This window comes from Microcebus murinus, chromosome 1 (genome assembly GCF_040939455.1).
Source record: "Microcebus murinus isolate Inina chromosome 1, M.murinus_Inina_mat1.0, whole genome shotgun sequence".
Taxonomy (NCBI): domain Eukaryota; kingdom Metazoa; phylum Chordata; class Mammalia; order Primates; family Cheirogaleidae; genus Microcebus; species Microcebus murinus.
In genome coordinates, this window is record NC_134104.1 from 13,575,717 (window position 1) to 13,645,341 (window position 69,625).

The 69,625-nt window shown below is 34.5% G+C and overlaps 2 protein-coding genes across 2 annotated transcripts; both read left to right on the forward strand.

The window, feature by feature from the left end:
• The first annotated feature begins 20,756 nt into the window (after positions 1-20,756).
• LOC105880094 (keratin-associated protein 19-3-like) lies at positions 20,757-20,972 on the forward strand. Its single transcript, XM_012780865.2, has one exon. It carries the CDS (start codon positions 20,757-20,759, stop codon positions 20,970-20,972), a length of 216 nt encoding a protein of 71 aa, XP_012636319.1.
• A 12,179-nt stretch (positions 20,973-33,151) lies between these two features.
• LOC142871579 (keratin-associated protein 19-3-like) lies at positions 33,152-33,340 on the forward strand. The gene has a single exon (XM_076004648.1). It carries the CDS (start codon positions 33,152-33,154, stop codon positions 33,338-33,340), a length of 189 nt encoding a protein of 62 aa, XP_075860763.1.
• The last annotated feature ends 36,285 nt before the right edge of the window (positions 33,341-69,625 follow it).

Genomic DNA, 69,625 nt, shown 5'->3' on the forward strand with positions numbered 1-69,625 from the left:
ATATATTGTGGCAGTACCCCAGATAAAATCGTAGAATGATTGATTCTTCATAACAGCAGGGAGTATTTAAAGGCCCTCTCTGTTCTGGAAACAGCATACTTAATCTTCAAATATTCTTCTCAGGAGAAGAAGAATTTTGTTCGCAATCGCACCTTGCTTAGTATTGCCTCTCAGCATTAGTTAAAATAATTGCCTCCTTTTAAAAAAAATTTTTTTTTGAGACAGAGTCTCACTTTGTTGCCTGGACTAGAGTGCTGTGGCATCATCCTAGCTCACAGAAATCTCAAACTCTTGGGTTCAAGCAATCCTTCTGCCTGGGCTCAAGCAATCCTTCTGCTTCAGCCTCCCAAGTAGTTGGGGACTACAGGCATGAGCCACCATGGCCAGCTTTTTTTTTTTTTTTCCATGTAATATTTTTAGTTATCAAGCTAATTTCTTTCTATTTTTATTTTATTTATTTTTTTTTTTTTTTTTGAGACAGAGTCTCACTTTGTTGCCTAGGCTAGAGTGAGTGCCGTGGCGTCAGCCTAGCTCACAGCAACCTCAGACTCCTGGGCTCAAGCGATCCTTCTGTCTCAGCCTCCCAAGTAGCTGGGACTACAGGCATGCGCCACCATGCCCGGCTAATTTTTTCTATATATATTAGTTGGCCAATTAGTTTCTTTCTATTTATAGTAGAGACGGGGTCTCGCTCTTGCTCAGGCTGGTTTTGAACTCCCGACCTCGAGCAATCCGCCCGCCTCGGCCTCCCAGAGAGCTAGGATTACAGGCGTGAGCCACCTCGCCCGGCCTCTTTCTATTTTTAGTAGAGATGGGATCTTGGTCTTGCTCAGGCTGGTCTCAAACTCCTGAGCTCAAACGATCCACCCACCTTGGCCCCCCAGAGCACTAGGATTATAGGCATGAGCCACTATGCCCCGCCAACAATTGCCTCTTGATGGAGTCTCTTCCACTCTTCTCTGTTGAATTCTTATTAAATTTTTGTGATATAGCCTTAATTTAAACCATCTGTTGAAATTTCTTTTTGCAGGGCAATCTAGACCATGGTAACTTTTCCTTCTTTAAAAAACTTGCTATTTTAACTTCCTCTCACTTTGTACTTCCATATATTTAGTTTTGCATTTATACATACAACCACATACACACATAGTAACACATACATACCGACACATACATCTTGTCACTATAATGAAAGAGTAGGCTCTCTAGGAACACGAAGAGACCATTTATTGATTTCTTTCATCTTCTCATCTAAAAGTATGACAAACTACCTTTTATATAATAGAGAATTGGGTAATAATATAAGAAGTGCAGTTCAATAGATGATTGTTGTCTGGAATATCTGAAAGAGACTATAAGGAAAATAATATATTTCATAGGTACATGAGGTGTAGAGACACCTAATATTAATAGAAAGGGATGGAATAAGCTTGGAATATAAATACAAATTGTAGTTTTAGAAACAATTGAATGATTCTTCTGAATAGAATGAATGCTTCATGTAAAGTGGTGAAAAGAAAGTTGGGAAGTATTGTAACTGGACTTGCACATAATCTAATAGAATTTGACTTTTATGATATGCAGCTAGTTAGAATGTCATTATGCAGGGTAGGCAAACAAAAGAATGGTCAAATATTTGTTGTTTACTCTGAGTAAATTCTGTTTCCTGACTCAAAATTATATAATTATGCATGACTTAATAATTTGTATGCTAGCTTACTGAATTTTAATAATAAAGAAAACATGACATTAGGCACAAATTGAAACCCTTTCATAAGGAAAGCAAAGGAAATATCATTCAATTTAATAAAACTCTCAGTCAATTCCACAGATGAGGTGCCTAATGCAAGGGATTTGATTATTGTGTTTTAAGTGTAGAAATACATGTAGTCATTAGCTTTGGGAAGGAAGCTTATTTCTACATACCAAGACTGAATGTTAGACACAACAATCAAACAAATTCAAAGGAAAAATTGACTGCAGGTATATATGAAGCTACTCTTAAGTAATATAGGTGTGACCTTATGGTACTCTTTTTCATCAGAGATTTCTTTTCAAAGCAAATGAAGCTCATGCATTGTGGTTTGTTATAGCTTTCGCTGTGAATATAAAAATTTACTGTTTTTTTAGTGTGTACAATGAACATTATTCAGGTGATGGGCACACTAAAAGGCCCCAACGTAAACATTATAAAAGGTATCCTTGTAACAAAAACATTTATATACCCTTAATATTTTGAAATTAAAAAAATGTACTGCATTTTTTGCAATCTTCATTCTCAGGATGTTTAGTTTACTATTAAACCAAATCTTCAACTTCTGATATGATGAGTTATTATGACAACTACTACAGTGGCCTTAGCTTTCATCTTGGTGGCTTGGGTTATGGCCATGGCTCTAACCTTGGTGGCTATGGTGGTTATGGCTGTGGCTAACGCCTTCCCTCTATCTATGGAAGATACTGGTCCTCTGGGTTCTACTAAAAATACTGCAGATTTCCTAGGGTCTTACAAGCTGCATACTGTCATAGAAAAACTCTACTTTCATGTTACTCATACATTGTAAGTATCTTATTTGGCTTATAGCTAGGAACTTAGCATCCCATGTCAATAGAAACAAGCCTGAACAGTGATTAAAGTCAGTAAGATGGATTTCATTTAGTACTACTATAGTAGGGGGAAATGAATTCAGAGAACTGAATTTAATTCTGTTCCCTGAAGAGGTGATTGAGCATTTTAGATGGAGTTGAAGGGAGTCAGAAGGAGGAGTGAGGCAGAGGGGCTCAAACAGAGTCAGGGCAGTAAAAATTATAAATATGGCAATGGGGCTTGATCAATCCCATTGATTAGGCCATTTGAGTTTGTTCCTCGGCACTTATCTGGAGGAGAAATAAACTTCTCATATCATTAGGATAGGAGATAGTTTTGCAAATTAGAGCAAAACATCCAATGAATTAGGCCTTTAGCCTTGTACAGAGTCTGGGAGGCAAGAGAGCAAGAGCTACCTCCCAGAAGGTTTGCATTCCAAGGTTCTTCAGGAGATAGTTAGTTCTGTGTTGTAGAAGATACATCTCTGTGGGCCAGAGAAGGAACTTATGATTGTAATTTTTTAAAGTAAATGCTTTAAAGAAAAGGGAGGTCAGGGGCTTATTGTCATGTTTTGGTTAAAACAGATAGTAAATTCATTTGGCTGCATTGAGCTTTCTCAGGAAGTCATTTAAGAGAAGGAGGACTTAAAGAACTATAACTCATTTAAGGAGAGGTGCAGATCTTACAGGCCAAGGTTAAGGCTTAAATCAGAAAAGAGCTCAGAGAATCTTGAATAGAGTTTGGCCAAGGAGAGAGGCTTTGACTCCAGCAAGCATAAGATGAAAAATGAATGCTTCATTTTAATAGGTGCAGAAAAAGCATGTGAGAAAATTCAGCATGTTGAAGGTTTTCATGATGAAAAACCTGAACAAACTAGCTGTAGAAGGGAAATATCTTAAAATTATAAAAGCCATATATGGCTTTTATAGCCATATATGGCTATAACCCCATAGCCAACATCAGGTTGAATGGGGAAAAGCTGAAAGCATTTCTTCAAGAACTGGACAAGACAAGGTTGCACACTGTCACCACTTGTACTCAAGATGATGCTAGAAGTCATAGTCAGAGCAATCAGGCAAGAAAAAGAAATAAAAAGTATTCACATCAGGAAAGAGGAGGTCAAACTATTGCTTTTTGCTGATGACAAGATCTTGTATTTAGAAAACTCCAAAGACTCCACTAAGAAACTTCTTGCTAAATTCATAAATAAAGTCAGCAAGGCCTCAGGTTACAAAATCAATGACATATTAATAAATTAGTAGCATTTCTATATACCAATAACAGTCAAGCTGAGAGTCAAATCAAAGACTAAATACCTTTTACAATAGCTATAAAAAAATACCTAGGAATATACTTAACCAAGGAGGTAAAGGATCATGACAAGGAGAACTACAAAACACAAAGGAAAGAAATTGCAGGGGATACAAACAAATGGAAAAACATATCTTGCTCATGGACCACTAGAATCAGCATTCTTAAAACATCTGGGTTACTCAAAGTGATTTACAGATTCAGTGCGATCCCCATGAAAATACCAAAGTCATATATCACAGATCTAGAAAAATTAATTCTGTGGTTCATTTGAAATCAGAAAAGAGCTCCAATAGTCAAAGCAATCTTAAGCAAAAAGAATAAATCTGGAGATTTATTGCCAGACTTCAAACTACTAGGCTATAGTAACCAAAACAGATGATATTGGTACAAAAATAGAGAAATAGACCAATGGAACAGAATACAGAACCCAGACATAAAACCATCTACCTTCAGCCTCCTGAATGAATTCTAATGCAAATAGTAGTAGGAGGATCTCATGTCTCAAAGTTCTTCATGGATTGCACTATCAGTAAAATGTTCTATCTTACCATGATTGTCTAACTGTTGTTAAACACAAGGTTTTTTTTTTTTTTTTTTTTTTTGAGACAGAGTCTCACTTTGTTGTCCAGGCTAGAGTGAGTGCCGTGGCGTCAGCCTAGCTCACAGCAACCTCAAACTCCTGGGCTCAAGCAATCCTGCTGCCTCAGCCTCCCAAGTGGCTGGGACTACAGGCATGCGCCACCATGCCCGGCTAATTTTTTTTTATATATATCAGTTGGCCAATTAATTTCTTTCTATTTATAGTAGAGACGGGGTCTCGCTCTTGCTCAGGCTGGTTTCGAACTCCTGACCTAGAGCAATCCGCCTGCCTCGGCCTCCCAGAGAGCTAGGATTACAGGCGTGAGCCACCGCGCCCGGCCTAAACACAAGGTTTTTAGTGTGTGGTCTCTGTTAATTAACAAATAGAAGTCCCTAGCTCACACAGCAGAAAGTTTTTCATTTTTATTAATCGTTTTAAGTTAAACCTTTGCCATAATGGGCTTTAAATTACAATGCCATTTAAAAAGTTTTCATTAACGTTTGTTTTCCTATTTTATGTAATCTTTTATCATTGTTCTATAGAATTCCTAGGTTTAAAGAATTCAAGTCAAAATTAACTGGAAAAAAATATTCTTGTTCTTCGTATATATTTCTTGAGTGTCTAAATACTTCTTCATTACTATTTTCTTTCTCTTGAATAGCTTATCTTCTTTTCAATATCTACTGATCTTTTATACCTCTCAAAACATTGTTCAAATTCAGTTTTATTAAAGGACTCTAATTAAGCATTTTATTTATTACAAGTGACACATTCTTCTTTATACTTGGATATGTTTCTATTTATACTTCTATCAAAATACATACATATGATGCTATCTATTAAAATAAACTTTATTCTTCATTTTTCTCTCTCTCTCTCTAGAATGAAATGTGTTCAGGCAGGACCATATTTCAGTCCTTTTTGTATTTTACTCAATTTAGTAGATATTTATTGTATTTTGATAGCATTCTAGAGACAATGGTAACTACAGAGAATACTAAGATGAAAAAGCTAAAATCCATTCCTTTGAATAAGATTATGTTTTATGCCATTTTTGAGGAGAGAAAATACATAGTTGAATAGTTAGTTTTAATATGATAATTCTCAAACTTAACTTTGTGTGGAATTCTTCACAGATTTGAAGTCTCACTTAAATATTGAAAGGTGTATTTTATCCTTGGTGAATAAGAAACATGCAGGAAACTAATGTGTTTAGAGGCATGAGGAATGATGTCCCAGCATGAGCAATGTAAACTATTCTGTGGTATAGTACTTGTGGCATAGTATAACTTGCTTAATCAAAAACTACACCATAAAATTAAAAATTTGGAGAATGACAATATAAAGCCTTCCACAATCTGACATCAATGCACCATTAATGAATAGTTCCAGAAAGGTTAAAAACACAATTCTTATAAAAAAAAAGTCATTATGTACAAAATTTTATTTAATGTGTTAAGTAGGGAACCAGCAGGATGACAAACCTGGTTCAGAGGAAAATGTGAGAAACTAGTATATTCCTTGTTAGTAAATAAAAGAAATGCTGAGATATCTAAATTAGACAAAAGTGGACTAATTTGTAAATATGCAATAAACAATAATCTTTGCAGTTTTCTATTCTCATGAAAAGAACATCATCACACTTCTTTTGTGTTGTAGCTGAAAAATGCTGGAACCAAATCTGTTGTGAAAATAAAGTTTTATTCCCCTAAAGCAGGTGTTTTCAAACTGTGGCCCGCGGACCACATGCGGCCCGCCGAGGACATTTATCTAGCCCACCACTGCTGCCTGTCCTGCTTAGCAGCCCACTCATCCTGGGCCCACAGTGTGCATGTGTGGAGTGTGCACCGCTCTCCAACAGCCCTCCAACGGTCTGAGGGACAGTGAACTGGCCCCCTGTTTAAAAGTTTTGAGGACCCCTGCAAAGAGTCAGATGACCTGCAGGTGGGATTATGAGAAAATGTGCTTAGCAGATACTAAAAGGTCATATATGGGACTTCCAGTTTCAGCCCTGGCATATAAAGAGGTTGGAAGTCATCACGACTTTTCTTTAAACAAGAAAAATCTGGGTAACTCAAAATTAAACAATTTTCTTGGATGCATCAGAAAACTAAGTTTACTGGGAAAGCTACCACCCCAAAGCTGGAAAGGCATACACATCCAGATAGACACAGCTTCTGGAATACACTTACCTGGAGTGGAAGCTTCTGTAATCATAAACCAGTAAAAATACTTAATTGGTACTTTGTGTGTGTGTGAATTTTTGGAGGTGAGTGTGGGCAAGCCTGAGAGTAAGGAGCTACTGGGAGGAGAAAGTGAGGAAGGTCTCCAAACTTTCTGCCTTTCCCTACAAGAATCGCACTAGACTTTGTGAAGATTCCAGGGTCTCCTCTTGATTTTGGAAAGGAAGAGCAAGAATAACCATTGTGAAAAATGTACAGTTTTCTGGATTAAAAAACCCTACTCACTGGGAGAAAAGACAAAAAACAAAACTTTACTGTAACAAAATTCAGAAACTTTAGGCCAGTTTTGAGGAGGGCATTTCTCACCACTTTGGCCCACTTCAACCTTCTTGAATCACCTATGGTACAAGACAAAGACACAGACAACAAGGGTTTGGGCTCCTAGGAAGTTGATGAAGAATGCTGCCGTCAGGGAAAAGAGTGGGTAAGGAAAGGGGAAAAACTATGTGAATGTAGAAAAACTTGTGCAAATCACAGCAAAATATGGAGCTTCTGCTAAAAAAACAAAAGACATTTACTCTAGCTGGGGCAACAGAGCAAGACTCTGTCTCAAAAAAAAAAAAAAAAAAATATATATATATATATATATATATATATTCAATTGGAAGAGGGTAGAATGGTTCCTTTTCCCTCATCTTACAACCAAAACTAAGACTACAAGACACAGGCTATTGAGGAGGAGAACTCTACTTATAACAAGGAAGATCAAAGTCAAGAAGAAAGACTAAAGAAAAAGAAAGAAAATGAAAAAAGAAACTCAAACTATTTGAAACCCTTTGGAGTTACAGCGAACATTTAAAAAGGCCAAACCTCTAAGCAGATTAATATAAATCCTTATGTTCAACCCCTCATTACCTTAATTCTTGTTTCCCATTACATCATGCCCAGAGTTCAACAAAACATTGCAAAGCGTTTTTAAGTGTCTTGAAGACAAGAAAAAAAATCACATTCTAAACAGATAAGGCAATTATAGAAATCAGAATCAAATAGGGTATAAATGCAAATGCTAGGCATGGAATTTAAAATAACTATGATTAATATGTTTATAGTTTTAATGGTAAAAGTAGGTGCAATACAACAACAGGTGAGTGACATCAGCAGAGAGATGGAAACTCTAAGACAGAATGAAAAAGGTCATTGTTTTCTTTTTATAAAATATGTTACACTTTTATTTACTCTTCCTGAAAGATCTGATTCGTAATCATGTTTATAGGAAGTTTCCTTCTTTGACCTTCTCACATATGAGTTACTTCTAGGATGACCAAACATCCCAGTTAACTCAAGACTAAGGATTTTTCCAGCACTTGATAGTTTCAGTGCTCCACATATATGCATCTAAATTTATGCACACACATATAAACACAATAACCTATAAATGAAATAAAAAATTAAATGTAATTTTTGCTTTAGAAACCAAATAAAACTTACAATAAAATTATAAAATTTTTTGGCCTTGTAAATGTAAAAAAAAATTGGTAAAAGCATTTTATTTGCTTTTTTATTACTTTTTTCTTTTTGAGATAAGAAATTATAGTATTGACAGAATAATATAGAAAGGTACTATTTCTTGCTCTTATCTGAACATAGATCATAAATGTTAAATTTTTTATTTTTAATATTAAATATGTTGATTGCATACTATTATAAAATTTGAAGCTCAAAAAAATTCTTACCACTAAAATACTTTTACCAAAAAGATTTACAACCAAATAATTTAGGAAATAAAGCTAAGATGTAACCTGAAATATTTTATAAAATTTGAATGACATCAAACTTTATTAAAAAATAGGTTTGTTTCATGGTTAGGACAAAATCAAGCCATGGATACTGACAACTGACTTGTCTTTTTCCATGACTTTATCTACTGCCTTGTCTTGGTTTATAAGCAAAACCTGGAGAAGCTACAAAAATAAGTGTTTTGTGGTTTATCTAGAAATAATATAGAAAATATTGGTATGATTCTTGGTGAAGAAAATACATTTTGCATAGTTTATTTCAATTCAAATATAATGTGAATTTTGTTTAAAAAATATGTTTGTTTCTAAACCATTGTCCTCATGTTAAATGAATCATAACTTTATATGGTATTTCTACTTTAATGACTAATAGATCTCAGAGGTGTCCTGGACATTGGAAAGATATTATGGACACAATGCACATCATTCGATTTGGTGGAAAATAAATGGCCAAGGAAATAGACTGAATTGGGAGATACACTTCAGGTCATGTAAGCAAATCAGAAGGCTGTCTGATGTCTGGAAGCCTGGCTTAGAATTTAGAATTGCCTTGGAGGATTAAGTCATGGTTGGCTTTGCAGAGTCCATCAGCTCTTCTCATTATGGGCAGAATAGATTTTGTGGAAAGCAAACTCAGTTAGAAAATCAAATTAAAAATGTAAGCGTCCATAATTAGATCTCTTCTAATTAAGAAAACAATAGTTTAATTGGATATCTATAGTAGAACAGTCTTGGTTTTGAATAAACTTAAAGTAAATCAGCATGGTTTGCCACATTTACCACTGAGGGAGTATATAAGCCTCTCTGCAGGTGTTAGTTCATATACAGAGGAAATTAGAAAACCTTCAACCAAACACACAAGTCTTGATACTATGTGCTACTACGGAGGCCTGGGCTTTGACAAGAGTGGCCTGGACTCTGGTACTGGCTGTGATTGAGGAAAGTTCCAAGACTTAGGCAACGGCTTTGCCTAGAGCTATCAAGGTTTTGGCTCTTGCTCTGGCTTCAAGAGATGTGAATTTGACTTCAGCCGAAAAATCTCTTTATGTTTCTGGATGCTAGAAACAGAAAGCCCAGCTTTTAGGCTTTTTACTCCACAAAGTTTTCTAATATGTTATTCTTGGATTCTATAAAAAGCCTTCATAACCCTGGTGGGAAGTTCCACAAGAACTAGGATTGTCAAAAGCTGCAGTGGCTATAGAATGAACAGCAAGATTATACATTTTATAGTTGAAATTGGGATTTATCTGCAAACCATTCAATTACTAATATGTAGTCATTGCTTCCATTTCTGCAATGGTATTTCAATAAAGCTGGGGGTTTTTTGGTGAAATTAAAAATTCTCCCTCTCTCCACTGATTAAAAATAAAAAATATATATCCAATAGGAAAAATAAATTTTATATCTGAGGCAGGATTTTTTCCCCCCAAGATTTTTTGCTTGATCATGACCCTTTCTAGTGACTGAGGCAAGATATTTCAAAGAATATTTGAACTTTGCTCATTCAGTAGTACTTAATTTTTTAAAAGAGCTACAGATTAAGAGTGCTAAACATTTAACATGTTTGGAAAAGAAGTAATAGTAATACTGACTCTCCCTTATAGATGTACTTTAGGTTTCAAATGACCTTTTTTCCTAGTGTGAAATTAGGGCAAATGGAAAAATTATGGCACTAAAAGAATTCCATTTTGGGTTCATTCGTAGTAAATTTAGGGAAATATTTTAAAGGGAAATTTTTTTTCCTTAGTAAGTTAGAAGCTTAAAAAAATAGGAAAGAAGACAACAGCTGTTGAGTTTGGATAAAGGTATATTATTCTAGGAATGTCAGAGAAGGGAAGTTTGGGTTTTCCAAAGTGGAGCTTTAATGAACTTCTAGGTGAAAAGCAGAACCTAATTGCTTTCCTGAGTGCCAAATACACTGCTATGGTGATATCAACTTGTGTACAGTAGTCCCTCCTTATCAGTGGTTTCACTTTCTGCAGTTTCAGTTACCTGAAGTCAACTGTGGTTGGAAAATATTAAACGGAAAATCCAGAAATAAGCAATTTGTAAGTTTTAAACTGCATGCCATTCTCAGCAGTGTGATGAAATTTTGAGCCATCGAACCTCCATCCTACAAGACATATATTCTTTCTTTGTTCAGCTTATCCATGCTGCAGACACCATGTGCCTGTGCCTTCAGTCACTTAGTAGCCTCGGTTATCAGATCAGCTGTGGTGGCACTGCAGTACTTGTGCTCAAATCACTCTTATTATACTTCATAATGGTCCCAAAGTACAAGAGGAGTGATGCTGGCATATTGTTATAATTGTTCTACTTTTTACATTAGTTATTGTTGATAACTTTTTACCATGATTTATAAATTAAACCTTATCATAGGTATTTATGCATATGAAAAAACATAGTGTATATAGAGTTCTGTACTATCTGTGGCTTCAGTCACCCACTGGGGGTCTTGGATAAGGATGGGGTGGCTACTGTATATAATCAAATCAAGTGAAGGGCCATTCATTCACTCAGCAAAATTTATTGAACATGTACTTTATGTGATGGGCATTCTATGAGTAAAAATGTGAACCCAACAAAGACTCTGCTAGATCCACTTATCTGGTGCTTACGTATAAATAGTAATGCTGACTTGTCTTCAAATGCCCACAATAAAACATGATTTAATCAAAAACGGAAGAAAGGTAGTGAAAAATGAGTTAGAAATGGGTGCTACAGTGGAGCTGAAGAATTTTTTTTCTAAAAGCAAAATAATATCATTCATGCAGTAATCACAAAATATCCCAGTACACAAATTCAGGAATACCAGCAGCTTGGTCTTCTTGCCATCCACTTTGTGAGACATGTTTAAGATATCCCATCAGAAAAGAAAAATGATTTAAAGCCTTGGTATCATGAAGCACTTGAAGACATTAAAAATATAAAGTATTAATAACATACTCAAGGTGAGTATGTTGTAAACAGAACTAAAACCTAAGAACACTAATTAGGAGGTCATTGATTGATCCACTAAAACAAATCTGGTTTTGGTAATGTGAATCCCACCCCCCCTCCTTACATAAGGAGAAAACAAATCTCAGATTTTGCCATGTGTTAGTTGGTATACGTGTTATATAGAGAGTGCCTAAGTAAGACTCGTCACACTATCACTAAAGACGTTTAAATATCTTTCAACATCAAACTTCAACATCTACACATGAGCTATTGTGGCACCTACCTTAGAGATGTGGGCTCTGGTATCAGTGACTTTAGTGGCCAGTGTATTGCTGAGTCTATGGGTGTGGCAGCTTCTGTAGACGAGGTTAAGGTGATTAGGGACACAATTCTGCCACCCATTTGTTGTGGAATATACCGGACCTCTGGTTTCTACTAAGGATTGGGACCTAAGATTCTTGGGAAAATGATGCAAATAGTAAAACCCAATTCTTCAATTGTTTCACCCTACACATATATCTCCTGCTCATAGCAGGCAAGGAAGATGAATTATACACTTCATAAGCTTGTTGGCATAAGATGTAAGAGCTGTCTTTGTATGATACATATAGCTGTTCAATAGCAATTTGGAATTATTCTATAAATATTGGATATTTTACCACAATAGTTATTTCTCCTTTGACTCTCAAGAAACTAATTTTTTACCTGAAATATCTGTGATATATTTCACATTGGGAAATATCTTTATACTTATTTTCCAATAAATGTGTTCAATATGACATTGCAATATGGTCTTAACTGTATTCATCTATCTTAATAAGTGTTCCCTGTTTTCTGATATTTGAAATGAAGGCAACTGTTTTTCTTCCTGAGGATACCCGTTATTACTATTATTAAATCAATGAAAAACAAATATCATAGATTATGTTTGAGGGAGAGATGTAGCTGGTTCTTCCCAGTTGCTATTCTTCTTCCCTGTTCTGTATTTGTGAGTCAGAATTCAGATTTCCAGTCCCAAGAAGACTTATCAGTCATCACTGAAAGTACTTATTACACAGTAAATATGATTTATATGACTTTTTGAGTTCATAATCAGAATTTATATTGGTGTGAGCTTTAATTTATTGCAATGATTTGGAGTGATTAAAATTCCCGGATTTTGATTATGAATAGTCTTGATCGCGACTTTTATTTGGCCACGTGGCCTCTGGTTACCTCCATATTACTTTGTATCTTGAAGGAAAATTTATACAAAGAAGCTGTGTGAAGCTTCATGTTGCATCACTAAGCCAAAGAGCCTATTAATACCATTACATAGTCCCTGCTAGTTATTCTCTTTTGACTTGCTGTCTTATGAGTTACTCGCAGGGTGAGAATGGTATAATTTGCTCATTAGCCACAGCTTTGGGGAACTATTTTTTTCCCCTCTGCAATCTTTGTTATTCTCACTTTTTTAAAAATTGCTTTAAATTAAGCATGTTAACAGAATATATTACGGTCTGACATTAGGTACCAAAACCATGGATTTACCTTCTTGGGTATTTAACATAAGGCCATAATTCCAATTCAGGCATTACATTAGAAATTGAATTTACAATTGCATTAATATACTTTAGAAACACTTTAAAATTTACCTGATGGGAAATTTTACATAAATCACAATTAATCTAAATCATAGTTCATTGAGCAAGAGAAACATGACTTTTTTTCATTTTAGCATTTCTAATAGGTGGGTAGTATTATCCAATTGTGGTAGTATTATCCACTTTTTTCCTTGGTAACTCTGATATCTAATGATGTTGGTCACTTTTTACTTATTCTTGGACATTTGTATATCTTGCTTTCAATGTGCCCAAGGCTTTTGGATGTTTTTCTTTTGATATTTAGTTGTAGGAGATTTGTTGTTGATGAAATCATTTTAACAATGTTTTATAGTCAATACCTTTAGTGTCCTAAAAAATATTCCAAAAGCTTTAGAATTTTAGCTATTTTGCTTAAGCCTATAATACATTTTGAATTCACTTTTTTGTGTAGTATGAAGTAAATTTAATTAAAAAGATTAAAATTAAAAATTAAAAAGATTAAATTTAATCTTTTTTCTTGTTCCATCTGAATAATTTATTGTTTCAGCAATAGAGTTTGATAAAGTCTTTTGTTTGCTTCAGAATCATTACAGGAAAAAAGTCTAATTCTAGATTATTTAATTTTTTCCATTGATCTATTTGCATATCCACATATCAATATCACACTCTCTTGATTATTCTAGTTTAATAAGTCTTGAAGTCAGTTAATATAAGTAGTCAAACTTTATCTTTTTAAAGATTTCATTGGATATTCTATGTGTTTTGGGTTTCCTTACACATTTTAGAATATTTTGTAAAGATATACATTGTACAGGCATTTTGATTAATATTTTATTTAATATATAATTTTGGGAATATTCATCTGTTGTCAATACATAAACATGGTATATCCTCATTTTAATGGTCTTTATTATAATTTCTTACAGCATTAGCTTGTAATTATTAAGGACTTGGTATTGTACATCTTTCATTATATTTATCTTTATGTTTTTGATACTATAGTTAATAATATTTTTGCATATTAGTTTCTAATTTTTATATAGTATAACACCATCAATTTATAGACTGAGTTTATTTTCTGAAATAATCTGTGTAAAATTAGTATTATTTCTTTCTTAAATAGTTACTAGAATTCACCAGGAAAGCCATGTGGACCTATTGTTTTCTTCCTTAGAAGCCTGCTTGTTTTCCTTTTTTTTATTGTCAAATTCAATTTTCTTAAGAAATATAGTACTTTAAGATTTTCATTTGTTCTTGCATCAGTTTTAGTAAATGTTTTATTTTGAGGAATTTGTTGATGTCTCCCATGCAGTATATTTCTGTACAGAAACCCATACAGAGTATTTGATTTCTATCTTATTTGGCATGAAGAGAATCTTGGAAAATCAGGCTAGTTTATTTTCTATAGTATTAGTTCTGTCTTGGGTGGGGCCAGTACTAATGTAAACAGAATTTTGACATAGTGCAATAGAATCCAAAATTGAGATTGAAGCAAAAAGCAATGGCATGAGATGCTTTGTGACTTTTTAAATCATCCTAATTATCTTGAAGCTATGTGGTGATCTCTTCTAAGAGGAACTCCACATTAATAGCAGGTTCTCAAAAATAAAACATATGGCTATCAGGCTGTGGAATATCAAACACCCCATTAGTATCATGTGTAAACCCTTGACAAATATTTCTTTATCTGCTCATCCTTTCGTGGTGGTGAGTTTTAAAAAATGTGTCCAGATAAAAAGAATGTATAGACATGAAAGATATCCTTAGGTTATTTTCTGGGGGAAATCTTTATGAATTATCAATAGTAATCATTATTATTATCATCTACAATTTTTTCCTCTCCCTAATGACTGTTCAAGAAGAGAAATAGGTCAAATTATTTCTTCATGGCATAATAATCCTGGTATAATAATCCTGGATCTTCAAAAGTAGCCCTAATTCCTGGAATATACACTGGACATTTTGTAAGTTATCATTTTAAAGAAATATCTACATTTCTTTAACTGGGGCTCCATCTACTTTGACTTGGCCCAAATATAGGAGAGGACACTTATTTGTTTTTCTCCTCCTTCTCCTTCTTCTTCTCCTTATTCTTTCTCCTCCTCCTTTTTCTTCTTCTTCTTCTCCTCCTCCTCCTTTCCCCTCTTTCTTCTCCTCCCTCCTCTTTTTTCTGAAAATTGGAAATGGCTTCCTTAAGGAGGTAACAGGTAACAATATTTTAAATGTTATCTTTGTGAAAACATTAAGAAAAAGTCTAAGCTATACAAAACATGAGGGAGACTCTCAATGAGATTAGTTTCATGTCAGCTTCAAACTGCACAGTAATCAAGTAAAATTTGTTTGTATCTCAACATTTCTAAATATTTGGCGCTTAAGTGATTATGGTTTTTGAATGAAGCATGGATTTAAGAACATTATGGTCCTGCTTACCTCAAGTGATAAGGGGTAGTTACGAAAGTGGAAAAACACAGAAAGCATATGCAGCAAAGAGGTACCATCTTGATGATGCTGTCGTACAGCTTCTTGTCTGCCCTGTAGATGCTCTGAAGCCTAAAAGAGGTGGAGTTATGCAAGTCATGAAGTAAGAAGAGTCCTTGAAGTTGCAAATAATATTTCTCATTATAGACAATCTAATCAGAGAGATCCTAATTGAGCTACAATGTTAATTTAAAAGTTTCACTGAGATGGAAGGTAACTCCATGCACATGAAACAAAGCAAAAGAGCCAATCATATTTGTTTCATGCAGTTTATTCTGAGGAATGAAAATGTATAAGTCTCCGAATGATTTACCACAGCCATAACTTAGGGTATAAAACCTCTGCACAAGTGTCAAGATTCATACTCAAGAAACATAACTCCTGACCCTATGAGTTACTGCAGTAATTATTATGGGGCCTGAGATACTTCTGTGGAGGCTTCAGTGGTCTGGGCTCTCTCTATGGCTACAGATGTGGCAGCTTCTGTAGTCCGGCTCCGGCTCTGGCTATGGAGGCTTACGGATACAGTTACTGCCACCCATCTTGTTACGGAAAACATGGATTCCCTAGTTCTTATTAAAATTCTTCCCTATAAATCTGCTATCTGGTTCCATGAGTGAATTTGCTAAACCTGATTTTAATCATTGGGCCTACCTACATTATTCTGGGTCTATTTGTTCAAAATAATTAGCACCTAAGACTTCTAGTACATTTATAATTACACAAATTTGTGTTCATCATATCTCTCTTAATTTGAGACACAGCAAATATAGCTTTTGTTTAATTTATTTGACTCAATTATACACGTTGCTAATTATATACACTACCCAACTTCCAATGTGGAAATTAATATACTTTGTGTATGAAATGTGCATTTCATAGACACACTGATTGATATATGCAGACATATCAAAATGACAATAAATTTAGATTAAACTGAATAATAATCCCTCAAATATATGTGATGATTTTAATTTCCTAGCTTTTAATTAGATAATCTTTAGATTTAAACTTAACAACAATAAAAAAATCAACTCCATCATTTTAATTGTATATATATGCTCATAAATAAAAAGGATTCATAAGTTTTGAATTTTATACAATTATATTTATGAATACAATCCAAAATACATAAATAATACCTCGCTCCTTTCAAAATTTGTTACTTATTCAGCTCTTATGTGGTAAAAAATGAACAGTAGTAAACTAAAATATTTCTCTAAACTTCCAGAAAAGAAAAAAATATTTTTAATGAATTTCTTGGTTAAATATAATCTTTCTTGACCTATTCTCTACTGCCTGTCATTTTACTTGGCATTTTCATGCAACTTGTTGTGTTATAAAGTTATTAAAAGTATTTCAAATTAGGTAATTAAAATATGTATAGTATTTAATTTGTTGGTTGGTTTAATTAGTTTTTTACGTCACAGTTCCTCTGTGGCATGCAATGATACTCTTTTTTACTTTCATCATTGTCCTCATGACATTAAAGACTTTTACAACTGTAAGCTGAACATAAACACCCAAATATCAAGAAACAGCTCCCTTCCCATTCTGCAGCTTTAGTTAATGAGAATATTCATTCAAAAGGAGGTGTTTGTTTGTTTGTTGGTTGTGAAAGAGATTTTCAATCAATTTCACTCACCAAAAAGCAAGCATTGTACTGCTGGTATTTCACATGAAAGAATACATAAAAGATCTAAAAATGTATTGCTTTTTCCAAAATTGAATGGTATGTTCAGGTAATGGTATAAAGTGCAGAGGTTTGTTGTTCGTTTGTTTGCCTTGGTGAAATTCAGTACAAACACAAGGACAATAACAGAAGAGTTGGCCTAACATTACAGATTGTACAGGCTGCCCCCATCGTACAGGCTAGGAAATGCCAGTTAAGTGACTTGCCTGAAGTCTCAACCAACATTAACAGTAAGAATCAAGACCAGAAAGTAGTTCGCGGATTTCTCATGCGCTGCGCCGCCATTCTGATTCTCATTGCATACTTCCAATTTTTTTTTTATTTTTGTTTTATTTATTTATTTTTATTATTATTTTTTATTTCAGAATATTATGGGGGTACAAATCTTAAGGTTACGTATATTGCCCATGACTCCACCCCCCTCGAGTCAGAGCTTCAAGCGTGACCATCCCCCAAACGTTGCAACTGAGGCATACTTCCAAATTTTAATGCCATCTGGAAAGTTCTTGTAATATTCCCAAGAATGGCTTCAACTATATGTCACAGAGTTTATGGGGATTAACTTCGTCTCAGATTAACTACCTTTTGTTGTTAATTTTTACGTTTGTCTTCTTAAATTTTTATTTCATTTTATATAATCTATTTCTCAATTGCTAATTTAGCTGTACTTGAAGGCAAATGAAAAATAAATAACGTTAAAACTCAGTTCTCAAGATCATGTGTTTTTATTAGAAAGGCTTGGATTTGTTTATATGACATGAAGATATTAGTAAGAAAAAAATGAAACTCATCCAGTCCTTGTCATTTCTTTTTTCAGATGTTGTATCTTCACAGAGGAGGGCAAGGTAGATAAAGTTTGGTAACTCCATTAAAGGAAATTTGACTCACATAATTGAATTTCATTTGAAATTATTCTGTTCATATTCAAGTCAGTATCTACAGAGCCTAAGGAAAGTATTACAAAGTTGCCCCCCAAAAAAGAATTATCAATATAATTATAATGAGAAAAAAGCACATGTGGTATCCAAGTGCAATACAATATTAACATATTTTTTGTAACCTGCCTTTTCATATATTATTGATTTGTGTCTGTCTTAAGGGAAATTTTTGGAATTTATAACAAAAGTTTTCTTTATTTACAGATAAAAGTTATTACTCCAAAGAAGAACGTGTTTTCTTCTTCCCTACTCTTTATCATAGGGTTATTCAAGACATAGTCTATAGTAAACTTTTTAAAAGTGAAAGGAAGGAGAAAATAAAAAAGATCACTGTTCAATTTACTTTGGGTTTGATATACTTTGAGTCTAGCAATCTATTTTGGGCATAAAACCAATACCACTACAAGGAAATATATGTCCTCATTTTACAATGGATATTTTCATTTTATTATTTTTTCACTTAGAAAAAAAAGACAAAATATTTGTTCCATATATTTTTATAGAACAATATATAGATCTATGTAATTTTTATATGTCACAATCACTGTATGAAAAATTATGATGTGCTTTATTTCTTAAAAATAAATTCTGGTTCTTATTTGACTATTGAGGTTTTCCATGTATGTCTTCCTTGGTTTTATATCCCAGGTGGACGCATCCTGAACAAGCAAAAAATTAGCTACCAATCACTCTTGCATTATCTGGCTGAGTTACATGGGCAAAATGTGATATCCTTAATACAGTTTCAGTTGTGATTTTATGCCTTCAAAAGGACTCACTGAGAATTAAAAATTCAACTTATCAACTATTTCAAGTTAAGATGAGAAATAAGAATGAAACAATATTTGAGTAAAAGCAATATGGCAAATATTGGGTTAAATGCTACTCTACAAATCGAAAGGCATATTATACCATTTTTTTTTTTTCTGCCTTAAAAAGGTACCTTGCTAAGGGATAGTCAGAGTGTTGCACAGATTGTGGAAGCTGTGATAGTTACTGTCAATTTACTTTGAATTTTTTCATTAGTTTGATAAAGAATATTTAATTCCCTAGTTGCTGTTTAGAAAAAATGAAACATTCTATTTAGGAAATTTATCTTTATATAATAATTGTAACTCTCACAAAAATTCTGCAGCATGTTCAAAGTCCTACAAATTAATTCAACAAGTTATCAGTGGTCCAAGTCAAGAGACAGATGCTACATGGAGATTAATAAATGTAGAGTTAAGTTGGATCCATTTGACCAGCTCAAAGAAGTACCCTGAGGAACTCCAAGAAGCCCAAGACAAATTTCCTCACATATATTTCTCGATTCTGTGTCATTTTCATCCTTGTGCCTTCTTTTTGAAAACTTTAAGACAAGCTCAGTTTTAAGATACCCTTTTAACATTGCAGAAAGCCCTAGGAGATGGTGTATGCTTTTAAAAATAGTACTTTAGTGAACTATTAATAGATGAGTTACCAGTTAGGGACTAGTTAGAAATTGCCTCTGGATAAATGACTCCAAAATAGAAATGGAAAAGCAAAGAGTAAGATATCCTATCGTGAAAGTAAAGAGAAGGCAGAAACAAAGACTCATTGACTGGGAGAAGGAAATGGATGCCCAAAGGAGAAAAATATTGACAACTTCAATCTTCCGCTTGGCTGTTCCTATTGAGAGAATGCGAAGAAGAGTGAAAGCTGAAATGAGAATGAAAATAGAGGCTGTATATACACTACTGAAGAAGGGTAAAGAATGGAGGATATTGCCTGGAGTATGCAAAAAACAGAGGCGAGATGCCATTTTGGTGAGTCTTTGAGTAGAATCAATTATGAAGGAGAGTTTTAGCATTTGAAAGGAACCTGAACTGCTATTCCGATAAGTCCATATAGGAGATGGATTTTGTGCTCTCCATTTCTGAAATTAATTGCTACATGTTTTGCAACCAAAAGATTCTGAAGCTGTTCCATAAAGTCAGAAATATTATAAAGGTTATTATGATGAGAGTGCTAAATATCAACATGTGTTCTCATCTTCTGAGTTCCTTGACAATTGTACACAGCAGGTCATTTAAGCCTTTTTTTTAATTTCAAATGTTTTCTGTATCCCGAATATAGGCACTTTTTTAAGCCCTCACCTTGAAAATACATTTGCTTTTTAAGAAAATGTAGATTTAAGATATGTAAATTGAATAAATAGCTATACATTTATTTGGATATGAAGTTACCAATTTGGAGGTTGACAGAACAGAGAAAATGTTTAATTGCAAGAGGAATGCCATTAAATATAGATGATGTAATACACCCGGTAATAGGCAATTCTATGTAGCGTTTGGAATGCACTTATTTTGAAAAGTCAGCTATTTCGTCTCATAAAAGCAAAGCAGTAAGTTCATGGGCATCCTAAATAGGACGTTAAGTAAGCTGAAATATTTTAATGAGAGTGAGGCCTTCTCAGTCTCAGGAGACAGTAAATTAATGAGTTGTACCATGAAAGGTAACACAAAGACTAACTCAAAGGGAGGGTATACACGTGATAAATCAGGTACGCATGTGATAAATCAGGAGGCTCTACATGTGATAAATCATGCTCCGACCAGGGTATATAAGCATCCTCTGTACAAGCTGCCATTCATATTCAAGATCTTGCTTTGAACAGCAAACACACTCACCACCCCTGACACCATGAGCTACTACGGCAGCTACTACGGAGGCCTGGGCTACGGCTATGGAGGCTTTGGTGGCCTGGGCTATGGGTACGGCTGTGGATGTGGCTTCCGCAGGCTGGGCTACGGCTGTGGCTATGGAGGCTACGGGTTCGGCTCTGGGTATGGAGGCTACGGATGTGGCTGCTACCGCCCATCCTGCTGTGGAGGGTATGGATTCTCTAGCTTTTACTGAATATCCTGCCCCTAGGAGCCCAATATCTGAGGCCATGAGAAGATTACCCAGATTTAACTGCAAATAACTCAAACAGAAAAGATCACCCTGGACCAAGCCAAGATCAAGAGCATTTAGCATCTAAGATTTTAAGAATATTTATCATTCCACAATTATTTGCTTCATATCTCCTGATGTCTTTTATTTGTGCTGTGAGATTACTATGTTCCTTCTGCAATAAATTTTCCTAACTTAAAACAACATACTTTGTTTTTTATTTAACTCAAAATGTCAAAGTGATTAGTTTTAATTGACAATGAAGAAAATAAGCCACTATATGTGCTATCTGCCACATATAATGTAATAATTATGTGTATACATACACCCACCCATATAGCTGTATTTGTGTGTGTGTGTGTGTGTGTGTGTTTGTGATCCTTGAACAACATGGGCTTATGGGGTTTAGGGGCACCAACCGCTATGCAGTTGAAAAATCCACATATAACTTTTATTTATTTATTTATTTTTTGAGATAGGGCTAGAGTGCAGTGGCTTCATTATAGCTTACTACAACTTCAAAATTCTGGGCTCAAGTGTCCTCCTCCCTCAGCCTCCCAAGTAACTGGGACTACAGGCATGTGCCACCACACCTGGCTAATGTTTCTATTTTCTGTAGAGACAGGAGTCACATATAACTTTTGACTATCTAAAAACTCAACCACTAATGACCTACTGATGACTGGCAGTGCCTCACTGACAACATAGTTAACACACATTTTGCATGTTATATGTATTTTTACCATAAAGTAAGCTAGAGAAAAGAAAATATTATTAAGAAAATCATAAGAAAAAACATATTTACTTGTTCATTAAGTGGAAGTAGATCATTATAAAGGTCTTTATCCTTACAGTCTTCACATTGAAAAGGCTGACAAGGAGGAGGAAGGGGAAGGGGGTAGGTCTTGCTGTGTCAGGGGTGGCCAAAGTGGAAGAAAATTCAAGTGTAAGTGAAATCCCCTCAGTTTAAGCCCAAGTTGTTCAATGGTCAGTTGTATGTATATACACATATGTAAACCACAATACTCCTTTTATTTAACCTCAGCATATTATAGGGGTACAAACACTTTGGTTGCATACATTGCCTTTGCACTACCCAAATCAAAGCCATAAGCATGCCCAACCCCCAGATAATGGGCATCGTACCCATCAAGTGTGAATTTACCTATCCCCTCCTCTGCCCTCCCACCTGCCCAATGCCCTAAAAATGTTACTACTATACGTGCACATAAGTGTTGATCAGTTAAAACCAGTTTAATGGTGAATACATGTGGTGCTTATTTCTCCATTCTTGTTATACTTCACTTAGTAGAATGGGTTCCAGCTTCATCCAGGATAATACAAGAGGTATTAGTTCATCATTGTTTTTTGTGGCTGATTACTACTCCATGGTATACATATACCACATTTTATTAATCCACTCATTTATTGATGGACACTTGGGTTGTTTCCACATCTTTGCAATTGTGAATTATGCTGCTATAAACATTTGAGTGCAGATGTCTTTTTTATAGAATGTCCATGTTATTTGCCATAGAGGTTGACCAGTTTGCAGTCCCACCAGCAGTGTATGAGTGTTCCTATCTTTCTACATCTGTGCCAACATTTAGTTTTGGGGAACTTTTTGATAAAAGCCATTCTCCCTGGAGTTAAATGATATTTCATTGTGGCTTTGATTGGATTTCTTTGATGATTAAAGATGTTGAGGAATTCTTCATATGTTTGTTATCTGTCTTCTTTTGAAAAGTTTCTGATCATGTCTCTTGCTCACTTTTTGATAGGGTTGTTTGTTTTCTTCTTGCTGATTTTCTTGAGTTCTGTATAGATTCTAGTTATCAGCCCTTTATTGGATGTGTAGCATGCAAATATTTTCTCCTATCCTGTATGTTGTCTGTTCACTCTACTGATAGTTTCCTTGGCTGTGCAGAAGCTTTTTAATTTGATCAGATTCCATTTATTTATTTTTGTTGTTGCTGTGATTGCTTTCGGGTTCTTCTTCATAAATTCTTTGCTTAGGCTTATGTCTGTAAGAGTTTTTCTAATATTTTCTTCTAGAATTCTTATTGTTTTCTGCCTTATGTTTTAAGTCTGTTATCCATCATTAGCTGATTTTTTGTGAGAGGTAAGGATCCTATTTCAGTTTTCAACATCTGGCTGTCCAATTTTCCCATTGCCATTTATTGAATAGGTATTCTATTCAACAAGTGTATGTTTTTGTCTGCTTTGATCAATGGAACAGGATTGAGAATCCAGATATAAAACCATTCTTATATTGTCATTTGATCTCTGACAAAGCAGACAAAAACATAACATTCAATTTAAAAGCAGCTTCTTTCTTCCTAACACTGGACCATATCAACCATATCTTTTTTATTTCAATCTTTTAGCTAGATGACATTGGTATTTAATTTAAGCACTAAAATATCAGATGCATAAATTATAATATCTAAATTGAGAACAACAGGAAGAATAAGTACTTTTATGTGTTGTTCAAAATTTATGTTTATTTGGCCTCTTTAATAGTAAAAAATGTACTGATAAAACAAAAATATCTCTGAATATACACTGAAAATTTACTTGTTTTTGTGAATCTTTTCTTCCTGGTCAATCATGGTATGACATTATGTTGTTCAGTAATATCAGCATATTGAAATAGTCTGCAATTCACCAAGTAAATTTAAAAATCATTGTCATCACATGTGAAGTCATCCATATCGAAGGGTATGGCTACCCTGCAGCTTCATACTCCCTAACCAAGTCTCTTGCAATGTTAGCCTTCATTTAACAACCAACTGGCAAGAGTGGGCCTTTTATTGTTGGTACTTCAAATAAGTATTCACTTAGGGAAAACATGTAATTAAGTGTTATTTTTTTCAAAAAATGTAATATTTTTCAGTACTGAAAAGAAAATGGATATCTTTTGTTTGAGTTTATCAAATTTAATAATACCAGGGGAATAATATGATAGAATTGTGGAGCTGGGAGGAGTACTATAAAGTTTACATAGTGCTTACCCTAATACTACTTGAATGAGAAAGCACCTCCAAAAAGTGAAATGATTTGCCAAGGATCAAAAATGGCATGAGCAGTACAGCCCAGACTAGAACTCTGTTCTACTGAATACCAGGCATTCTACTTCCCCATACTCACTAACAACTATTCTCTTTGCTGTAATAGGAAGTGTCTTGAAAGTTCTGATCATGTGTCTCTAAAGAGTTTAATTATCATGGCTGAACCACCACCTCTATTTATTTTGATTTTTAAATGCCCTGTTGTAGAATCTTGAACTTAATCACTTCTAATTTATCTGTATCTGGATTAAAAAAACTAGTGAATAGTGCCAAATCCAAATTCCATTTTTAAAAGAATTATCATAACATATTCTAAAAACTCAGACTTGTTTACTGAACATACAGATGAGTTTGTTCAGCCAGATACTATGACCAATTATTTCACTCAATTCAAGTGTGGTGTTGTACTTTCACAGCAAATAGAGCTGGGTGGATATATCTTGGTGTTACCATTGGAGTTCTATACTATTTAGTTTGACTGAGTAAAACAGGATTTTCACATAACCATTTTACCCCCTAAATAGTTAGTGGTACCACAGTCTGAAGAAAGACTTTGTATATCTAAAGAGGAACAATCAATATAACTATTTGGAGAAAGTAACACTCACAGTTTAACACAGTTTTGTCATATTATTATACCTCTAGTTGTTGGATTGTATTGATTTGTGCTGAAATGAAGAGAACAGTTCCAGAATAAATTTCCTCCTGAGGAAAAGCTGTCAACTGGTCTAGGGAAAATGCATCGTGGGAACTTTGGCCCCACAACTGAAGAAAGCTCTGGCAAAACAAAATAGGCAGTGCGACATCATTAAACCTGTTTATGTGCAATTTTATAGCTTCCAGTTGAGTTAATGAGAATTAAATATTCAAATTAATAACTGTTTTTCAATTTAGGATACACAATAAAAATGGAACAAATTCAAAAGGGACCAAGGAAATTAAGAATAAGAGAGATAGTCAAAAGTTTCTTAATGGGGACAAAAGTAAAAGCATTAATCATAAAATAAAAGCATGAATAAATTTGATCTTATTATATTAAGAAATTCTGTTCATTATAAATACACCTAAAGTGAAAACAAACCACATGCTGGAAGAAAATATTTTCAAAACAAATATCTGTATCCAGTATGTAAAGAGCTCCTACAAATCAGTGCTAAAATATTACAAATCCATTTAAAAATGGAGAATGCTTGAGCAGGAATTTCAAAAAAAGGAGATGTATAGATGACCAATAAGCATGTAAAATGGTGCACAAAATTATTACTCATCAGGTAAAAACCAAATTAAAACAATAATCAGATATTACTACATGCTCACAAGAATGGTCAAAATATAATGGTCTGAAAATGAAGCATTGTCAAAGATGTATAGTATCTGGAATTCTCTTATATTGCTGATGAGACTGTAAATTTAAAAAAAAACATTTTGGGAAACAATTGGCCAGATCTTCTGAAGCTAGAATGATGGTTATCTCTGCAGTGGTCTCCAACCTTTTTGGCACCAGGGACTGTTTTCATGGAAGACAATTTTTTCATGGACCAGGGTGGGAGGTGGGGAGGTGGCTTTGGGATGACTCAAGTGCATTACATTTATCATGCACTTTATTTCTATTATTATTACATTGTACTATATAATGAAATAATTATACAACTCACCATAGGTTGGGGACCCCTGCTTAGAGAATGATATTAACCAAAAACGAGCAATGAAACATTTTCCATATCAGGATATGCTTGGTAGTGCATATAGGAAGTGTGTGTATATATACAAAAATGCATCAAATTTTATTCTTAAATTTATATTATGATACAATTCATTATAGCATACATTATGTTTCAAAGAAAAGAGTTAATGCAAGTGAAATAAAATGAGGGTTATATGTTTTTTGAAGTCAGAAGCCAGTGGAGCTCATTTCTTCTTTAAATACTTATTGTTCAGATGAAGAGAATTAGCCATGTCTGGTGAGAGGCAGGATATTTACTTTTAAAACCTTCAGAATTCATCCATCCATTCAACACTTATTCATTGTGTTGCTACTATATGTTAGTTATTGCACAGAGGTAAACAAATACACCATTTGAAAATTTCTTATTGAACACTAAAAATAAGTGACTATATTTCTGGTCATATAATAACGTTAATAAGAAAAAGAGTCAAGGTTAAAGTTAAGGTCACAACTTAAGGAAATTAACCACATCTGGAGTCAGCTTTGGCTGTAAGTCACTAACTTCTTAGAATGAGCTGAGGAACTTTTATAACTCATTAGTGTTTGCCACACTGTATCTTTTGGTATCATATCTATGTTTTAGAGATTCTGAAAACATTTATAATGTTAATGAATATCTTCCTGAATTTTGTAGAGACCTTTTATTTAAATTACCTTTTTATATCTAATACTTTAAACATTCGACAGCTTAGTAAACTAGTATGATATTTCCTAAGAAGAAAAATTTTTTAAAAAATCACAGGATAGGCAAAGAGAACACATGTCTGGAGCTGTTGTGATAAAAGTGAAGATACATGAGATAGGAAGAGGAAGGAATTAATTATAGATTGAATAAAAATTGATGGTGTCAAAAAGAAAATTTGCCTATTTCACAACTTCACCTAGCAATCATAGCGTAATGACTAATGGAAGGATGATATTTTAAAAGAGATTTAACATAACTGTTAGCATGACTATAATTCAAAACACTAACAACCAATACTGGTGTGTATATGGAGCAAATGAACTCTCATTCATTGCTGATGCAAATGCAAAATGGTACATCAACTTTGGAAGAGTAGTTTTTTACAAAACTAAACGTAATTTTACCATACAACCCAGCAATTGTATTCTTTGGTATTTACTCAAATGAGTTGAGAACTTATATTCACACGAAAAGCTGAAAACAAATGTTTATAGTAGTCTTATTTGTAATTACCCAAACGTAGAAGCAATCAACATGTCCTTCAGTAAGTTAATGGACAAACATTCTGTACATCCACAATGGAATATTAGCAAATGATAAAAAAGAAATGAACTATTAAGGAAGAAATGAAGGAATCGTAAAAGCATATTGCAAAGCAAAAAGAAGTCAATGAGAAAAGGCCACAATACTGTATGATTCCAATTCTATGTCACTCTGGAGAAAGAAAACTCTGGAGACAATAAAGAGATCAGTGGTTTCTAGGAGATTGGGGATAAGTAAGGGAAGAGTAGGTGGAGCACAGGGGCATTTTTAGGGCAGTGAAACTATGCTGTATAATAGAGTAATAGCGGATGCATAACTTCATGAATTTCTCAAAACTCATAGAACTGTACAATACAAAGAGTGAGCCCTAATGAAACTATAAACTTTAGTAATTTGATATATAATGTGATATAATAATAATGTATTGATATTGGTTCATCAATGTTAATAAATATACAAAACTAATGCAAGTTGTTAATAATAGGGGAAACTATGTATAACTGTTATAAAAATGTGTTAATTAAAAAAAGGAATTTTAGAAGATATCAGATGTGTAGGTAAGGAAATAGTAAATGTAAAGACAGGGAGAAAGAGGCAATGTTCATTTTTGGAAGCTCCTTGGATAGATGTAATATCAGAGAAAAGGGTCAGGATTTGAGAAGAGAAACTCCAGTCAGTTTTTAAGCTGCTTCTGAAATAATTTTTGAGTTCTGTGTTTGACTTCAATTTTTGAACAGTTTTGTCCCATGACTATTAAAGTCTGTAGAACTATATAATGCAAAGACTGAATTCTAATGTAAACTATGGATTTTAGTTTATAATTATTTATCGATATTGGCTTGTCAATTACACCTTTTTTATTTTGCAAAGTAGTTTGCAAAGAAAAATAGTAGTTATGATGATCAATGGTCTAAAATTAAAGAAAAATATAGACCATTTTATTTCTAGAGTTCTGTACTGATGTTTACAGCAGTTGAGTTGATGACTCTTGGCTTTCAGATGTTTCTGTTTCCTTATCTCCAAAGGAGATAGATAATTTCCTTATTAGGCTGAAAAGTAAGATGCTTTAAAAGGATATCATAGCTTCTAGAGCTTTGAATTTCACCCATTTCTTTAATTTTTATTAAATTCATAAATGTAGCTTACCAATCCAAGGAAAAACCAGAGATGAAGAAATATTTAACTGAAGTATACAGCACTAACAAATATGATTGTTGTGACATGCTTGGCTATGAAGAATTCTATTTGTGGTCTGGTATGTCCAGACTTTGACGATACAGCAATTTCTTCTCATTAAATGATGCAATAACTTTTAAGGGCTACCTTACTTGACAAGAAAGCAAGCTCAAAAGCTTAATGAATGTGAGGGCCTCTCCCCACATCAGGGGACAATGAATGAGCTTTGTTAAGTAACTATAATAAAATGAATGCCACAAAAGGAGGGTATACATGTGATTTATCACATGCTGTGACCAGGGTATGTAAGCCTCCCTCTATACATGTTGATATTTACACTCAGTATCTTGCCTTGGATAGCAAACCAACTCACCACCCCTGACACCATGAGCTACTATGGCAGCTACTATGGAGGCCTGGGCTATGGCTATGGAGGCTTTGTTGGTTTGGGCTATGGCTATCGCTGTGGCTTTGGAGCCTATGGATATGGCTACCGCCCGTCATTCTATGGAGGACGTGGATTTTAGGGCTTCCATTGAGCTATTGCCCAAGGAACCCAACGTCTGAAATTATAAAGGGACTTTTCAAAGCTGACTTCAATCACTGGACAACCGAGATTTATTTGCACAAAAGAATTTAGCATCTCAGAATTTCAGATAATTTTTCAAGTTATACCCATATCTCCATCTCCTAGTATCCTCTACTTTTGCTTTTATAACTAATGATATGTTTATATTTTAATAAAACATCCTGATTTGAAAACACAATCTGGTTTCTGTTTTGTTCATGAGATTCAGTTATGCATAAGTATGTTGGTTACCTTCCATATTCTGGACTGAGAATCTATTTTTTTCATACACCTCACAAACATGCATGCAGATAGACAAATAAAAAGATAGTTCCAAACAATAATGATTCTAGATTGAAATGAAAGTAAGACCTTCAATAGGATTAGTAATGTGCTATTCTTTAATCATTTGCTTTTATTTGGATAATATGCAGATTTAAGTCACAAATAAACCAATGGCATATGTTTCATTTAATTCAACCCCCATGTATCAATTCAATAGAAATGCATTATGAATCCTTCTATATATTCAAAATGTGTGTGTTTGGCTTTTTTTTTCATTGTAAGAGCAAGCAAATGATAGCAGATGAAACCATATCACCAGGCTAATTATTAAAGTATACCTTCTTTCTAAGAGTTTTCCTATTTTGTATAATTTCACCCTGCTGTTCTCTTCTGCACATTATTTCATTTGAGATTTTCATGGAACAAGGAATCCATAAGTCACTAATGAATTGGTGTAGAATTGTTTTCAGATGAAGTTAACTCATATTTAACTCAAATGATTTTAGGGTTTTTTTCTGTTGACTTTCCCATGGCATGATATGGCATTCTTATTCATCATAATAATTAGATTGAAAATTTTGCAATTTAACAAGGGAAAAAATAAGACTTTATTGTGAAATGATTTATTTTTTAGCTTAGGCTGATCACAGGCACAGTACAATCCAAAGAGCTTTCTTACAAAGCTGATTTAAGTTAAATCTCTTTCTTGATAACAAATAGGCAGGAGAGGGTATTTTATTGATGAAATAAGAAAAAAAATATTTAAAAAAATTAATGTTTTTCCTAAAATCAAATTATATACTCAGATAACAATATGAAATTAAGATATTTTGTTTAAATTGGTCAAAATTGTTAAATATGTTTGGTTTAGTCATATAGTAGTATTATAAAGTTGCTGAACTAGAGCAGACATTAAATGACAGCAGTGATGTTCACCTCATCTTGTAGGTTATAAAAATAAACAACTCCCAAAAGTTATAGCAGCTCTACAAGCAGAATCAGGATCAAGGTCTTCTGAATGCAGGTGCCACGAGGCAGTGTCCTTTCCCAATCTACTTTCCCCCATATGCAGCCAAAGAAAATATTTTGAAAGTTTTGCTCAGTATCCATAAACGTAGCTGAATTTCTGGGGACTGAAGGAGGATTCCCTTTCTTAGAATCACCATTTCTATAATAATTTACTGTCCTAATATAGATAATTTGAGAATCTTAAATTCAATGTCAACTTTATCTAGATTTCAACTATATTTGTATCTATATGCATGTCTGTTCTTATAGATATACCTGTAGTTATCTGTATATGTATATCTATATCAAAAGATCAAAGTCTTTATTTGAAAGGCACAAAAGTTAAATTTGCTCTACCAACAGGAATCATTTATCCTTCCAGTTGATCCTATTTTGGGGTTATAGGGTCACAATGTACAGTGAGATATAGTTGCATGGTCCCATTACTTTGCACTTAGTCATTCAAGTTAATATAGTTCCAAAGCTAATAGACATGCCCTTCAGGGCTAAAAATAAAAACAATCATCAATCTCTTTAGGTTGAGAAGCAATGTGTATGACATTCATAGTAAAATACATTATCAAATTTATCATAGCCTATTATTTATTTAATGTTTATCTAAGTGAAGAACTTTTTTTGAATTTACAGAAAGAATATCCTTAAAATTTCCAAACAAAAACTATCATTTGGTGAATAGAAGACTTTATTTTCACCATTACACATCGACACAGGATCTCAGCTTCACAATCAACTCATCATCTTATGGTAGAAATCTCTCAAAAAAAGAATGACAAAGAAATAATTGTCCATCCAAATTGTTGAGTTCACTGAATTAAGCAAAATAACAAGGTCAAAAGAAATATACATTTCTCAGTTTCCAAAGATAATCAGTATCCTGATATTACCATTGTTCTATTTTTTTTCTCAATCAGGAAAAGAACCAATAAAAAAATAATTGGTTGTTTTGGTTCATGTATTTCCAGGCATTATTTTACAACTTATTCTTGATAATATACACACACACACATATATGTACTTATAGAAGTGTGTATGTGTATCAAAGTGAGATATTTGTATATATGTATCATTGTTTTCTTCTATGAAAATACATAAATAAATCAAGGCACATTTCATTGTTGAGCTTTTATTTAATTTGTAAAACCTGTTGATTTTTATTTCATGTGAACATAGCTATATGCATCAGAGACAACAAAACTTAGTCCTTAGTCAGGGTCACACAGTCTATCTTAGACTTATCTAAGCATTCACGAGATTCTTAAACTTTTTATATTTATTTGTTATCATTTGGCTTCAAAATTACTTATTGAAAATGAAAAATTTTCCCAGCAGTTTTATTTTCCAGGAAAAAAAAAAGTAAAGATAGAATGAATTTTGATAAAGGAATAAAAGGGATTTAAAAACCAAGCCAATATAATGGGTTAAATAGTCCTTTAAAATCTGAAAGCCATTTGAGTTCATATTTTACCTGGGGGTTCACTACAAGTCGTGGCAGGTAGAATTTATCCTTCATTCGCCCAACAAATTTTTGTTTGTTTGTTTGGAAGAGCAGTGAACAAATCCAACTGAGAAAATGCATTATTAACATGTTACATATAAACCTCAAAACAACAAATACCCTCAGCAACATGTATAAAATTATGTAAAGTAACATAGTGTTTAAAGATCCAAGCCCTAGTATGGTCAAATTCTTGTCGGGTTTATGCTTGGTCTTTATTTACTATCTCCCCAGAATGAGCTGAGGAAATCTATGAAAACTGGCCAGCTCACCTTGCATCCTTGCTTTCTGTCCCAGCCATTTCAAAGCTGCAAATTTAAATTTGGAGATTTTAAGGCCTCAATATTTTAATAACTTTGTTGAAAATATTACATGATCCAAAGAGTACAAAATATGGTTTTGAAAATTAAAAACCTTAATGAATAAGTGAGTCTCATGAAAAAAAAAATGTTTGCTGATTGAGAGAAAATAAGGGGGTGAGGCACAGAGAATTAGAAAAGCAAATATAAGGGCAAAAATATTGTGATGAAATTAGGTCTATGAGAACAAAGTTGAAAAGGAGTGGAAAAAAGTGACTAAGAACGAATATCTAGCTGGTGCTAGCACGTATTGGGAGTGACTGCATAATACAATGTAAAGAGAGGTTTGATAAAGAGAAATGATACATAGATTGTGAGGAAGAGTAGATGTCCGTAAAGCACGGAACCAAGATCAACTGCATTTCTATATAATATTAATACTTTAGGTAGAGCCTGCTCTAAAAAGGTGGGTAATGGAATACAGAGAATATTTTTGAACAGGTGTTCAGATTGGTTATAAAAGTGAGTTTGTTCTCTTGGATTATCCTTCAGTTTCTGAAATAAATTTTATTTTATTGATAAACCGAAAGGATGCTTTGCAAGCTGATGGCTAAAATCAAAATAGTTTTGTATTGTGCCTATATATATATATATTTTCCTATTACTTTGTATATATCACAGACGACCAGAGGATTTGTTTATTCAAAGTGGTTTCTTTGCTTTTGAAGGAGGGTGTGTCCTTTATTTCTCAACCTGAGAAATAAGTTTATTTGAAAAGTTTGCTAGATTTAAAAGTGTTAAACTTGATCAATGTATTTGAATCTAGATGGAAGTAAGATATACCAATCCAAAGAATGATATAAAAATGAGAAATAGGAAGATATTTGATGACAAATGCCATCAAATATAAATGATACAATATGCTTAGTAAGGAAGAATTCTATGTAGGGAATTTTTTACTTTGCAACTTTGAAGCCATAGACTTTCTCCTCATTATAAAAAAAAAAAAAAGCATGTAATGAGTTCAAGGGTGTTCTAACTAGGCAGCTAAACAAGCTCAAAAATTTTAATGAGTGTGTGCCTCTCTCGTGTTAGCAGATTAATGAATTGCATCAGGTAAATGAATAACTTGGAATGCTGCAAAAGAATGGCCACAGTTGTCATCACATGCTCTGATCAGGGTATATAAGCCTCTCTCTACATGTGCTGACATTCACACTCAGGATCTTGTCTTGAACAGCAAACCAACTCACCACTCCTTACACCATGAGCTACTACGGCAGCTACTACGGAGGCCTGGGCTACGGCTATGGAGGCTTTGGTGGCCTGGGCTATGGCTATGGCTGTGGCTGTGGTAACTTCGGCAGACTGGGCTACGGCTGTGGCTATGGAGGCTACGGATATGGCTACCGCCCGTCATTCTATGGAAGATATGGATTCTCTGGCTTCTACTGAACTACTGCTATAGTAAACCAACATATGTCACTATGAGTGGATTTGCTAAAATACTCTTCAGTCAATGGACTGAGTTCACCTCAGGGCTTTTAGAAGGTGAAATCTAAGAATTTCAAGGAACTCAATGAATAAGTGTGCCTGTATCATTCTCCTTGCATCCTCAGCTTGGGGGATAATAGCTGGGTTATGTCCAATTCCAATAAATGACCTAATTTGATACAAAAATATGGTTTCTGTTTGGTTCATTTAACTCAATTATGGGTAAATACTTACATGTAAGTTTTACTAATTGTTAAGTAAAAATAGAATACACACATGATTATATGTGTGTGTGTGTGTATAGATTGACATACAGAAAATAGCTCTACCTTCAGAATCAGCCATCAAAACAACAGAATATAATTATTTTTCTCTATTTAGATAACTTTAAGAATTGAATTTGACAGCAAAAAAAAAATTCAAATTCAACTACTGAGTCTATATGCATTTTCAGAAAAGTACCTATTTTATAAATTTGAAATATTATCTATTTCAATTTCCCAGAGGAGTTCAAAATTGTGAACTAATCTTCCAACTCCTTCAAAAATTTCGATTGTCTCCTTTTATTTTTAAATAAAATATGGTGGTGTTAAATATGCCTTTGCTGGATATATCTAGCATTCGCAGATGCTAGACATTTGTATTAGTCAGGCTTCTCCAGAGAAACAGGTCCAGTCTCACCCCATGATAAACATAGATACATAGAAAGATGTTTAATATGAGGGATGAGCTCACTCGAGTTTGTTCTATTCAAGCCCTCAGCAGATTGGATGATGCCCATACACACTGATGAGGGTGATCTTTATTCAGTCTTCAGATTCAAATGGTAATCTCTTCCTGAAACACCCTCATAGCCACACCCAGAAATAATGTTTTACCGGCTATCTTGGCATCCACTTATCCAGTCAAGCTGATACTTAAAATTAACCAGAACAACGTTCATATCATTAAAACTATAATCAGAGCAAACTTTCCTCAATTCTTAAAATCCATATTCCTAAACCTTTCGGAAAAGTAAGCTATCTTTTTCTATGAATCTTTGCATTATAGGTAATCTTCCTTTATTCATAATTTCCTGTTTTTATCTAGTTTGTTATGCATGTAAAATAAGCCTGATCTAAAAGTTCTTTATAAACTTTTAGGATGATAAAATATGACCTTTAGTAACTCAACTCACTTCACTTGTCCTTTCATGGGAATATTGTGTTCATTATCATCATTATGCTGAAGGATCTGTAATCCAATAGGGACAATAAACACACAGAAATATTACCATAAGGTAAAATTTTGTGTAGCTTCAACTGAACAAAAATATCATTTAATAATTTAAAAATATATATATAAAGATAAATTTTGGTAAAATATTATACCTTCAAATATAACCAAAACAATATTTTTTTTCAGAACTGAATTTCAGGTAATAATATGAATCTATAGGTATTTGATGTAAGCCAGCCAAATGCAATAAAATGGAGACAAAAACAGAATTACAGAATTAAAGGCCAGAATTAAAACTCTACAACACTATCCTATAATTTTATAAAGCCAGAAACCCAGAATGAGTGACAGAATTTATGATTTTTCCTGATAATGACTGGCTAGACTAGGATCAAAATCATGCTGTCCTGAGACTATACTCTGCAGACTCTCTTTTTATGCATGTTCTTCCTGAATGTTGTCAAATAAACCATTTTGAATGTTCTGGCCATAGTTCTAACAAGAGCTAAATTATTACAACTGATTTTATGAAGATGGGTCCCTTTTCTTAGATTAACAGCCATATTTCATTTATATTGTTCTGATATAGAGAATTGAGCCAACCAATATTTATTAATAGTTTCTCTGCTTCTGCATAACTAACCAGAGAGCAATGTTAAAATTCAATTCTAGGTTAAAAAAATTCATCATGATTTATTTCAGTTGATGCTATCCAGGGGGTTGTGTGTACTATCTAAGTGGACTGAGCAGAGGACATAGAGCTAAGTAACTCTAGGAAGGTGGAGCTATACAGTCTGACGCAGTAAGACAGAATTTCACAGGAAGCATTTTCCTCCCATTTGGGTAGTATCTCTAGGGACAGTTTCTATGGGGCTGAAAAGTAGTAATCACTATAATTATTATGACATTGACATTCTTAGTATAATCAATATTATCATAATTTCAATCTGTTTAAGGCAGTATTGATCTGTATCTGAGGTGAGAGAAAGTGTATCGAATTTATAACAAAACAGTTGTTTACCTCCAGGAAAAATGTAAGAATATTTTTTACCTTCTATCCATCAACATAAGTAGAAACTTGTATCAAGAGTTAAAACGTCTTAAAAAATAATAACGGTACCAATCTACTTTTCATCCAATAAATGGACAGAAAAATAATAACCCCTTAAAAATCCTATTGTTACTTCTTTCATTTGTGCATACAAGGAAAAAAAACCAGATGTTACATATTCTTCAAACTGATTTTTCTTGTTCGTACAGCTAATGAGAAAATAGGTTATGCATTTCATATACCATATCACATTTTCTTCTTTGAAAATACATTTAGTATTTATTGTATTATTGAAGTTTTGCATTTATATTTCATATTATTTCCATGTATAGACACAGTCTGAGGCATCAAAAACAAAAAAATAGCATATGATCATGATCACATGCTCTGACAGAGCTACACAAGAATGTGAAATTCTTTTTTCTTTTATTTCATCATACTACAGGGGTACCAATGTTTAGGTTATATATTTTGGATTTGCCCCACCTGAGTCAGAGCTTCAAGCATGTCCATCCCCAGACAGCATGCACCCCGCCCATTAGGTGTGAATATACCCCTCCCCCTCCCCCTCCTACCTGCCCTAAATCTGATGAATGTTATTTCTATATGTGCACATAAGTGTGGATCATTTAATACCAATTTGACAGTGAGTGCATGTGGTGTTTGTTTCTCCATTCTCAATATACTTTACTTAGAAGAATGGCCTCCAGCTCCATTGAGGATAATACAAGAGGAGCTAAATTACCATTGTTTTTTGTGGTTGAGTAGTACTCCATGGTATACATATACCACATTTTATTAATCCACCCATGTATTGATGGGCACTTGGGTTGTTTTCACATCTTTGCAATTGTGAATTGTGCTGCTATAAACATTGGAGTGCAGATGTCTTTTTCATAGCATGTCTAGAATGTCTTGTTTTCCTTTGGGTAGGTGCCTGGTAATGAGATTGCTGGATCAAAAGGTAGTTTGACTTGTAGCTCTTTGAGGAAATTCTTAATGCTGGGTAATGTATTCATAACTCTAAATTATTCATTAAGATAAAAATTTTCATTTTATCAATTGACTGATTTTCTGAAATGGGCAAAAACAAAGGAATTAAATTGGATTAGAATAGCACTGACATTAAAGAGCTAGTCTAGTGTGGGGTTAAATGCTACTCTCATACCAGATTGTTGGAACTCCTGTCTAACCTTAAAACATTTCCCAGAATAGCCAATGAGTTGTTCATATTATGCCATGCATGGCCATTGCTTTGATGTCAGTTAAAATCATAAAATGTATTCAAATAAATTTTTTGAGTGCCAACTAAATGTTAGGCTTTGTTTTGACACCAGATAGGTCAGAGAACAAACACTTTGTAAAAAAAAAACAATGTGTCATCTGAATCGGATGTCATCATGTTAAGTGAAGTAAGTCAGGCACAGAAAGACAAACACCGCATTTTCTCACTCAAATATGGGAACTAAAATGGTTGATCTCATGGAGGTATAGAGCAGAATGATGGATATGAGAGGCTGGGAAGCATTTGTGAGTGGGCAGGGGGATGAAGAGAGTAGGTTAATTGAGTACAAACATACAATTAGATAAAAGGTATAAGTTCTATTATGCAACATCTGAGTTATTACAGTTAGCAACAATGTATCATATATTTCAAAGTATCCAAAGAGAAGACCTCCATTATTCACAGCAGGTAGGCATAAGTACTCTAAGTGATAGATACCTCAAATGCCCTATCTTGATCATCACACATTCTATGCATATAACAAAATATCACATGCACTCCATAAATATATAGAATGTTATGTATCAATACAAAATTAAAATAAAACTTTTAAAAATATATCATCCAATTACTCATTAATCTCAACAAAAGCTTAGCAATATGCTTATAGTTATACAAAACCAGTACATTTTTGGAATCCCAAGTTTCAAGATAGAGAGAGGAACATCTGAGTGAAGCTTAATCAGTGTGAGGTCAGCCTTGCATATTGCAAACTAACTCTCTGGGCTGAGCTAAGGGACTCTGTGAATACCAGACCAACTGTTCCTATAAAGCTTCTACTTATCCCTTATCTTCTTCACAATTGTGACTTACATTTGGAGAATTTCTTAAAATCTTTTTGAAACTTCAGATAATTTGAACAGTTGAAATATGTTTTAAACAAGAGACAGCAATATGAATATCATGGAAAGATATAGTTGATATTTTAGGAAAGGCTAGCTAGATATTGTCTGAAAACTAAAAAAAATAAATAGGCACAGAAAAGGCAAAGAGAAGATAAGGGCAAATGTATAATGTTGATTATGAAGATCTGAATGGAAGGCATACAGTGTTGATTTGAGTAAATAGGTTGTAACCGAAATCATATTACTCGCTTCACACTTTTATCTGGATACAGTGATGCACAGTGAAGGAAAGGAAATTGGGTGATGTTTGAAGTGAGATTTGAAAAACATACAAGATACATGGATTAATGACAAAAGGTAGAAAAAGACAGGAAAATGGTGTATGGATGCAGGTAAAATCATCATTTGTCATAGTACTAAGGCTAGAATTTATTATGGAAAAAGAACCCAAGATACAAAAAGAGAACTCTGACAAGACTTTGCATTAATGACCACTGTTATAGTCTCTCTGCTTGTGACTTCAATTGTGCTGTATTGTTAAACCAGAGAAAATATACATAAAACATGTTGGTTTGTATGGTCAAAAATAAATATAACATTTGTGCATGGTCAAAGTTCTCAAACTCAAGACATTAGATGCCGGTTTATTGTTGCTCTCTAGTACACACCACAGATGAGTCAAATCTTTCTTGCTTCTCATGCTACAAAATATGTGTGCCTTATGAAGAAATTGATAGATTTAAGCATCTTGACTTTATTTCTCAAAATTTTTTTGCAGAATTAACTATAACAAACCCCTAAAATGCTTGTGATTAGTATGTATTTAATCAGAAATTCAAGAATATTTAATGTGACTAATGTTAAGGGACTAGTGATAATTCTATTTAGCGTTTGGCATGTATATCCTTTGAAGAAACAGCAATTTCTTCTAATAAAATTAAACCAACAAGCTCAGGGACAACCTAACTAGGTAGCCAAACAAGCTCAGACATTCTTAATGAGTGTCGTCAGGGGACAACAGATTAATGAGCTGCCTCAGGCAAGATACTTGTCATGTGGAACGACACAACAAGAGGGGGCACATTTTTTTATCACATGCTCTGAGCAGGGTATATAAGCACCCCTCTACACAGGCCGATATTCATATTCGGGATCTTGACTTGAACAACACACCAAACTCAATACTTCTTACAACATGAGCTACTACGGCAGCTACTACGGAGGCCTGGGCTGCGGCTATGGAGGCCTTGGTGGCCTGGGCTATGGCTATGGAGGCTTTGGTGGCCTGGGCTACGGCTGTGGATGTGGCAGCTTCCGCAGACTGGGCTACGGCTGTGGCTTTGGAGGCTACGGGTTCGGCTACCGCCCATTCCGCTACGGAGGATGTGGATTCTCCAGCTTCTGGTGAATGAATTGCTGAAATTGGAAGCAGAGGGGAAACCTACAAATATATATATATTTTTCATATCTTGTGCTTTCATTCCAGAAATATCCATCCATCCTGTTGTCTTCAGCATCAATAGATAGATACTTATCAATGGTTAAGCTGCTTCTGTGAATATATGGTGTCTTTCTACCTCTAGAACTCAGTGTCTAGTCTAGATGCATATTCACTATGTGTGACCACTGTAGTCTGTGTCCTCATTTTTGGTTTATTTTGCTTACCACCATTACGATGATGTTATCTTTCTATCAAAATCCTAAAGACAACTTTCATTTTGTTGTTATCTAATAAAATGGATTACTTCAATACAAATATTTTAATTATTTTCAATGCTTGTATTTTTATTATTTTAATAATCTATTTTGGAACTAGTGTAAAAATTACTAATGAAGCAGTGAGACCTGTGAAATGGAGTACAATGAAAATGGAGTATGTAATGGAGTATGATGAAAATATTTCTAGTTCACTATGCACAATCTTGAGAACATACAAGGTGTCATATTAACGATAAATAAAAATAACTTGCCCTGTCTACTCACTTAGGATATCAGCCCTTCTCAAATGTCCTTCAAGGGTTCCCATAATTACTAAGGAGAGTGCCATTCTCATATGCCGCTGTACAATGCTGCTGTTAGCTGATATGTGTTGGTACTACTGTTCTAGCCAGGCATTTATTTGCTTTTTTCCAATCTCATCTTGGGGAAAGAGAGAAGATGGGAAGTAGGACTCATTTCTTGGGTGAAACTAAACTCTACATTAAAGATCTACTTAGGGCCACTGTCCTCATAAGGTTGACTCACCTACCACTGCCACAATGCACTGAAACCCAGTGGTACATTGTTCTATGGAAAATTGAGGGAAGCAAGAAGAGGTTTCTTCTATTTTTTTTGCACCCTATTAGAGGGCTCTTCACATTCTATAGTACTCCTTATGGATGGATGATGACACAAAGTTAAATGTTAGTAACACACAAGATGCTTTAATGATAAGAGATCCTCCTAACTATCAACTCTGGCTCCATTACTCAAGACTTTTCTTCCCTAGGGATTTGCTCTCTCACAGAAAATTCTTCTGTCCCTTTAGAGAGACTCTTTTCCAGACTTGCTGCATAAGTTCACCACTCCTGGACAGGCATCCTGGAACATCAATGGTGAACACAGACCGAACCCTTCTCTACTAGGTTTCATAGTCAGCTTTCAAAGTGGCCAGCGAAGCCTGTTTCACCAGCTTGTGTGACATGAACAGACATGCCTGAATCCACATAAATTCAAATGTAGACCCCTACTACTTATCTCTGAGAAACTTTTTTTTATCCTTCTGTAAACATAATGAAGGAACATTACTGTATGAACAATATCTCATAGAAAAACTGTTACCTTTTTACACCTATATTATAGTTTTGACTTCAAATAAAGAAAACTAAGCAAGGGAAGCAAAAGAAAAAAAAAAAGAAATAGAAAACAAAAGAAAAGAAAAAAAGAAACAGAAGAATTCATAGGTCAAGGGCCCAGTCACTTAAATAGAACACCTGCCAAGTTTTAGTTTATTTTTTAATTGACACATAGTAATTGTAGATATTTACAGGTACATATGGTTATTAGACCAAGGTAACTTGCATGTCTGTCTTGTGTGGGGATGAAATTAGAACCAGAGATAATACATATTCAAGTGTTGCTAAACTGAAAGCATCAATTCAAAAATTCTTCAGTAGATCCCATTTGCAAGTATTTAATTTTTTTAGTGAGGTTTTGAAACTTGAAGCTTTGTACATTCCAAATCCTTTGGACAAAATGGAAGAGTTCTTTAGATAATTATTTTATGCTTTAACCAAAAAGTACAGTAGAATGATCCCTGTAGATGAATAACAGCTGTAGGTATTATCTTATATGATTTATAGCTTTGATTTGTCATTTTCCATTGTCAACTCTAAAATTTAAAATATGTGAAGGTCTAAATATTTATATTTTCTCTATAAGGGGCATAAGTATATATAAAGCTCACCTTAATAAACATTAAAAAATGGTGGGTGCTTTTAGAGAACAATTATTTGGAATACATAATATGTTACTGCTCAACATTATTTTCTCCAGACAGGCATTATATTCTACTAAAAATGACCTTGGATATAGAAAAATGTTACCTTTTTACCTAAACCTCAGTTTCAATTTCATATCAGAAAACTAAATAAGTGAAGCAGAAACAACAACAACAGAAAGCATGCTCATTAGGTTTAAGTGCTGGCCTTAGTTGAAGGTCTTTTTGATTTCTGAACTGAACTGTCCAGATGCTATTAAATTTTATTTGTACCCAATATAATTAGTGCTTCTCCTGAATGTCATGGCTTTTAGAAGCATATTGCAAAAGCAAGTTTACATTCTTGGTTAGATTGTTAAAGGACTGGAAGCTGGGAACATGAAACAAATTTCTAAATTGCAATAATAGTTCTGTTGGGAGAACTGAACTTCTATTTATGCCTATTACAGTATATCAGTAAGATATTTAGAATATACATTTCTTTCTAATGCAAGTTAAGGGGGAAATCTGATGGAAAACATAGGTCCCAATTTTGAGGAAGGCATAATACTGTTAGCTGTACCCAGGCATGAATAGTGATTGCATAATTTAGGATCCAAAATTAATGTTAAAGGATAAAACTGGTGGGTGAATCATTTCTTGAAACATGGATACAAAAGTAAAATTTATTATGTCTACTGAAAAGGGTTTAAAGACATGATAATCATGATCATATCTTATTATGAGCTCAAATTAGTCACAGGAAATCTAATAATGGAAATCAATATATAAACTCTTTAATCAATGAAAAATGCTCCATTGATATGAAAGCTCAGTTTAATGTATATTTTGTCACATATATATAAAATAAAAATTAAAGATACTAATCAATTTTGTAAGTATGAATGAAAGTCTTTTTTTAAAAAAATATGTTCAACAAATATTGCTGGCCTCTGAAATTTGGAGGACTAGATTGCAGGTATGGATCCATCTATGGTCCTAGCTATGAATTGGGACAGTCTGAGGCTTAATGTTGTTATATATTTAGTTATGTTTCTGCCAAGCCACTTACTAGGTGTAAGGTTTTTCGGCAGCGGCGAGAAGAAATGACAGACAGAGAGAGAGTAGGGGCCAAACCACGTGGCTTTATTATACACTCATGGGAGAGGTTCTGGGGCCCCACAAGAGGTGGGCCTCAGAAGTCACTACTGTTTGAAGGGGCTGAGGCCTGTTATACCCTGTGGGCCTGGCTAGGGACTTTTGGCAGGAAGAGCTGGTGATTTTAAGAGGGGCTGGGTGTATTTGTGGAGTCCACGAGCCAAAACTTTCTTATCCAGGTGGACTTCTGGGTGTGGTTCCTCTCAGCTGGGCCTGGCAGTTTGTCCTTGACAGGTCTGCTCTCATGAGCGTTTTCTTTTTTTTCTATCTAGGGAAGGGAGGGGGCCACCACCAGCCTTACACTAGGGGCTGTAGGGACTACATGGATTCTACTGTCCAACTGGCTGACAATGCCACTATAATCCATACAGCTATTTGGGTCAGAATTTGGAAAGGCTTCTCACGTCTCTTCTCTGATCTCCATAGCTAATTGGTACCTGTTTTGTGCTACTTCCCTTATGTGTACATATGTATACACATACATCCATATGCACACACAATTCTTTACACATATATGTTTATTTAATTTTGTTTTTCCCTCTTTCTAAAGCCCATCATCATTATTTGTCACTTGGACTCTCTCATCTAGTCCTATCTGGTTTCCTGAAATCAAAACTTGCCACCTTTGGTTAGTCCCTTTGTTAAAAGTCCTTTGTTTAAAATGGTGCCTTATGTCTTTTCTTGGGATGGCACATAACGCTGCTATTATAATGGAAACAGTGCTGTTCTCACTATTGCTGGCGTGGAAATAAATCTAAGATAATTCATAAAAGGCAAGTAAGTCTGGGCCATAGAGTTGGCCCACCAGGTAAGATACTAAATAAACATCAACTGAATTAATATGTATATTTACCTAAATAACCCATAATTTTTGTCAAATATTTGCCTTTATCTTAGCTCCTCCCTCACCTTGGATGGCCTGTTCTTCACGTCTCATGATGAGTTCCTATTCATCTTCAAAACTCAGCGTAAGTGCCATCTCCCCTGAGATGCCTTCTCGATTCCAGCAGTCACCTGGCAGTATTCTGCACAAATGTTACTTCTTGTAGAGGCCTTCCCTGATACCCTATTGGCCTGTCATCCTTCAGACAGCTTTTTCTTCATAGCATTTATCACTGATGGATGCTATATGCTTGCTTGTTTACTCATATATTACATGTCTTCCCCAGGGAATGTAAACTCTATATGGGCAGAGAATTAATCTCTTTTATTCATCTCTGCATCCACAGGACCTAGAAAAATGCCCGGCACACAGAAAGTATTTCATAAAATATGTACTGAATAAATCTACCGTAGCACCAACCTATTGATTATGCATTTACATACCAATTTTCCCATTAATTTATGTGTCCTTTTATTATAATAACATGATTCTATTGATAAAAATGAAAAATAAGCTTTATTTTTATGTTAAATTAATATCATGTTTTATTTGTCTTCTCTCTAGATGAATATTAACCACCTACAACATGTTGGACACTCTCCTAAGCATAAGAGTACAAACATAAACCAACTTCAATATAACCAATAATAATAGTTCATATTTACTAAGCTCCTACTCTGGTTACATGCATTATCGCACCTAAACTTCAGATGTTATGAAGTAGATGCAACTGCTATGTCTATATGATCGGTGAGGAAATTGTAGTTTAGAGGATTTAAATAACTTATCTCAAATTCCTCAGTAGCAAATTTTGAGGTAATAATAACCTATAATAAATTACAAAGTAAAGGAGCTTGATGCTGTTTGTGCACGTGAGCAGATGAAGGCTAGACAAATGCCCCTAAAGAAAGTCCTGTGTTTTAATCATAGGGTGTCACTAGCCACATTTAAGAATTAGAAGCTCCAGTGAAAATCCTTCTACAGTATCATCAAGAAAGATATACCTTAATCTCTCTCTTTCACTTTCCAAATTTATATTCACCCACTTTTTCTCAACCGTCTATGAGAAACAAATGAGAAGTTTTCTTTCTCCCTTGTCAAAGGAGATGCATCCATTTTTCCTATTTTTCCATTTCTTATCTTCTGGGTTGCTTTTAATTTGTTTCATCCATTATTCCCTGTCCTTATATTTGTACTTTCTCCTTGGAGGAGGAAACCTGGAATTGATCTCTCCGGTACCATCATCCATGTGCTAGCCTTTAAAAACTCTTTGAAGTACTTGTGTGTTTGAAAAATAAAGCTCAAAGAAGTTAAAAAATTCCCAAAGTCAGATAGTTTTTATAAAGGCAAAGTTAAATTTTTAATTCAGGAAGTCTGAATACAATACACTATTTTCAGACATATACAAATTTCTATCAAAAATACAGCCAAAGAAACCAAGGTTAGAATCTCACGGTCTTCTTTGTCTACCCTTAAATTGACTGTCTTCTCTTTCCCTATTTTTATATCACTGAATGCCCTAATGGAATAATTGTGCTCAGTCTTCATTGTTTCACTTCCTCAGCACCTCACTTTCCATTGAAATCCTCCATCCCCCCCCCCCTTATTCAATCACTCAGTTGTAGTTGCTATTGGAAGAGTTAGAAATAGCTCCTTAACTGTCAAACTCCTAGTTGTCTTTGCAGTTTTGCTGAGATTCAGTACCACTAGGTGGTTAGGCATGAACTTTTGGGGGGCATATTTACCCACATTAAACTGCCTGCTTTGCCACTTGCCCAGGTGGCCCTGGAAAGTTATTTAAACCCATTGCATTTCAGTTTTCTCATCTGTAAAATTGGGGTAACAATAGCAACGACTTCATAGGGTCTTTTGGGGGATTAAATGAGTAACGCATAAAAAGCAGCTGGGCGTAGCCGCTCATGCCTGTAATCCAGGCACTTTGGGAAGTTTATGCGGTAAGGTCGCTTGAGGCCAGAAATCAAGGTTACAGTGATCCCTTTACAGGAGCTATGATTGTGCCACAGCACTCTAGCCTGGGTGACAGAACAAGACCCAGTCTCAACAAAAACAGCAACAACAACAAAATAAAACTTTCAAGCATTGCTTGATATAGAGTACACAATCACTATGTGTAATATGTATTATTAATAGTTATTTAGACGCTTGTGTATTTGACTTTGTGTCCATTTTCTATTGCCAACATATTGTTGCAAAACACTCAACCACAAACTTCAGTGCTGTACAATAAGAAGGTTCCTGCTCACCCATCCAGTAGCTGGGGAAGTGAGACAGCCTAGCTTAGTTCACGCACAATACTGGGGGTTTGCATGCTGTCAGCTGGGGTACATGGGGGTCATGGCTCTGTTCCATACATTTCTCCTGGTCTCTGATTAGGCCAAAACAGATGTGTTCACATGGAGACGGTAGGAGTATGAGGGCAAATAGATTCCAGAAAAGACACTCATGCTCAGAACTGGAACATCATCAATTCTGTCTCTTTATTGGTCACACCATGTTATATGGCTTGAGCCAGGAACCAGAGTGAAAGAACGTTACAAAGTTAAAAGGCAAACAGGGTAGAAGAGGACAAAGGTGAAGCTTTATACTCTTACCAGAGACCATCAGTTGAGAATACTCAAATCTATATTTCTAGTCTGTAGGGATGCCAGACAAAATAATGGACAACCTGTGATTTTTAACTTTCACATAAATGACAAAAACATTTTCTAGTGTAAATATGTCTAAAAGATTACATGGAACATGCTTATGCTAAAAAAAATGCTTTTTACCTGAAATTCAAATTTATCTGGGTGCCCTGTATTTTTATTTGCTGAGTATAGCATCTCTGTCAATCTAATATTTATCTACCTGAAGAATGCTTCCAAATGTATTTCTATATAGACATCTGAAATACATGTTCTAACCAATAGATTATTCTCACACGTGTACCTTTTCATCTCTTCATCAGAACACTTTCTCTTAAGGATTTTCCTAACTCGACTTTTACTCCATTTACATAGTAAAGTGCCATTCTTACTGGTTAGAAACCCAAAACTGAGGTCAAGCTGCTGATCAATTTGAGTGCTGATAAACTCTATAAACTTGGACAACTTATTTTACCTCATCAAGTCTCAGGTTTGTTATTTGCAAGTTGAAAATAACGTCACTGTTTTCAGTATAATATGGTGAGGGTTAAACGATATAATGTTTGCAAAGCACAAAAGAATAGCAACACAGAATAAATAAAATACATTAGCTAAGTTAATAATAATTATTATTACCATAATACTTTTATCTTTTTTAATAATACACCTTTTTTTTTATTTCATTCCATAGAAACATTTTTTCTCATCCTGCAAGGCTTAGTAAATAAAAACTAATTTGATATTATGGTCCATAAAAAGTGAACAAAAACAGTCTATCTTCAACTATATTCCTTTCACCTATTTTCTTTATTCCACTACTTTTGCCATATAATGTAATATTCACTTATCTTTCTCTCATGCTCAATCATGAACCCTTCCCTGAAGTCTAGATTTACTCAAGTTTAATGCATTTAAATTTAAATTAATTATAGACTCATACAGTTAAATGCTTTACTTTCTTATTTTACTCATGGTTATAATACCAAATGGCTATTAAACTTGATGTGTTTCCATTTTAAGTTGTATTTCTTTTAGGCTATATTTTCATGTTAAAATAATAACTAAAATAATTTGCCAAAAATATTTAAAAGAACTCGTATGAAACACCTGGATTATTTCCTAGGCAGACAGTAAGTGCAGAAGGCAAGTACAATAGTTTGTTAGAACCCCTATTTTAACTGTCATTTGTACCCTATGAAGCGGCCTCAAGCCATGCTCTCTCCAACAGAGAAACTATTTGGTAAACACAGAAGTAGTTAAAGGAAAGATTATCAAGCTATTATAAGTATCTTCTCTACTTTTGTTCTAGAATAAAAGAAAGGGAGGATAAATAGGATGTGTCAGATAGTGTTATTGATTGAAGAAGATGGAAATCACTGGCTAACAAGAACTTCATTGAGACTGTGGTAGCTTACAGAACCTGTGAGAAACATGGGAGATTAGGCTGACAAATGTTACAGGACCCGGGGTTGTCAAGACAGCTGATAGAGCAACCAAGGCAATGATACAGCATAACCTTGTCAGTGTCTTATTTTTGTCATTCCAGCCATTTTTGCTTTTAGCCACCACTAGAGTGGGTTGCTGCTACTACTGACATTGCCAGTCCCATCTCTTCTGTTTTTGGATACCACCATTCTAGATAAATTCTTTTCTTTTCTTTTTTTTTTTTTTTCCTTTGTGCCACTTTATTAAAAATTCAAGACCACGTAGGACACTTGATTAGCCAAGCCTAATTCACATGCCTAAGATATCACTATTGGGAGTAACGAAAGTAATTATCCCGTCCCCTTCAAGGTCTACATTGGGAGCTATGATGCTGCTTCCTCCTTCTAAAGCAGGAATAAGGATGAGGTACTGAGTAGCTTTACAGAAAAGTCATAAATATCAAGGACACAGAGCTAAGTTAGAGTGAACCTTCATGTTTTCTTCCATACCAGATTCAACCCAGAATGTAAATAAGTGAATGGTCCCCTTAGTTAAATAATAAACATACTACTGAAATCTAATTTATTCTTTAATCTCCCAAACAATTGCTCCAGTTTTCTAGCATGACTAAAAACATCTCAATCAAATATTCACCTAGCATTTAGGGTAAGGACATATGGTCACAGTGAGAATTGTAAATTCATTTCCTGGGTATTTGGGAAGAGAATAGTTTGTACATTATTACCCTTTACCTCGGGAACACTAGGCACACAGATGTTGGGAGGAAAAGGGGAGAGGAGGAGGAGGAGAAGAAAAGAGTGAAGGGACATATCTATAACCAGAGATGCAGTGTCAAGGGGAAAATCTCAAGCTGGGCAACTGAGTGAGGAACCCAGCCCCCAAGAGATGGCAGATAGTGATGAACCTCTTGAGGTTGGATGTGATGGGGCCAAAGGAGGAGACCAAAGGGACAAGGTTAAGAAGTAACAAAGATAACCTGCATCTACAGAAATTGTGCCCCATATTTTCAGGTAATTGAAGTGTATTATGGGAAGTGCCATCAAGAGGTTCCTATTTTATCCCCTTTCTGGAGGAGGGCTCTCTAAAGTGGCAGTGCAGCAAATTGGAAAAACAGAGGCTCTGGAGTCTGCTTACCTAGTTCATTCAACTTGTACACTTAATAGCCATGGTGACTTGGAGCATCTCATTACTTAAGCTCTCTAAGCCATCTATAAAATGAGGGTAATAACAGCATCTACCTCATAGGGTGATTGTGTTAAATGAATCAATACATCTAAAGTTCCTGGCATATAATAACTATTAATAAACACTTATTATTATTTCTACTGTTATTACCTGGTTGAGAGATGTGTCTTTCTCAGGGAGTCAGTTGAAGTGGTTAATTCTTTAATAGAGGTTGGTTTTGAATAATGGCGCACAGACTATGGCGTTTACATAAATATATTCTTACAGAGAATGTCAGAAGCAGTTATGTATAATTAGTGAACCAAAATAATCTTTTGAAATACAGTTGAGGTATTACCTCATGCCAGGGAGTAAATTTATGGGAATCTCGTCCAGGGTCAGATAAAAGCCAAGGCTTTGAGGATGGAAAAATACTTCTAATAGGCACAAAGTTGATTAAAGGAATACTAAATTAAAACGAGTTAATATGCAGGAGGCCCTCCCTGACTGGAATCAAGGGAATATTAAAGGGCTTTGGGGGCTCAGGTGCTGTTTGAGATGTAAAGGCTACAGGCTTTACCAGCCTCACTTCTGAGGGTTTATAAATTCACTGTACAGAGAAGAGAGTGACATTTAAGCTTAAGTAATGTGGCTTTTACTAGCAAACTGAATTTATTCTTCTAATAGCTGCAGTTATTGACAATCTAGGCTTTCACGGAAGCTTTGGAATGAATACTGTGACCCCAATCATTTAAATCACCATTCTGTTTTTGGCTGTGGAGATAAGGACTTTGGCAGACAGGGTAAAAATAATCTTCTGTTCTCTCTCTGGTCACAGAAGGTATCTGGTCTCAACTACCACGAATTCAATACCCATTGACATTACGCTAACATTCTGCATTAATTGGGCTAGCACCAACTTTGTGCCATCACTAGAAACTATCTGATCATTTGTAGACCAGGATCTTTAAAGCATGACTTTTCTTTTTCTCAAACTATTTTGGTGAATTACTAGTTTGATTCTTAATTGTTGTAGAATAAATCTCAACTTGATATCTTACACATCATATTGCAGTCTTCTAGTGTGCTTAATTTCCACCTCAGAGACATTATGTGAAAGGAAGTTTCTATGGGAAGAAAGAAACTCATGAGTGTCTCTCAATAGATGAGATGTAGTATCATGGTTATTTAAAGGACCTTATTCTTCTGGTGGATTCTTTCATGGGAGAGTTATATAACAGTTATGTTCTTTCTAATGAGAACATTCAGTTGCTATGGACAATTTTCTCTTCCTTGCTCTGAGTGGTAGAAAAATATAAAACAGCATAATATTTAAAACCCAAAACAGCAAATGTGTAATAGTATTCAGGAGCAGCATAGAATGCGATTTAAGAGCTGAATCTGTATCAATCAAAACAAGTCAGTTCAAGCAAATGATCAAATTGGTTTTGCATGGTGTACAGCAATATTTGGTTCTTTATTTTTTATTTTTTAAAATATTTTTGTTGTATAAAATTTTCAGTCTCTGGCAAAAAATATCTTTATGATGACAAAAGACTTAGAAAAAAATGACAACCTAATCTCAATAAATATTTAACAGCAAAGAACATCAAGATTATGGCTTCATATGTACCTCATCTAACCCTTTTGACTATACTATTTCTCCAGTTTAGAAAGTTAGTTATACCCAAGGCTCATTGAACATGGTGGTTTTGCTGATATAATCACTTTTTAACATCTGCTTGACCTGAACTTCGATATCTAGTTTATATCTTTCATAATGACCATGTGAGTCATTATGTTTTTCTATTTTTTAATTTAAATCTACTTATTGTCTCAAAAGTAATAATTTCTAAGAATTATGCTTTTTTGGTGTTGAATGGACCTTCTAAATGAGCAGTGATTTCTTATTTTTAGTAACAATGTATGTTATTGCCATAGTCACCTGATTACAATGCCTGGGTGGTTTTCAAAGTGAATTTAAATGATGTAGCTCATACAATAATCTTTTGACTTCTAACAAAAACAACACATCTCTTTTTTTCCTTTTGAAAACACCAATAAATAGTTTAAGGTGACTTTGGTAGTGTTTTTATCTGTGGGAGTTAACGTTTTTCAATTTTTATCCCAGAGTGGTATAGTACAAACATCATACACCATTTACACATCATGCTCATTGTATCAGGCCTAAGTTTCTATAGTTCATCAAACTCATTCTCCGCATCTTTAAAATACAGGTGTTGCACAAGTTTTATGTGCAAGATATTTTTACATTTTATTATCTTATTTTTATCATTATTATTAAGCAGAATTTCTTTTTGAATATTAAAATTTTATTAAGAAAATAAAGCCAAATACCTTTTTAAACATTTAAGTTCTTTTGTTTTAAGACAAATGACTAACAATTCCTATTACTACTATAAATTATTACATAATATATGTATTTTTTAAAATTTATAATTTTATCATAACAGAATTCCCTGTAATGTTGATCATTGATCTTTATTAGTTGTCAGGTTATCTAATAGATGGCTTAAAACATGTATTGGAAAAATGCTACAGCTTTCAAAACAAGTACATATCTACAACTCTACATATAAAGTACAAAACCATAAAAAAATAACTGCTTTTCGGTGTTTACTGAAGACTCTAATGGATATTAAAATTCATGACTTAAAATGGCTTGGTTTAACTGATTTTTATTATTTTGGAGACGCTTTCTTTCTCTTCATGAATTGATGTTTATTATAAAACAAGTGAACACATGTTTTTTGATGAGTTTGTTGTAATACTTAGCAATTAGTTATTCTAGCTGGCCTCAAATCTAATCACCTGGGATCAATTCCTTTGAATTTAATAAAAATGCTACCATTAAAATGTGTTTCACACTATACATTCCATCCTCATCATACATATACACACACACACACACACACACACACACACACACACGTATACACAAAAGAAAAATAAGGAAGGGAAAGCAAGAAGGCCCTTCCACTTCATGAAACTCCTTAAGCTTCTCATCTCTTTCATCACAAGGCAATAGCTATCATGTATGCCCTTAAACAACACAACTTTATCTGCCCCATTGCTTTCTTCATTATACCTGCTTTAGGTCACTTTATCTTATCTCCTTTTTCCAAATTTCCCATTCCTTCCTCTAAACTTTCCATTAAACATTTCCTTCACAAAAACAAACAAACAAAAATACCTTTCCAACATGTTTGCCTCCCTAAATTCTCTCTGCATCGTGGTGTATCTCTATATTAAAGAGATAGATAGAATATACATTATACAAGATAGAAGAATATACAGAATTGACAAAATATTCTTTGACAGATTGGACCAAAACTACAAGTGGCAAAAATATCCTTCTGTAAATATCAAGTAGAGTGTGTGCATTTGAACAAATGCATGTGGGTATTTATATTTGACTCTGAAGTTCCTTTCTTATATGTGGAGACTACCTCTGTGGATCATTTAACAGATTTCTGTTAATATTCATCTGCGTCAATATTAAGAGGAATATATTCTACATTGGATGGGGATAATATAGCTGAAAAGTTTTTGAGAATATAACTTAGAATTGGGAAAAAAATTTTAAAAAGTACTTTTTATATGATTTAAATAGCATTAAATTCAATTGTTTTAGCTAAGGTGTTTATCAGCTAGTATCACTGAAACGTTGAAGATATAATTTCAAATGCATCCTCTCTTATGTATTTTCTTTGCATCTCTAAAGGAAGAGAGTTGAGTCCTCAGAAATCAAAATGATAAGTGCAGAAAAAAACAGAAGAAATAATTTGCTAAATTGCTTCCACTCCTGTCATAGAAAGGCTGGGAAACAGCATCGTAGTCAGAAGGAATTGGTTAGTTTCTCATATTTACGTGATTGCTTGCTGGGAATTAATCACAACATTCATCTTCCATCCCGTGTTTAAAAACCACCTTCTGGTAAGTTTAATAAACTAGTGTTTTCACAATCAAAGTTCTTATTAAACTGCAAAGTGCCATAATTAGGGTTTGAAAATATGTATAAATTTCTATATCTAAGTAAAATTTTATATAACTCTGTCCGTTCTCATTTGGTGCAATTCTTCCCTGCTTTGCTGTTTCTATTTTGAGTAAAAGATACTGAAAATTCTATAGATGCCTTTGTAAAGCAATGAACCTACAAAATAAAATTAACATGGAGAAAAATATAGTTGCAGAGAAGAAATGAGATCAACTGGCATTAAGGACGCTAAGAGCATTAGAAGTGGCAACAATAATAATAGAAATAATATGTACCAAAATAGTATAGCCATTCATTACCTAATTTAAGCCAGATACCTTACATAAACTCTGAAAATATTATTATCCCCATTGTAAAGATAAAGAAATTGAATCAGAGAGGTTGAGCAACATGTCCAAGATCTCATAGCTAGTAAGTGGTAAAGTTCGGATTTGAATCTTAATTCAAAATCCGTGTTTGTTCTTTTTACTATACTCTGCTGTTGCCAGAAAGCAGGCATTAGGAGTGATATTTGTTATACATTGTGGTCTGAGAAAGATGCTGAGAGAGATTGAGTTTGTAAGTCTTCACTGGTTAATTAGCGTAATTCACTGATTGAGCGAATAGGTTGGTAAAACTCAAGAGTTCTTGGAGCCAGAAGAAAGTAAAAAGAGAAAGTGGATCTTGATTAAGATCACTAGTTTTTTACCTGACCATACCTGGGAAAATCAAGGAGACCCTAGTATAAGCCAGTTGTGAGCAGTTCTCTGTAGCATTTTTGAAAATACACGTAATTTTAGGTGGAGTAGATATCAATAATACTTTGTGTGTGGTTGCTTACAAGAACTGTAATTCTAAAAAAGCAACGGACAGAGAATTCACTTTATTAGAGGAAAATTCATAAGATTCATGATTATGATAATGCAACCCAATGTAGTAGAATACAGTGACAGGAGAAATATTCAGTAAGCAAACGATGCAACTTCTCTCATCTTCCTCTTACCGGTCTCTTTCATCATAGGATATATAGTGTTTCAAATCCTTTCTGCTGACTTTTAAGTAAGGCAAATTTGGCAGTAATGCCCCAGGGAGAGTGAGGTATTTCATGGTTGATAGTCTACGTGCTAGAAAGGAGAAAATTTAAAAGGACAGTCTGAAAGGAGGGTAAACTCTGAGAAAGTGAAGAAGCAGCCTCCCCTTCACAGAACATTTTTCTCTACTTTGCAAAAATTGCCTGACACATAAAATCTAACTTCTCTGAGTTAAAAGTGGTTGGCATGACTAGAGAGCAGACGATTTGAGTAGCAGAGGTAACATAAATGAGGTGTTTATTAAACAGAATTATAAAAAGGACAATATTTGAAGGCAAAAAAATCATGATTGTGAAAGCATCTGTATAATTTTCTTACTATTCAAAAACTCTTAGAAATCTCCCTTATAGGTATGTTTGTAGATATAATTTTTTTACCATTTTCCTTGATCTAAGGCTGCAGTGATTCCTTCTGTACACCAGGGGGCGATGTATAATTGTTCACTCTCACCACTTCTGCAGTTTCTACTAATGAAACATTTTCAGAACCCTTCCATTCCCTCCCTCTCTCCCTCATCATCCTGTTGATCCCACAGCTATTTTTTAAGACTCTTCCTGGTCTGTCAGCATATTATTCTCGAGTCCAAAGAATTGAAGTTGGCTGAGAGTTTCTACTTTAAGTATCACTTATAAGCCAACTGAGAGCCATTTTATAAGTGGAATAAAACTCTTCAAACTTTCAATTCATTGTTTCAAAGCCTAAACTCTTTGTTCTATTAAGCCTGACATTTCTGTTGAGGTAGAGACTGCTGCAAATTAGAATGAGCATGGCCTAGTTTTCCAAGACATACATGCGTTGCGTGGTTATATTCCTCTGCTAGTTTGCTAAGATCTTTTGGACCTTACTAAGAACAATTCCCATTAAAATCAATGACAGATAAGAAATATTTAAGGATACATAGAAAAGTTAGAGAATACTGTTTAGTGGTTCTAGGAAAAGTATTCACTAGCAAAAATTCTTTCTTTTGAGCTATTAAATAGTACAGAATTTTTTAAACTACTGTAACATAATCTTTTGGGTACAGACAGTACCATTGGAGCCTTTTTGCCTTAGCCGACACAAAGAAAAGAAGATACTATGATTTTAGGACACATGGCAAGTGTACACATTTAATACAAAAACCTATTCCTATGCTTTCTTGAGGAAACATATCAGAGTTTTAGTTTGTGGTGCACCAATATTCTAGAAAAAGAGATTTGTCAACCATTTGATTCAATCTCTGTTTCCTTCAAGTTCTTCACTTGAACTTGAAGGAAACAGAGATTGTGTGACAATAATAATAATAATAAAACCATGATTTTCTATGTGCCTTGCAGAGCACAGCCTTTGTAAGGCGGGTCCCTCCTGCAGATCAGAGTTAACCAACATAATGAAGACAGGCAACTGACATAATTTCTGAGATGTGTCATAAATCATACTCCATTTGCACTCTGGAAATGTCCCTGCTGGCAATCACCTCTGTATGTGGGGGTCAAGTGGAATACTCATCTGATATTAAATCCAATGCAAACCACAAAGCAAAGCTTAGTGGCTGTGTTGTGGTTTATCTCTCAAGAGACTCTATTAATTACAAGTGAAAAAATGCTGGGCTGTCCTCATGATAGAAGGTTTTGGAAAGAAGCATACCAGTGCAGTGTTGCTTAGCAATATGGTTTTCATAAGGAAAAGCCAATTGTAGAATGTCTCAGAAAGTCATCACTTTAAGTATACCACATTCCCATTCCTTTAGTGAAAGAATGGAGAAATTGGTAAAAAGGCACAAACATTTTTGATCCTAAACTAGTAATACTTTCCTATAAGTTCCAATATGTATTTCCTCCTGCAATAATTCATATTCGTTAAACACCTGTCACAAACTAAGCATGCTCCCCAAATGTAATGTCAATCCCTAACCCCATCAGAACATCATCCATTATTTTTCAAAGAAGTAGAAGATTATAAGTAAGACAGTTACCATATCATATAACAAGGATTTTTATATTTGTTAATGGCCATTAAACTAGAAAGGAGAGCAATTTTGTAGGAATCAATTATTTAAAACATTTTTCATCCAGGTAACCCTCTCTAATTACATTAAGTACAATGCAATAAGCATTAATGGAGTACCTAGTATATTAATTTAAAAAACTGGGCTGTATGATGTATTATATTAAAAACAAAATCAGCCACAAGCAGACTTCCTGACTTAATGAAGTTCATACTCAAATGGTAAAAACCAAAAATACACAAGTGCCCATGATAGAAGGATAAAAATCTAAGAGTCTCATAGTACTACTTCAGAGAGAGCAAAGGATAGAGTCTAGCATTTCATCATGTAAAAAGAGAGAGCAATGATACAAACAACAGCAAAGGTATATTAAAGCACAAGATAAGGGAAAAATGGTGAACAATTTGGAGTGCAATAAGAAATCAATCAACAAAAGTAGCTTGGAACCAAATCATAGGCTATCATATGGAAGAACTCTACTAAAAAGCTGGGGCTTTGGATTCAGAAACAGCCAAGCTTAAACCCTGGCTTCAAAAATTATTAGCTGTGTGTCTTTGGACATGTTGTTTAATTTCTCTGATTTCTGGTACCTATCATGAAGAGTTGTGGGAATTAAGTAAGCTAATTTCAGACCACATGTTTAAACAACAAAAACAGACAGGCAGTTTATATAAATGAGTAAAAGAGAGGCACAGTAAGGATTCAGTGTGTCATATTTCAAATGATATCTTAAGTTGCATTTTTTATACGGACACGCTTGGTTGGTATATTCAATATGTAGAAATAATCTTTGTTCACAAAGAAGTATGCTCTCATTCATATTTTTTAAAACATAAAGCCCTTTCAGCAATTTTTTCACTTTTTATAGATACTAGAGTTCAAGAAATATTAAACTTTAAGATACAAAAAAGTGAGAGCACATTGAAAGATTCTAATGACATTAGTGCTCAGTTTACAAGAGAGTGGTGAACTGCAGGAAATGAAATCATATCCCAGGGTGAAAGGAAACATCGCTACAGATTTAGTAGATTGCTGTCCTTTAGGAGTCAGGCTGTCCCTTACAATATTAAAAAAAAATGAGAGAAAACAGATATTATATAATCTCTCTATTTTATTTATTTATTTATTTTTTTGAGCCAGAGTTTCACTTTGTTGCTCAGGCTAGAGTGAGTGCCATGGCATCAGCCTACTCACAGCAACTTCAAACTCCTGGGCTCAAGCAATCCTCCTGCCTCAGCCTCCTGAGTAGGTGGGACTACAGGCGCTCGCCACCATGCTCAGCTAATTTTTGTTTCTATTTTGTTTCTATTTTTAATTGCCCGGCTAATTTATTCTACTTTTTTTTTTTTTTTTAGTAGAGATAGGGTCTCACCCTTGCTCATGCTGGTCTTGAACTCCTGACCTCAAACAATCCTCCCACCTTGCCCTCCCAGAGTGCTAGGTTTATAGGCATGAGCCACTGCACCTGGCCTCCATTTAAAAATGTTGAAAACCTATTCGAATTTTTAAGAAATACTGGAACAATGAGCATATGTCAATTAAGAAATCTAGAACCATGATTAACACACAAAGATGCTCAATAAATATACTGAATGAATGAATGATGGATAAATCAATCAAAATGCAGGCTTAATTTGGACTACAGTTTTTGGCTTCTGAAGTAAAGTATTTATAACATGTCTTAAGTAATACTAAGTTGTCCATAAATGCTTACTATTGTTATTATCATTAATAAACTGTCTTCACAGGGAAGGATGGTGTATCTGAACTGTTTAAGAAGGTAACTCTTTTATTACTCAACTCTGTTTCAAGGTTCAATGCAGAGACTAAACTGATGTGGAAAGAAATTAGAAACAGAAAGATTAATGCAATATGGCCTAGCAAGAGGTCATACAGGCATATATATAAGCTAGTAAAATAACAATGTAAAGAATGGGTATCTCTGGAGAACATTTTAGAGGTAGTATGCACTAATCTGATTGGTTGTGAAGGTTAAGAGAAAGATAAAAACCAGACTAATACCAAAGTTTTGGGTCATAATAACCGGAATAATGATGTATATTAATTCCAATAAGGAGACATAACCATGAGTTCAAATTTTAACAAGCTGCATTTGATATATTGGCAGTCAATATCTATGGCAAGAGATGCCTAGGTATTAGCTGACAGTGCTTTTCTTAGAAGAATAGTTAAGATTTCACATGCATATTTTTTCATCGTATGCCAAATTGATGGTGAAAAACATGAAAGTAGATGCAATCATCCCGTGAGGGAATGTGAAAGTTAAATAAAAGAGAGCATAGTATGCTGTCTTGAAGGATGCCTACATTTGAGAACTGGATAAGAGGAAATACAAATAGAGAATCTATGGTGAAACAGATGGGGAAAAATCTAGGATGATGCCTGGTCAGATAAATAGCTTCATGAGAAGTTCAAAAGAAAAAAGAGTTTCAAGTAGAGAGTAGGGAAATAGTCTAATGGCACACAGTTTAGAAAGGGCTGGTAAGTTGAGGAGTGAGAAAAAACAATCAGGTTTGATCATTAGGAGAGCCCTGGAGACCTTTGACCAAGCACATCAGTAGAGTGGAAGTGGTGATGGCCAAGAAAGAGTGAGCAAATAATGAAGACTAAAGCAGACATCAAATAGAGAGTTTATTTGTAAGTGTCCGAAAGAGTCACAGAGGTGAAAGGTGGGGGTGGAATTGATAACTAGCATGAGGCAGGGGAAGGGCTGTGGCAAGCAGGTTTTAGCAGCTTTTTTTCATTTAATCTCTGTTCCCACGGCATGTATGTATTCAGTTTTACGCCACTCTTTGTTACAAGCTGATAGGTTTTATTGTGATTATTCTTGAATCTTTAACCTTAATGGCTATTTCCCACAAATTATTTTCTTGAACTAGAAGCAAGATATTCTTACAACATCTATGGCTACAGCCAATTACATAGAGATCTTCTTATATCAATAACAGTGTGTTCTTTCTTTGTGAATGGGAAGAAGGTCCACTGGCATGGAAAGTGATTTCTAAATTTGTTGGGTTAAAATTAGATTCGTTTCTTTGAAAAAATCAGTTCCAGGGATAATATATATGAAAATGTTGAAAGATACAATATGAATTCTTTCCAACAGCCTTTGATTCTTGAAAGACATGCTGTATGTTTTACTTGATTGTGGATTAGGTATTTCTGAATATGGTGGATTCCTATGGATTATTTACACATACTGCGGTCCCTCACCTAAGTGCTTGTATAAAACCAACTCCAAGTGAGGCTGTACATTACTGAGAGTACATAAAAGACTGTAATGATAATTTGGTTTTTCTCATTATCAATATTTTGAATGATTTAACTATTGTGGCTTTGTTTCCCTTGACTGACTGGTAGATTGATTCAAACTCACTAAATAATCATTAGAGTTTTACTAAGCATAAAGCAACATGCTGGGGGATATAGGGGAAAAATAAAATCATATTAAACATGGTTTTTTGTTTTAAAGGGATCTACAACTTAGTGGGTATAATATTCAAATATTGCAAAACCAGTTTCAAGAGAAAAGTCAGAAATTGAGCACCATTAAAACAATACAACACCTTCTGTCTGAACATATATTTGTAAACAAAAATATGAAATTGAAAACAACGAATATAATGGTTAAAAATACAGCCACTCTTGTGCCAATGGGCCTAGATTTAAATCTCAATTTTGTTCTCTGATCTTGGGCAAATAACCTTAATATGATATGTCTATTCATTATAAAAGAGCATTCTATTAAACTTATTTGATTAGATTGTTTTGATATTGAACTAGATACCACATGTATTTAGCAGAATGCCTGGCCCAAGTTGTCTCTTTCTGTAAACTACAAATTGGAACACTTTATGGAGTGTGCCAAATCTTCATTCATTAAATCAGTTCCTTTGTGCATTCAGCAATTACCCCAGGAGTTGAGACTTGAACTATCCCTGTGTAGGCACTGAGTATACAGCAGTGAACAAAGCAAGCCCTTGTGAAGCATGTGCTCTTGTGTTCGCTCTCACTTGGATTATTTGTGTGGTTTGTGCAGTTGGGCTATTTGTATAGATATTTGAGAAGAATTCCAGATTCTTCACTTTGAATTATGATGCTATTGGTTTTAGTTAAAATTTAGTAGAGTCAAGGGGAAAAGTCAGGATGAAACATGAGATATAAGAAGGGGCCAGAGATAGAACATGACTTGGACCAGGACAAGCCCATCATCTGATTCAGCAGCTCTGTGTACTAATGTCAGCGCTGGCATAAATACCTTAGGTTATCATTGATCTGGTGACCAGATCTGGTGATGCCACTGGAATGAAAGCTCTCTGAGGTCAGGAATCTTTTCTGTCTTTTTCACCAACCAGCATGTGTCTGACACAGGATAGTGGCTCAAAAGGTATTGACTCAGTCACTGATTGACTCAGTGACTCAATTAGTCCTTTCTAATTCACTTGTTCTATGGTTTTATGTGCACATCTATTATTTCCTTAATTAGAGTTTAAGTATCTTAATGGCTAACAGTGTGATTTTTTAATTCTTTTGCTTTCCCACAGTACCTTTGAATGCATATGGTATTTTTAAAGGTTTTCAGGAAAGGTGGATGATAATTAGTTTAAATTATAGTTATAAAACCATATTATTAGAGTATTTTTGAAGGCCTACTTTTTAGGCATGCTTTTGGTTGCACTAGATGCTCAGTCCTGGAACATATTTTAATTCAATGTTTTGAGAATTAATGTATAAAATTATACTGAATAATTCCTTTGATTAAAATAAAAAGCATTTTCTGAAAACTAAGCATTTTGAAAGTTCTGTAACATATAATAAGTCTTCCTTTTCACCAACCCTCAGAAAATCTAACTAAATATATTAATGTATGTATTGTATTTCTTCCAGTAATTTCACTAATGTCGTTGATTCATTCAAATGATCTCATGAAGAAGTGTGTCCACCAACTAGACATAAAACATAATAATAATAAGGGTTGATACATTCTGCCCTAGACCATTTCCTAAAGAAAAATTCACCACAGTCATATTTTTAAATATCTAGTCTCACAGTCCAAAACTTTAGCCAAGTCTTTGGGGCTCCGTCAGCTTCAGCATCACTCCTTCAGTCTTTCTCTCCAATCTACTTTCTCTATTCTCTTCCCAGTACCTTCTGAGGTAGTTTTGTTGGGTCACATTCTGAAAATGTCCGTTCTTGGTGCTCTCTTGGCCAGGCACTCCAAAAGCAAGGTAAGCACGATAATGGGATTTATTGAGAGAAAGATAAAATTATAGAACAAGAGTAAGATATAGGTTTATAGAGCAAGACATACAGCATGGATGATGACCAGACCCATTGTCATAGCAGAAAAGAGACCTTGGTTATGGTCTGGGTCTTATTTTATAGCATCTGAATAAGGACCTCCCCGTGGTTCAGACGTTGTCATGGAACCACTTTGATGGACAGCTGGGAGTTATATGACCAGAGTCTTACTGCACATGCAGATCTCCCATGAGTCTCTCTGAAAACCGGTTGTTCTAGGTCACTTTTACAGAATCTATTGTACTCATGCTGCTTGGCACCCACTTTCATCTCTAGGATACCCAGAATCCTTCATGATCTACCTAACAGTTTTCAATTCCACAATGACTGCCACAATTCTTTCTGCAAGGCACTGTCTACCAGTGCTGTGTTTAGTCCCTGTATATCCAACCAAGGTTTTTCTCTCTCTGCTATCCTGGCAGAGAAGCTTTGTCAGACTTTGGGGTTCTAGCAACAATGGATTCCATCTCTGAACAGAGAATCCCCTGGGTTTTCATCTTTAAGATTCAGTTTGTGATGTCTCACTATGTGGAGAAACTGGTCATTTTGCTACTGCATTGAGTCATAAGCATCTGAGACCATCTGCTAAATCTGAGGAACTTTCCAGTGTCTTGGCATTTTTGAGGAAAATTTTCTACTTCTAAGTATTAGTTATCTACAAGTTCTCCATTACAAAGATGTCATAATTCAATATCTTTGTAAAATTAGTAAATATCTTCATAATACAATAGATAGCCTTCATAAGATAATATGTGTGCATTAAAGTAGCCTACAAACTGTAAAGCACTATATAAAGATTAAATTTTGTTAAGATTATTGCTTGGAAGAATTAGAACTTGAACATCCATTTGATTAATATCCTTCCTTCTTGGATCATTACTGTAAGCAGATATATAGGTGGGTTATGTTTTTAAAACATTGATTTAAACTTGCATTTATATATTTTCTCAATTTTTATTCATCCTTTTTAGAATAGACAGCCTGATTTTGTCCATAATTATTTTTCAGTATAAGGTTTGCAATTTCATCTGGTAAAACATGTCCAGAAATTTAATATTTCTTCTATGGGCATCTAGTGTCCTGATGGTTGAACCATGGTTTAATAGGAACTTTGTTCCATTTACTGAGAGAGACAAAGAGAGTGGACTGTTTTATAAAGAAGTGGAATTATTTTGCCATAAGGTCAAGCAGCACACGGAATTAGCTACCTTAATAACTCCCATGTGGGTAATCTCTATAGCAAATGTTTTCAAAATGTGAAACTTGTACTATTAGAGGGTCATAAAGTCTATTTATTGATGGTGATCAGCACTTCTTTGAATGAGAAATAATAGAGTAGAATGGGATGCGATGGGATAAAATAGACATTACTGGAGTCATTGAAAGTTTGGTTGCTCTGAGAGACAGAGGGAGAGAAAAAGAGAGAAAAGTTTTGAAGTAAAAGTGTTTCCCAGTGTGGGTCCTAGTCACAAAAATTTGCAAGCTTCTGCTCTGTGAGAATCTTCCCTGGCACCCAGTGCCCTGACTACAGAGCGAGCTCTGCTGTGTGAAGGATAGCATGGATGTTCTTGGTGTTTCCCAAGAAGTGGGAAGTGTGGGAAGCTGGGAGGTGGGATATTGAATCACCCTTCCATAGCCCACTTCAGTGGATACTAAGCATTCTAATTTCTCAATAAATACATCTTCTTCTTCTTTTTTATGAACTTAGTCTCATTGGTTTTACAAAACACCTTTTAAAAGGGAACATATTTTAAATTTTAATAGAGCTCATATTAATGACATTTGATATATAAAATGGTTATATATGTAACAAAATTAAAATATATGTAAATAATAAATAGTTGTGTATATCCATTATAATAGAGTATAGCTTTGGGGATTTAGGGAACAATGGCAAATCTAAATAAATCTTAATGCCTTGTGATAGAATTTTTACAAAATTGTGACTTAAAGAATATTTTAAAGGCGTAAAATGGATTTTTCCATCAATTGACTAGTGCCTTATAGCATTCTGGTACTATAAGCTTGAACAATTTAGAATTTATTGTTACAGACTTTTATTACTCTCTTTCAATATACAGAATATTTTGAGCATGACATTTAAAGAAGCAAAATTTAAATGTTTCATGTTCTTAATTTTTATGCTAGTTCGCTTTGTGTTACTTCTATAGTTCTGTAAAATCCAATTACTTAAGTCAATATCAAAATAGTTAGAAATCTCTAACTTAATATGAAAAGGTAGTAGCCAAATGGGTTTACTGAAAGTGCATTGTATCTTGATGCAAGAAAGCCTGCCTTATACTTAAGTCTTCTGCATGAATCACTCTTCTCTTTGGGTAGAGGTGCCAAATTAAGTAGAGTCTTTCTTCAATTGCATAAATACTTCAACTCTTCACACTAATTCTTTCATGTTACTATTTTTCCATTTGTGCTCCATTGGCCCAAATAAATATTCTTAGATACTTCATCATGTGTGCTGTGAACTCCTTTAAGAATACTTTTAAGAATATTCATCTTGTCTCTTATGGAGCTATATAAAGCAAATCTGTAGAAATGCAGTTAATAACACAGATTCTTAAAAACTGAGTACTATGTTAGCAAATATCTTTGAAAAAGTAATGTTTAATATTTCTTTATTTCCAATGCTTAGAAGTGTTAATGAGTTTGTGGATGAGATCGATATCCCAAAAGTGGAAAAACAAGCACCACGTGTACTCACCACCAAATTGATATTACCTGATTAACACCTAAGTGAACATATAGGAATAACATTTATCAGGGGTTGGGTCGGTGGGAGGGGCGAAGAGGGATGGGTATATATACACATAATGAGTGAGATGTGCACCGTCTGGGGGATGGTCATGCTTGAAGCTCTGACTCGAGGGGGGCGGGGGCATGGGCAATACACGTAACCTTAACATTTATATCCACATAATATGCTGAAATAAAAACATCTGAAAAAAAAGAAAATGTTAATGGAGAAAATAGATAACTTATTACTCAGGAGATGGTGACAGTTCACCATCATCATGATGAGTGTTCTTTTATTTGTACTTACTTTTTAGCTCTTGCATACAGTGATATAGCAAAAAAAAAAGTTTTAAAAGTAGACCTGAGTATACAATACACTATGAACCTGCTATGTGACATTGGACGGATGACCTTCTCTGTACCTCAGATGTCTTATATAAAAAAAAAATCAAACTAATACCCAATGCAACTCTTCTTGTTATTTTATCAATTATAAAAATATATCGCTATTGCATGTACGTTATTAAAAATGAGAACCCATAAAATTTTGACTACTGTTTTTGAAAATCATCTAAAAGTGAATAGACTAACTATTCCAATTTTCATAATTACATTTTATTTTTGCCTACAATTAAGCTTTTTTAATGTTGTGCTCTTGTTTTCAGTCAGTAATCAGAGCCTAGTGATATAATTAGGTATTAGAAGTGATACATTATTTGAAATGTCTTTTATCCCTTTATACACAAAGATGCTTGAATTGTCATTAAGAAATACCCACTGCTTCTGGGCTGGAACATTCATCTCCTGGGAGAAGATTGTTTCATCAGCACAAGGTTTCCTCTGCCTATCAGAAGGCATATAGGAAGCATGACCTATGTATTGCACAATGTGATACATATCAGAAACACTGGAGAATAATAAATTGATGTTTTGTGGATTAGGACAACTTCTGAGGGATAGAAGATATAAAGTCAGTTTTCTACATTTAATAAATAATTTATATCAAGAGTGCTGTGCTTCCTTGAAAGAAGAATGAATCACTTGCTAACATTTCATTAAATGATACTCTGCAGGTAACACATTATGTCGAAGATACAATCCTTGTCTAAGGGTTCTTTCAGGCAAGTTGGAAAGAATTGGAAAATAGGATATGCTTTCAAACTACAAAATATTTCTAATATCTTTCTGGCTTGAAGGATTCCAAATAATAAAACATGAACAAAGTTAATTGCAAATGTTATCTCAAATTAAATACTGCCTAAAACAATCAACTGAAAGTTCTCATTTAAAAATTTGCCCCTAAAAAGTATATTACAGTTAGGTGACAGACTGAAATTCTGAAATTGCCATTCTAGAAATTTTGCATGATTTCTTTTTTCTTATGTATATTGTTATGCAGATTAAAGAGCTTTAAAACCTCTGCATAATGTGAGTCGATATCAAGGAAGAAAACCAGAGGACCAGAGAAAAGAGACAGAAAAGAAAACCAGAGGACCAGAGAAAAGAAACAGAAAAGAGACAAGAGTTTATTCCAGGAATTTACTTGGGAGGCACCAGTGGGAGCAGGCCGGGCAATTCTCTGCCCCAAATAGCAAGCGATTATGTAGGCAAGCACAAACAAAGAAACTGTAACTTGAGGATATGATGTGCATGACCAGGTAAGGTAGGGTAGCCTTCCAAAAAGTTAACATGTTCTCAATAGAATGGGGTGGCCAGTCCCCTAAGGCTTTCTTTGTTTTAACTCCTTTGGCCTCCTTGAGTGATACTGGGACCAGAATCTCCAATTAACCCACATATATAATCTAAACTTGTAATTATGGTATCCATGGCCATATAACCTGTCTAGCTCAAGCTCAAGCTCTTTCCTTGTGCACTTAGTATGTCAGAATCCTCACCTTTCCTCAAACACCACTTTGCACATTTTACCTGTTATATGTTTTCCTGTGATCCCGTGTTCTTACTGTGCCATTCAAACCTATTATCCTCTTGGTCCTAGTCAAGCTTAACCTTTTCTATGAAAAGTCCTCCAAAATTTATTGCTTTTATCATAAGATTTTATCAGTGCATTAATCAAGGTTCTACAGAGAGACAGAACCAGAGAAAGAAGAGTGAGAGAATTCTCACTTCTCACTGGAATAACTAAACCTTTCAACAAAATGTCTATGCATATTCACAAAAGTCATGAATTTTCTGCTAATGAGCCCTCCATACTCCCCAGTGTAGCTTTGCTAAAAAAACAGAGCTAGCTCAGCCTTGCCTAAGGGGACAGAGGCAGAGGACAATGTTCAAGGAATTTGTTTACAAAATTATTTATAATCTATTTATGTATCTTATGTTATTTCTGGCCATCACATTTCTCATGTTTATTTCATTCCTTTGCTACTTTCTTTTTTTTTTTCTGTCATGACTTTTTTGTTGTTGTTATTCTCTATCTTTCTGTTTTGTTTCCTGCATTTTAATCAAGCATTTGTTCTCTTTGCAGTTTACATAATCTTGGTACTACTGACAATAGGGTTAGATACTTCTTTGTTAGGATTGGGCTCTCCTGAATATTTTAAGAATTTTAGCAACATCCCCTGGCCTCTTCCCACTGGATACTAGTACCGCCCCCAGTTGTGATGACTAAAAATGTCTCCAAACATTGTCAAATGTTCCCTGGGGGCAAAATAATTCCTTGTATAGGACCACTGTTTTAGATGGGTGTTTTAGAAATAAATTGTGTGGAATAGTTCTTAACCGTGGACATTATTCTTCATTTAGAAAGGGGAAAGAATAGCCTGAATATGATATTATATTACTCCATGAATGAATGAGATGCTATGGATGGCTGCTGAATAAGTATATCTACACTTCACAAATCTAAAATAATGGTGGACTGCTTACTTGGAAAATATCATTTTACTATTGGAAAATGAACATAGTAGTCATGATTATGTTTATATTACAATGAACTATTCAATTGCAATTAGAGACTTTTGTGTCAAAATTGTCATTTGTGTCAGAGTACACTTCTCAGATCTACAGTGTATAAAATGCCTGTTGGTATCATACCCACTCATGACCATCATAGACCAAGAAGTATAAATAATAGTAAGAGGTAGATTATCTTCTCACTATAATTCAAACCATCAAGACCAATTGAAGCCAATTGCTAGTCCATGGACCCCATTTTATTATTATCTGTTGGGCCTTCTAACAGCTTTCTTCAATTTGCTTGACTGGTTTTGCATACTCTACTAAAGAGACTTCAACTCCTTTAGTGTCTACAGTCAGCGATGGACCTGACCATAGACTGTGTTTCCTCATTCTGAACCTTCATAGCTGGTATCACAGGCTTTACCCTCTACGTGTCTCAATGTCTCAATTCATATGAGCGCTTTACTGACTATGAAGTTTTTAAGCAATTTCTACCCAATATTTCATGCTAACAAGCATCTACTCAAAGAGTTTATATATCAAATATAAGAAAGAAAAGTTAGTTAAACACGTATTTATTTGTCTCTGCTATATGCTGGGACTTATGCTAGGTCCCGAAGGATGCAATTTTAAATAAGAAACAATATAATAGAATTGACAGACAGATATCAGCAGTATTGTAACTAACTATAACTTTAGTTAGAATGACTATGATAGTTAATTTTATGTGCTGACTTGGCTGGATCAGGGGATATCTGCGTAAGCATCATTTCTGAGTGTGCGACAGTAGCTCTGGATGAGATTAGCATTTGGATCAATGATTCACAAGACTGCACTCCCTGAGTCTGCTGGCATTATCTAATCTGTTGAGGGTTTTAACAGAACAAAATGTGAAGAAAAGAGGAATTCGCTTTTTTTTTTTTCTGCCTTCCTGATTGAGTTGGCACATAGGTCTTCTCCTGCCTTGTACTGGGATTTACTCAATCAGCTCCCTCTGTGGACTCAGACTGGAATTACACCACCAGCTCTCCTGGGGCTCCAGTTTACAGGTGCAGACTGTGGGACTTCCCAGACTCCATAATCCTGTGAGCCAATTCCTCCTAATAAATCTCTCTTTCTCTCTCTGTCTCCCTACTCCTCGAATAAGAGATCATATTGAAAGAGATCATACTGGTTTTGTTTCTCTAGAGAACCCTGACTAATATAAAACTTGAGGCGAGGATTGAGGACTAATCTTTTATTTGGGAAGTGTAAGTCCATGGCAATGAAGGTGAGAAAGCGTGCAAGTACAGCAAGCAACAAAATGTGCAGCGCAGTGCAGTGTGGTGGGTTAGCGGTCTAAGTACTGCTTCGTAATGAGGCACAAAGTCACACACCACATCACCTGGCAGGCAGGCTCATTAATCACTGGCAATTTCTCTTGGAGGGGCTGCAAAGAATACATCTCAGAGTAATCCACGGGATAGAGAAGCCAGGTGAAATGTATCTTTTCTCGTCCTCCCATCTCCTGTTACTATTGATCAGGTTCACTGTGAGGCTAGTGGCACCCCATTGAAGCATATTTGGTGGAAATATTCTGGAAGTCGGACCCCACACTCCACTCAGGTGTGGCATATCATCAAAGCCTGAAAGTGGTGGGGGGATCCTGGGTCGAGGGGTCATTGGCTAAGAGAGTGAGAGAAAGAAGGCTGTGGAGGTGAACAAGTTTTGTGACCTAACAAAGTCATTTGAAAACATGCATTTACTTATTCATAGATAAAAATAAATGCATAAAATATATCTGCAAAAAAATTGCTTATGTATATGGAGACAAGTTTATTCTGTCCATAATGCTACCAAAAAAAAAAACCTATTTAAATCATTCATGTGTCTGATTATTTCAGATTTCATTAACTTCCAAATCATTCTTTTGAAAAAAAAGCAAATTCTATTTCCAATTTTAGAGTTAAAAGGAACCTTAAAAATTATTCAGTACAACACCCTCATTTAACAAATGAGGAGGCAGAGGCTGGAGGAGGTGAGGCAGTTTGCTCAAGGTTACACACATGGTGATGGATTCAACTCCGAAAGCCAAGTCTCAGGGCTGCGGACCCAACACTATTTTCTCTCTCCATCTTTCTACATAATAGAAAGGGTTGCTTTTGTGATTTAGGAACATTAAAGCAAGTGAATGGTCCTTCAGAAATGGCAAAATATAAGGAATCTAGAACTCATGTAGCTATATATTTTCTTCTGTTTCTGAGATTGTCAGTACCTTCCCTTGGGCTGAAGATAAGGGTATGATGTAAGATTCTGGACAAAATAGTTTGCTATAAGTGAAACCAGTCACAAGCAGGAAGGATCTATCACAGCCCAGTGTGTAAAGGGGAGCTCTCCGCTTGAGGAAAGACTGAGATTAACATTTAACAATTTAGATATGAGCTTCAGGGCTCAGAATGTCAAAATTCCCTCATCAATTTCCTCCCTAAGTCATTGGCTAGCCATTTATCATGTCAAGGCAATCAAAAATCAATAGTAGAGTATGGTAGTTAAGAGCACAGGTTCCAGGGCCAAACCAGATGGGATAAAACAGTCTTCATCACTTAGTAGCATAGTTAAGCTGGAAGACTTATTTGACCTCTTTGTGCCTTAATTTCTTCATCTGTAAAGTGGAGTCTACACTACAGCTTGCCTGACAGAATTGATCGATATTCAGTTATTCATATTATTCACTTGCCATATAATAATAAATGCTAGACATTATTTATATTATTCTAATTTTTTAAACCTAGAAGGAGTTCTGTTTATTCATTAAAGCACCCAACACCCTTATTCAAATAGAAAAATTTTGATGATCAGTAAAATGCTCTCTTCATCAGTTTGTTCATTTCAAATTTTTAAATAACAGAGCAGCCATTTACGCTGATGTTTGGAGACACTCACTGATATTTCCAAGTGTACATGCAGCCAAAGAAAAGGAGTGAGAAGGATTAACTGATATAGTTTCACTGTAGTTACCAGAAATTGAAACACTATGGTAAAAATTTTAGA

Coding starts and splice junctions, on each gene's coding strand:
- LOC105880094 (XM_012780865.2), top strand. CDS start 20,757: ATGAGCTACTACGGCAGCTACTACGGAGGCCTGGGCTACGGCTATGGA.
- LOC142871579 (XM_076004648.1), top strand. CDS start 33,152: ATGAGCTACTACGGCAGCTACTACGGAGGCCTGGGCTACGGCTATGGA.